The sequence below is a fragment of the Pithys albifrons genome, chromosome 26 (genome assembly GCF_047495875.1).
Source record: "Pithys albifrons albifrons isolate INPA30051 chromosome 26, PitAlb_v1, whole genome shotgun sequence".
Taxonomy (NCBI): Eukaryota; Metazoa; Chordata; class Aves; order Passeriformes; family Thamnophilidae; genus Pithys; species Pithys albifrons.
Window position 1 is genome coordinate 3,863,596 of NC_092483.1, and position 72,089 is coordinate 3,935,684.

General features: G+C 45.1%; 1 long non-coding RNA gene across 1 annotated transcript; it reads left to right on the forward strand.

Moving 5' to 3' along the window:
- The first annotated feature begins 3,321 nt into the window (after positions 1-3,321).
- On the forward strand, positions 3,322-42,345 carry LOC139683024 (uncharacterized). Its single transcript, XR_011699732.1, has 3 exons — positions 3,322-3,601; positions 30,399-30,488; positions 38,171-42,345. It is a non-coding gene; the product is annotated as an uncharacterized lncRNA (long non-coding RNA).
- Positions 42,346-72,089: the final 29,744 nt, after the last annotated feature.

Consider the following 72,089-nt stretch of genomic DNA (forward strand, 5'->3'; position numbering starts at 1 on the left):
AGCTTGCCCACACGCGCGTTGATGTATTCCTGGACAAGCCTGGATGCTCATTAAAGTAACTACCCTTTATCTTATCTCCTACTAAAAATTTGGTTAGGAGTCTTTTTTACAGACTTTTAAAGCATCAATGATGTGGCCTTGGAGGCCTCAGGAGAAATTGCAGAGCCTTAAAAGCCAAATCTTTTGTGATGTTTAATTCATTATAATGGATTTGTGTCTCTGCGTCAACAGAAAGATAAGGACCCTTTCCATAAAGGACATTCACTGTATCCTTTACCGGAATCCCAGTGGAAGTAAAGGTTTCCTCTGCTTCACTTTTAATTACAGCATGCCATTCTTGATCAAATAACCCAGCTTGGACAGTTAGTAATGTTCCCACTAACATTCTAATGTCATCAGGGATGAAAATAACGTCAGAAAATAGGTTAGAAAGAACCCCCATAGTAAAAGGAGACCCTAGCCTGTATTCAGAAATTGCCTTTTTTGCATTCCTCAAGACAGGAAAAGGGATAGGTTCCCGTACCGGATAGTCGTTCAGGCAGCAGTACATAGGGTAGACTTTAATCAGGCTCAAATCCGACAAATCCTCTGCGTGTGGTAGAACGCTGGCGACTTGAATAGGATTTAATCGTGTGGGGTTCCGGCAGAACCGGCTCTCGGACAGTGCCATAGTGAACCAGATGTTTACGACTGGATCAGGCCCTGGTTTCCGGTTGGGGTGGGGCTCCGGTCCCGGTTGCCACGCCTCCGGGAGCAGGGACTTTCATCCTCGGACGAGGAAGAAGTCCGGCCGCCATTATGTTTGTAATCTCTGGAGGTTTCGGAGCGTCCCTCCTCCCGGAGAGGGGAGGGAGAACCAGAGCGGCCACATGGGGGCCGGGGCGGGGGGGGGTCACGGCTCGGCTCTGCCGCGGTACGGGGGTGGTGGAGGGGCCGGGAGGCGCGGCACCGCTTTGGTTTCCTGGGGCCAGGGGCTGGCGGCTCGCCGTGTGGATGGACGCGCGGCGCCATCTTGTGGGTCACCACTGGAACTGCGGCTCGTGCGCGCCACGCGGCGTGGGGGCGAGGAGTCATTTTGGCAGGAACGGTAGCCATATTGAATTTGTGAGTTTTGGCAGGAAAATCCATCTTGGGAGCTTGTGCCGGCTCGGGCCACGTAGGGTGATGGAGAATGGGTATTTTCTCTCCCTCTTCTTTCTCCTGACAGGGATTCCGTATGACCACCGCGTCTAGTATGTTTCCCTTCCTTTTGCTCATCATGCAAGATAGGTAAAATAGCCCTCCAAGCTAAAGTGGCTTCAGCAGCCTGCTTTTCACCTGCCTGAGACGACTGCCAGAGTCTGAAGCCAAGTTTGTCCCAGTCAGAGAGTGGGACTGCGTATTCATGTTTTGCAATCCACTTAGCTAGGGGTTTTAATGAGGCTTTTTCAAGAGGGTGGCCATGGCTGAGAATGATGTTTTTAAGCCTGCTGTAGCCTTCTGCCTCTGTCTTAGAGAAATGGAAACCCATTTCAAAATTTCGTGGTGAAAAAAGATTATGGGCGTTTCCCAGACTGCAAACACACACCTGAATGGTGGGGTTATGCTTGCTTCCTCACTGCTGCTTGATCTGAGGGTTCCCGTGGGTACGGGGAGCAGCCTAGGTCCGTCGTCCGAGCCTCTGGATCTTGGAAAGTGTTCTTTACAGAAGAATCCTTGGTCCAAGTCCCACGTTCTGAGGGGTCATCTCTCGGGACTGGGTAGGGGATCGCTCCCAGAATAACCCAGACACATACAGGGGTGGCGGATCCGCCAAAAGCGTTTATTTTCGGTGGGGGACTGGATTTAAGGGTAAGGATAAGGGAGTGGCTTGGCAAAGGGGTGTAAACTTAAACCAGGTTTGATAATGAAACAGTCAATAACTTAATACAACCAATAACAAGGCACCTGAGGGTTGGATCAGGGGTGGGAGATCAGAACCGGCAGAAGGGATGAAACCGCGTGGCGACCGTGTGGTCATGGCGGCTGCAACCCGCCTCTCCTGGCCAGCTGTGAACACCGCGTCTCTGTCTGGCTGGGACCTGCGCTGCTCAGCCTGGCGCCGGCACTTCCCGGCGGAAGGCCCCTAGGGCCGGTACCAGCCTAGCCAGGGCTCGCGCTACACCGCACGGCCCGCCCCTGGGGGCCCCAGGGGCTCTGCGACCCGCGCAAAGCCCGCCGGGGCTCGTGCTGTTCTTTTACGCGGCAGCGGCATTGTATGGCACCGCTATCGGTACGCTCCCGCCGTTCCTAGGGGCGGCGGCATCCCCCGGGGGCGCCGCTATCAGCCGTCCCCGCCCGCACTCGCAGGCGGGGGAGGGAGCTCCCCCAGAGGGGGCTCTCCTGGGCCCAGCCGGGACCGGGTATTCTTCGCACATGTGCGGTAGGGTCCCTCGGCATCGCCGTGGCAACACCGGGACGGGACCTCACCGGGGGGGGGGGGTTGGAAAAACCCTCAGAGAACTGAACATAAACTAACAGAACAGATTAGAACAGTGCAAACTAAACCTTAAACCTCTGCCTCTGTTTCTTCCCCGGCTTCAAGGGAAGGTATATCTCCAAGGGAAATAAATGAAATGAAATAAAATAAATGAAATATAAAAAATTTAAAATTTAATGTACTTGCTAGTTTTCTTAGCTTGAGAACTATGTCTATGGATGCAGGACTTAGTTAATGTGTTGTATTTCAGCTCTTTAGGAAGAGCAACAATAATTGTTTTAGCTGATTTATCACAAGTTGATTAGATTTTGAGACTAGACTGCTCTATTTGTAGTAGGTTTTCAAATGGTTAGAAAAGCTTTAAAAGCAACAGCAATTTGCAATGTAAATTGAAATTTAGATAATATTTGTTCACACTATTGATAGGCTGCATCTAGGAAACTAACTGAAGATCTGTATTTTTTAATTACAAAATCAGTGGATTCAAAGTGAGCATAGAGTTCCTTAATTTAAAAACAGAAATTGCATTGCTCAAAAAGGTGTGGCTTGTGCGTGCTATCATTTCACAGCTGTGTAAAATTAAATGAAACAGGAATATGTTATACAAACAATTAGCATCCAATAAACACTTTCCATGATGCTGCTCTGCAACAGCTAATAAATATGCTAGGAACTGGAAGATAGAAAATAACATGTTTGAAGCTTATGAACTTTTTCATCTTTGACACACTAATATGTAATTTTTCTTCAGAAGAATTATCCTTATTTTTGCTTTTACCATTAATTTGCTATAAAGAAAAGGTGATGTTATTTTGTTACAATTGTATTATCTATTGGCTAAATTAATATTCTTAATAAGTTGTCACAAAATGGTTCACTTAATAATGCTGTGATTCAATTAAAATTTGTGTGACAGTTTTGATCCAGGCCTTCCCCAGTAACCAGTTCTAACTAGGTATTCCACACTTGGGATTTTTTCCCACGTAACAAGGGAGTATAAATAAGAGAGAGATAGGAAGTTGCCGTTCTTCTTCCGGCGAGGCTTAGGAGCAGGGAGTCTAGGCGTCAGTCTCTTATCGGAGCCACGCAGGAGATCGTGAGAGGGAGAGAGTGAGGGAGCTGGTTTTCTCTTGAGAGTTGTTGGTGAGATTGTATTTTGCCAGGGTTTTTTTATGGGTTTTGATTGTATTTGCCTGTTTTGTTTCTGTTTTGTCCCTCCTTTGTCCTTGTTACCCTTTCCCTTTTTCCCTGGGAGCTCCTGATTGTTTGTACAAATTGTATATGTAGTTGTAAATGTAAATGTTAGGAAAAAATATATATATATTCTGATTTAATTCAGTTTCTTTCAAGTTTTCAGTTTCCTTTCAGGGTTTTTTTCCTTGCTTGAGGAGCGGGGGGGAAAAGGGGAGGGCAGCTTGGACTGGGAGGCCAAGTCAAACCTAGACAATTTGTTAGCTTTTACATTTGATATTTTGAGCTAAAGGAAAACAAAATGCACTGGTTATTACATTTTTTATTCTTATTTTGGTTTATCATTAAATAATTTTCTTATATGTATTACTAAGAGGCAAATTCCCTTTGTTACATTATATTTTAGGGTCAGATTTGGAAGATTTAACTCTGTACTTCAGTACAGCTCTTTTTACTTAAAGATTATATTTTTGGAGCGCAGATGTGAGTCTTACTAGAGCTGTCACAAAACTTCTTGTGAATCAAGGCTTTTTGAGCTGTGCTGACCTTGCAGTGCTTTTTGCCCTTCTTTTAACTGGAGTGAATTCTGCAAGACTTTGGATAGTAAGGAAAAGAGATTTTGTTTTGTGATAGGTTAGCAGGATTTAAAACATATGATACATTTGGATTTTTGACTTGCGAATAAGGATAATTCTACTTGCAAAACAACAGCTAATGAGTAGAAATTCATTTATGTCAGGTTTACATCTATTTATCTTTCATAGCTACAACAGTTTAAAATGAAGCATATTATGAGCAATGAAACTGACAATCTTTGATATTTAAATGTAAAGAGAAGTTACTAGTTCTTTAAGACTTGCCTGAAATAATTTAAGGAACTTAAAACTATGCTTTATAATAATACTTAAAATACTTTTGTTTATAATGAAAAGACATTACTAAATGCTGAAAGACAATTAATATAAAGACTTGCTGAGAAAATTCTTTTTTGTTTAAACGAGTATCTTAAATTATGTAGAAAAAACTTAAAACACTTCTTAATTATTAGTTATTGAAGATGAAAGAGGATTTGTGAAATAAAGCAACTATGGTACTTTTATCATTCCTACTAAAAAACTTGGGCTTTGCTGAATTAGCAAGGCCTACAAGACAAACAGAGTGGCAGCAGCCTTGTTTGTGGCTTCTTCAAACACAGGTGGACAGATTAACAGTGGTGATTTTATCACTGTCTCCTTGAGCATGAATTAGAAAGAAACGCAGAAAATTTCTTCTCTCTCCTTTGCTATGTGGCTAGAGAACGAAGACTAAGGGAACAGTTTCTGAGTTAAAAACTACAAAACCAACATGAAAACAGCACAAATCTACATGTATAATCTTAAAACTTGGCAAAACTAAAAACACAGAAGTTAAAATATGGTAAACAATAGTTTTGCTTAACTTTTTAGCACTTTTTTCTTCTTTTTTTGTTTCGTGGTGAGACTGGAAGGACAAAATAAACTTTACTTGCAAATGAATTTTATGAATTAAGACAGCTAGAAAACTAAAAACTAGAGAGAAATGGTATAGGTTGTACTTATACATTTTAAAACCACAACTTAAGCAAACTCAATACTGCGCTGGTCTAAATACAACAAATATAGCAAGTTTTGGCTTCATTTTGGATTTATTGCTTATGGCTCATCTTGTGGTTTTAAGCAAAAAAACTTAAAAACACAATACTATGCTTAGAAAAAAATTAATCTTTGAAAATTAGAACAGAAAGTCTGCAGTCAGGTCTCATCTTTCCCTCCTAGATTAATTAATTTCTGAGGAGATAAAAAGCTGTGGTTATTACTTACTTGTATCAGTGTTTTTTAAGTTTAGTTGTTAGGTTTTGAGGTACTTATTAAAATAAAAGGAACAGACAAACAGGGAAAAACCAGGAACAGTCTTCCAAGTTGGTAAATACCAGAAACTGTCTAGTTAGTGAAACAACAGGGTATTTTTTCTGGTCGCTTTTTTGTGTCTTTTTGAGTGTGAAGTGTGTCTCTGTCCAGCGCGGCTGTTGGGCGGGCGTTGGGTGTTAACTTCCGGCTTGTGCAGGAGCTGCTCTGCGGGGCCGTGCTCGCTATGCTCGCAGGGTCCTAGTGCTCTGCGGTAGCTCTGCGGTTGGGGGTGGTGTTGAGGTGTTTCTGGATTTTTTTCTGCTTCTGCGTTCTTCTGGCTGTTTTAAGCGTTCTTCCCTGGCTCAGAGTTTAGTGAGAAGGGGATTAAAGTAAAAAATGTCGATATTTTGAGCTCCCCAGGTTTCGGCGTGAGAGTCAAGACGTAACCTCCATAGGAGTATGATCCGTGCTCTGATTTATTGTTTACATTACACACACACATATCGCATATTTTCTGAGTCCACGAATAGTACAGGAATATCATTGGTCAATGGCTAGGGCGTGCTACCAGCTGGATTGGTACTTTTCTCAAAACTATGCCCTTCTGTATCAATGTGTTTACCTGCTTCTCCTAACGGCTGCCACATTCTTTCTATTGTTTACTGCTCTTCTTGAAGCAGGCTCAAAGATGCAGGGGCCCCGTTTCCCTCTCCATGGCCTGGGTTGTGCACAAAAACTTCTAAGTTCAAATTTCTTCCAACAGGGGATGGCAGGGCGTTCTCTCTCCCGGGACTGGCTGCAGGATGATACCTCTGGCTGCTGTGGGGACTGGCTGTCCCGAGCCGGCAGGAGGGTTCTCACCGCATGCTGCTCCACAGGCTCCGCTGCCTGCTTGGAGTGGCGGGGGTTGTTCTTGCTGCTCGCTTCTGCTGTGTGGATGCCACACTGGCTGCTCGGGGCTCTCCCGGCCCTCCAACACCTGGATCCCATGAATTCTCACTGGGGTCTCGGCTGGCAGGAACTTTAGGGGTGTTTGGCAACAGTAGTGCAGAGGAGCCGCCGCTATTTTGGCCTTCCTCTCCCCTGGACAGCAGTGCTGTGTGTAGCGGCAGTTCAGGGGACACAGCCTTCTTGTCTCTTTTAGTGACAGCATCCCACAAGCAGTAAGTTTAGCAAAGAAATGTCCCTTGGGTGATTCTGCTGGGTCCATAAAATTAAGTCTTGCGACAGCAGATCTTTTATTTCTAAGCCGTGCAGGTGCTTCAGGATTAAATAAGTGCAGTTTTGAGCCCCCATTGCCTCTACTTGTTATGTTTCAAAGCCTATCTTTCAAATAATCATTCCTAGTTCGTGACAGCTCACCTCTGGTCCAGCCGCAGAGGGACAACATCCTGTGCACAGTCCATTCTTATCAGTTCTGTCACGCACTCTCACCGGGATAGGAAGAGCTGCTATTCCTATCATTGCCGACAGCTCTCTTCTGCAGACTTCTAAATTTTAGAAGCCTGGGGTCTCTGCCGAACATTGGGTGCCATTTGAGAGGGTAAAAAAAACTACTCGATCCCAGATATGGGGGTAGAAACTGGAATACTTTATTGAACAGCAACATGCAATTTAAAGGTATAGGGGCTAGGATATGTTAAATAGGGGAGGATCCAGGGTAACTAAGGGATTACTGTTTGTTTATCCTGAGGAGAGCAGATATCTAAAGCTAATCCATTATTCAAGAACACAAGGCAGAGTGGAACAATGAATGTTGCGAAACAGGTCTTGGTACAAAAAAAGGAACACGCGCACGCGCGCACACACACACACTACATTTCTTTTTGAATGCAAAAGATAGGAGATAAGCGATGTCTGCAAGCTAGATTAAGTCTTATCATATGGGAAGGCTTCTTGGTTCTTGGTTTTTTTCAGTTTTGAATCCCAACAAGCCTCAGGGCAAATCTCTGGGTGATGTTCTTAAATAGTTGTTTAACCATAAACAGGACCTGAATCATATGCAGCAACATACTGCTTCCTAGGAAAAGGACCAGGCTGGTCTCAAGGGTATTCAAAATCTTTAAAATTCTCAAACAGGAAGGAAAAGGAATGAAAAGGAAGGGAAGGAAGGGGGGAGAGGGAGGGAGGGAGGGAGGGAGGGAGGAAAGGGAAGGGAGGAAGGAAGGAGGGAGGGAAGGAAGGAAGGGGAGGGAGGGAGGAAAGGGAAGGGAGGAAGGGAGGAGGGAAGGAAGGAAGGGGAAGGGAGGGAAGGAAGGGAGGGAGGGAGGAAGGAAGGAAGGGGAAGGGAGGGAAGGAAGGGAGGGAGGAAGGAAGGAAAAGGAAGGGAGGGAAGGGAGGGAGGGAGGAAGGAAGGAAAAGGAAGGGAGGGAAGGAAGGGAGGGAGGGAGGAAGGAAGGAAAAGGAAGGGAGGGAAGGAAGGGAGGGAGGAAGGAAGGAAAAGGAAGGGAGGGAAGGAAGGGAGGGAGGGAGGAAGGAAGGAAAAGGAAGGGAGGGAAGGAAGGGAGGGAGGGAGGAAGGAAGGAAAAGGAAGGGAGGGAGGGAGGAAGGAAGGAAAAGGGAGGGAGGGAGGAAGGAAGGAAAAGGAAGGGAGGGAGGGAGGAAGGAAGGAAAAGGAAGGGAGGGAGGGAGGAAGGAAGGAAAAGGAAGGGAGGGAGGGAGGAAGGAAGGAAAAGGAAGGGAGGGAGGGAGGAAGGAAGGAAAAGGAAGGGAGGAAAGGAAGGGAGGGAGGAAGGAAGGGAAGGAAGGGAGGGAGGGAGGAAGGAAGGAAAAGGAAGGGAGGAAAGGAAGGGAGGGAGGAAGGAAGGGAAGGAAGGGAGGGAGGAAGGAAGGAAAAGGAAGGAAGGGAGGGAGGGAGGAAGGAAGGAAAAGGAAGGAAGGGAGGGAGGGAGGAAGGAAGGAAAAGGAAGGGAGGGAGGGAAGAAAGTAAGGAGGAAAGGAAAAGGAAGGGAAGGAAGGAAGGGAAGGGGAGGGAGGGAGGGAAGGAAGGAAAGAGGGCGGGAAGGAAGGAAGGAGAAGGAAGGAAGGAAAACTCTCCCTCATAGGTTGGCTCTCTGAGGAGAAAAGACAAAAGGTGTAATTATTAATAGATCCCAATAGATGACTCCCAAAATATAGAGGAAACTGCAATGCTGTAGACATGTACCAGCTATGCTATCCTATCATAAGCTAATACGACAAAGTACAACAAAATTATAATCTTAGCTCAGGCCCCATGGAGGATAAACATCACCACAGGGAACATATGCAGCAAATAAGAGAACAAGTGCAACAACTCTATGGCCAAATAAATCAACATTGTGACAAGCAACTATTAAACCAAAACAATGAATGCTTATAACAAATTTATTTTAACATGCTCTGATCAGATCTATCACTGTTTCAACCCTTTGGGCTCCTCGTCAAGTGCCAAAAAGTGTGAGAAATAAAGGAGAGATTTTTGAGTTGAGAAAAAGGGTTTTTTAAATTGCAGCAAGTGTTTGAAGTGATGCCCAAAGAGGCAGAACAAACTGTTTAGAGACAAAGTTTTAGTCAATAAACAGCAAGGTATTTATTAAGACAATGTTGGGGTAACTCTCCGATTAGTATCGGACAAAAGAGCTCCAAAATCTACAGTGAGAAGCTACAGTATTTATACATTTCTAGTGAGGGATTACAATATTTTTACCTACATATTCATGCACGATTATAATATTGCGATATCTAGTTATAATATTCATAGCAGGCAGAGTTGGGGCGGAGCTGTCCATTTTGAGGAATATTATGAGGGGAGATCCTGTTACTTCATCTGGTGGTGGTTGTATTTTTGTTCTTCACCCTCATGAACTTTTCAACTCGGTCTAATTTTGCTGATTCTTGCAGATTCTTGCAGTGGGTCTTGCCAAACATGGTGCTCTGGCTTTTTTCTTGGGATTAACCTGTTCGCTACATGGACCTTTAATTATGACTTCACTGAGAGTTAGATGTCTTCCATAAATTAGACCTTATCTCTTGGAGACTCCCCGGAAAGTTGGGTGCTTTTAGTAAAATCCCCTAGGTTCTGGCTTTTCTCTACTTCAGAAGGATATGAACTTAGGAGTTGAATTCCACAGCTTACAAATAATGAGACTGATAAGATTGATTGGTTGTATAGAATGTTTTGCTAGTGTTGCCTTGTCTCTTTTCTTGTTTGCAAGAGCTCAGTAACAAAAAGAGTAACAAGTTTGATTTTTTTTTAGAAAAACAGAAAAGGGGAATTGTAGGAATAAAGGAGAGATTTTTGAGTTGAGAAAAAGGGTTTTTAGAATAACAGATGGCGTTTTAGGGCCTGCTAACTGGTGCGAGTTAATACTGTGAGAAAGAGACTAGCAACTAGCAAAAACAAAGGAGATAAGAAGGCTTTGAGTTATTCTACTCATGGCAAAAGAATCTTGAGAGATAACGTGGTCATAGCAATGGTGCTAAAAGTGTCATCCAATTAGAGCTGTAATGAGTTTTATAGACACTGTGGTTCAACCTATGGGATGGAGCTATGGGTGGGAATAAGGAAGAGATAGATGCTGTGATTAGAAGTTGGAGGGGAGCTTTTTACCTGTCTTTTTTTCTCTCCATGGAGTCTTTGAGTGTGACACCTGTAAGCTGTGGCCTAATTAATGTTTTCTCGTCTTCAAGGTTTTCTATGAACTCACACAATCATGCGCTTACAAAAAAGTACTGCCATGGTTTAACTCCACTCAACAATTAAGTACCACACAGCCAGTTCAGATCAGCTGTCCTGGCTATGCTCCTTCCCATCTTTTTGTGCACTTCCTGGATGTCAGAGCATGGGAAACTGAAAAGTCCTTGACCTAGGGTAAGCACTACTTAGCAACAACCAAAACATCAGTGTGTTATCAACATTATTTTCATACTGAATCCAAAACACAGCACTGTACTAGCTACTAAGAAGAAAATGAACTCTGTCCTAGTCGAAACCAGGACAGTTAGTCATATCTTTATACTGATTTTGAACATTACATATAATTATATGCAATATTCTAGAGCAGCTACTTAGGTCTGTCACTTTAATGTCTTTTAGTTTTAATTTCTATATTCATCTTCAAAGCATATAAACATTACTTGATGTTTGATATTAATTTGAACTTGTAAATAATATAAATTGCACAGATATCAACTATTTATATCAATAATATGGTAAGAATTTGTAAAATATTTCATAGAAAACATAGTCTCTGACCTATTCCAGTGAGAACTCCTTTAGTGAATTACAGAATTCTGTCTATACTCAAAAACCATGGTTAATAGGTCAGTGAGAAAAAGAATAAAATTTCATTCCAGCTTGTTCATTGTAAATCAGTGGTCTGACTGTCTTTACATCTTGCAAAGACTTTGCATCCATCTAGGCCTAAAAGTAACTTTTCCTGGTATGCATGAGTAGAAGCAGTGATAAATGAGAGAATACTGGATTATAGGACATGAACTTTTCCTGCTACCCAAAAGTCATCTCTAGGGCTGGTTGTTTCATATTTCCTTTGCATCATTTCCTCTGTTTAATATTCTACTACATACTTTAAAAAATCATTAGCTAGTGCTAAGTCCTAAACCCTACAATTAGAGAAGGGAGAAAGTATTTTTGCTTTTTCCTGCTTTGTCATATTTTCTTAGAGATGTGTAAACAAGAATGAGCTATGAATCACCAATCTAAAGAAACTAGGTTTTTACAATCACAAATTGTGAGAGGTATTTTGACAATCTTTGTCAGGTCCTACTACAGTCATTGGACATGGTAAGGGGATCTCGGGTTAGTTGCTTTGGACAATAGCTGGAGTTGCATTACCTAACAGAGCCTAGTTGGGCAAAAGGAACCCATTTATCCTTGATCCATTCTCTGCTAAGCCTGTACTTGTGCTTGGGATTGCCCCAAACCAGGTGCAGGACCTTGCACTTGGCATTGTTGAACTTCGTGAGGTTTGCACAAGCCCAGCTCTCACACAATTTAATATAATAGTGTTTTGGTTTAGCTTGGCAAAATGCCAAGTGCCCAATTGCCTGTCAGAGCCCAGCAACCAAGGGAAAGGGAGAGAAGAAAAAAAACTAGAAATGGAACTTTGAAATGGCAAGGTTTTTATATTTACACAGAAGTAAAGAGAATTTAAAACAGAATATGATATAACACACATATATATACAAATGTGAAAAGAAATAATAACACCTTCACTGAGTCGCCCAACCTAATAATACAGATTCCAACCACCCAAACCCCCAGAAAACCTCTCAACAAGAGAGAAGAGAAATTAACAAGAAAATGTTCACCTCCCTAGATAACAGCGGGTATGGTGGCAAGGCCTAATCTCGGTAAAGGCAGGGCAGTGCGTCCTTACAGGTCCAAGGCGAAGAGCAAAAAGAGACAGAAGCTCTACCTCCCTCTCTTTTTATACTTCTTGATGCTTCTTGATGATGTCAGATGATATGAAATACCTCTTTGGTTGCTTAAGTCAGGTGATGCTTGTCCCTTCTAATCTATGTCACATCCTTTGAGCCTACTAAATTGAGGCCTAGCTGAAACTAAAGACAAAAATACCACAAATAGGAAAATAATTTTCTGAATAATAAAGGTTTGTTTCATAAAGGGTTTTTATGCCTATGCACAGGATGTAGTTGTTGTAGTTTGGAATTATTATGTAAATTCTCTCCCCTGCCACTAACTACCCATGCCATTAGTTAACAAAGGAAGTAGTTAACTGCTACCGTCTTCTTCTTGATCGCTTGGGTGGGGGCAGGTTGTCTGTTGTTCTTGGGGACTACACACAGCTCGGGTCGGTGTGTGTGCTGCGGTGGGAGAGAGGCCATTGCTGCTGTTCCTTGCTGCGACTGTGGAGTAAGGCAGTTTTCCCCTGCCACTGCTGTTGCTCCTGGTTTCGGCACTGGGGTCCCGGTCTCCGTTCCAGTCTCACCGCCACCTGCAGTGTCGTGACCGGCCCGCCCTGGCTGCAGCAGCGATCCGGGAGAGAGAGGTCGCGGCTGCTTTCTGGGACATGCTGCGGTTCTCCGTTTTCCAGCTTTCCTTCTTCGTTCGGGACAAGGAACACAGGGGAAGAGACAGAGTTCATCTGAGAGCTCACCACTCGTCTGTCTCGCTGGAGAGGGACTGGAAACTCACCTTGCAGCCAGCCAGGCTGTGACAGACACTGTCCTTAAGTATAACTTTTTTTTTCTTCAGGAGGAAACCTGCTGGTTCTTGGGGTTATTATGTTTTGGTTTTCTTCCTGTGTTGGGGAAGCAGTTTGTTCTGGTCTGTTTACAGTTATATATATATATCACAGTTAAGAACAGTTATCCTTCTTATATCCATTTTTTGATTAAAGTTCCTTTTCTTAAATTTGATAAAGTGGCGTGATTATTGTGGAGGAGGCCCCCCTCCTCCGCTTGTGGGTAAACATTTTGGTTTTTTCCCCTCAAACCAAGACAGTAGTGTACTCTAGGTGCATAGTACATTTACATATCCAGAATGAGTCCCAGCACAGACAAATGCAAACAGCCTCCTCCTCATAAGGGGAATGCATCCATTGAAGAGTGGCAGCTTTGGTAACATGGACCTTCATACACAATGAAAACATCCATAGCTTCCTTTATATCTGGGTGTGAATGTACTCATCACTCATAAAAGTTCAAATCTTGCAGAAATTATGCTTATGCAAAAGAGCTTTTTGCTCCCACTCACTTTGTGGGACTGAACTCCAGCTGCAAAAGTCTTTTGTGTAAAGGCATTTCCTTTGATGAGTTTTGTTATCCTTTTATTTTCACAATGTGTCTTCTTGTATTCTGAAATAGTCAATAAAAGAACTTTTTTTTCCCCTCTTTATTTTTTTTATATTCTACACAAATTTCTATGGTATCTTAAATGCCTCCCTCCAAAAATTGAATCATTTTCTGTCTCTAAAGTAAGAAATGTCGGTTTTTTGAGCTCCCCAGGTTCCGGCGCGAGAATCACGATGTAACCTCCATAGGAGTATGATCAGCGTTCTCCTTTATTGTTTACATTACACACACACATATCGCATATTCTCTCAGTCTACGAATAGTACAGGAATATCATTGGTCAATGGCTAGGGCGTGCTACCAGCTGGATTGGTGCTTTTCTCAAAACTATGCCTTTCTGTATCAATGTGTTTACCTGCTTCTCCTGGCAGCTGCCACATTCTTTCTATTGTTTACTGCTCTTCTTGAAGCAGGCTCAAGGATACAGAGGCCCGGTTTCCCTCTCCATGGCCTGGGCTGTGCACAAAAACTTCTAAGTTCAAATTTCTTCCAACATGTCTCTTCATATGCAATCAATGGATACTAATAATTTCCAAAACCTCTGTATTTCTACTCGGCTTTTTTAATCCTGGAAGATTTTTTTTTATTTTAACTGAGGATGCACTTCAGAAAAAAGCATGAAAACCATCCACACAATATCTGATTCACACTTACTGCTATCCCTTACCTAGATAGATGGCTTTTTATTAATATCCCTCTGACTTCAAGCAGGCACAATTTAAGGCTATAGCAGTAGAAAATAAGCTGAATTTATCTCTACACTATTTTAAATTAATTGTAACGTATACTTGCATATATTAATTTGCATGAGAGTATCAAAATAAATAACAAATATAATAAAGGCATTAAAATAATTTTAATTCTTAAATGCGAAACAGGCATTCAGCTTTAAAGAGTTAACTGAGAAACTGTGAAACTCACATTCCATGTGCCTAGTACTACCAGTATAATGTAAATACCAGATAAATTGTTCTATCCTAGAAATAGATGTCAGGAGTGTACTTAAAACATCCTTTTAGTCACAGATTGATAAGATGTTCACTTAAAGAAAACATGAATCAGAAAATTCCCTGATGTCAAGCACCATGAGTCAAGAGAACAAAGAAAGCTGAAAAGTTCAAGTGAGGAAGATGCATAAGAAAGACCCCCAGAGAGGCCGAAGACACTGGAACGACCCCAAAATACGTCCCCTAAAAGAAGATTCTAGCAAGACTTCTCCTCTAACTCCGCCTCAACCCCTTGTTTTTCTACAGATGATACAGGTGCAGGACCTTCAACAGAGGGGGCAACATTAGGAGAGGGAGCAACAGTAGGAGAAAGAGCTGGTGAGGGGCCAAGTGCAGAAGTGGAGAATTCAAAGATATCAATAAAGTGATCCTAACACTGTATAAAATCCCCCAAAATCCTACCAAAAGTTGGAAGTGAACTTTCAGCAGTACCCACTGCTTCACTTACCCTGTGCAGCAAATAAATACCTTCTGCTGAAAGATAAAACTTTTCTCTTAGCAGCATTCATTTTGGCCTTTTCTCGGCATCATTTGGCGCCACCAGATGGGACCCCTCCATCGCTGAAGCTCCCAGGCGGGACAGCGGGACCCTCTGGGCCCACACAGGCAGATTTTGCTTGGCAAGGCTCCCCTTTCCCACTTGGATCTTAAGCAGCGATGAACACAGCCATCCACATTTAAGAAGGTATTTATTCTTTTCTGTTTTATTCTGTATAATCTGTTTAGCCTGGCTCTGTAATCTGTTAATCCGTAAGTCGACGAAGCGATGGCTTCTCGCAGGTTAAAAGGAATGACATGTCTTTCCAGAGGGACAAAATCCCAACTATTACCTGTATTAGAGGAAATATGGTATTTCTTCCTGTTGTCTGCATGAAGAGGAATGTGTTTCCTCCTGTTTTAAGCGCTTCTCTGTATTAAGAGGAATACGGTTTCTCCTGTTTTGAAGCGCTTCTGTGCAAACTGCTGCTGCTTTGCACTCTCTTTGCCTTGTTGATTATATGCCATGTTGAAAGTGTTGTTTCTCCATGTGCTCTGTGTTCTGTTCTGTCTTATGTGTTGTTTGGTCTGGTCTTATTTTGTCTGCTGTATAGCTGTTGTCTTGTCTACTATAAACAAGCTGTTACAGCAACTTAGTGTGTGACCAATGAATAAGAAAAAACTTAGTTCATAACTAAGAAAAAGGAAAAAAAATTGTTGGGAAATAAAAGGAAAAAAAAATCTCAAGTAAGTTCAGTCAGAAACAGATGAGATAAAGAACACGTCTTGTTGGAATTAGATCAGAACTTTGTTTAAAACAAAATTAATTGATCGTGCAATTCCTACGTCTAACAAAGAAGTTGAGTCAATAGCTGAGTACGAACTGAGCTTAGAAAGACAGAGAGACAGAACTGAGTGTGAATTCAAAATCTATATACACCGAGTAGCAGAATTGTTAAGAAAAGAAAAGATTGACTAGAAGTTACTATATGAAATAAGTTTAATATAGCTAAAGTGGCATTTTAATCCAGAAAGTGGGTGGCACCTAATTAACGTGGGTTATGATAAAAATTAATGGGTGGTGATATTGAGAAATTAACTGTGAACACTCATCACCTTTTGAGACCTGTTGTAGTTTGGGATTATTATGTAAATTCTCTCCCCTGCCACTTAACTGCCCAGGCCAGCGGTTAACAAAAGAAGCAGTTAACTGTGATCGCTGGGGTGGGGGCAGGTTTGTCTCTTTTGGTTTTTTTTTGGATATTCTCCTCAGTCTCGGCTCGGTGGAAGGGGGGAGTGGGGACTCCAAGGAGGCAGGCTGCCCTGCTGGTTACTGCTGGGGTTTTTCCCTGGCTGTCTTGCCGCTGCCTACTTCGGACCACCTTTTCCTGCCGTGCTGCTGCCTGCCTTGGATTTGCTGCTGGTTGCTCGTACCTTTCTGCTTCTTGGACAGGGAACACAGGGGGAAGAGACTGAGTCCATCTGAAAGCCCACTGCTCGTCTGTTTCGCTGGAGAGGGACTGAAACTCACTCTGCAGCCAGCCGAGCTGTGACAAGGACACTTAAGTATAACCTTTTCTCCCGGAGGAAAACCTGCTGGGTTTTGTTGTTGTTTTTTTTTTTTTTTTTTTTTTTTTCTCTTATGGTGTTGGGGAAGTGGGTTGCACTAGTCTGTTTACATATATATATATATATATATATCAGTTATCCTTCTTGTATTAAAATTCCTTTTCTTAAATTTGATAAAGAGTGGTGTGATTATTGTGGAGGAGGCCCCTCCCCTGCTTGTGGGTAAAACATTTTGGTTTTTCCCCTCAAACCGAGACATTTCTTGGCGCCCAACGTGTGGGGCTTGTAAACAAAGAAGGATAACGGCTATTTTGTGGCACCATGTGGGTCTTGAGCTTAGGGTTCATCAGGACCATCCTGTATAATATATTGGCTTTTTGTTGGTACAAATTCATGCCAAAAGGAGCGGCAGGTTTAAGTCTTATCAACAAATCAATGAGCAAAACTCAAATAGCCGCAATTATTATTGAGTTCTTACTCTGGATTTATGGTGCCATGAATTCGATGCCTTTGGATGTCATGTGGGTGGTGCTCTCCAGGCTGTTTTCCTGCCGCAACCTAAGCTGCTACCTCTGGGGATTCAGTGATAATAGTACGGACCCTTGGGAAGGAACAAAGGGGAATCTCTTCTCCCAACCCTTTGTCCATTCCCCATTCAAGTCTGCTACAACAGCTTTTGAGATGTTTAAATTCTCCCTGGATGCCAGAGATATCTTGCTCTTTATGGTTTTTCTGCAGGGTTGTATCCCTGCAGCTTACAGAATGTTTGAAGGTAGGGCCAGGGTTTTTCCAGAATGCATTCAGAAACCTAGCCCAGTGAAGGGGGAAAAGCGAGAGAATAAAACCCCTGATGCCACAGTGAAGGGAGAAAAGGATGAGGCTAAACCAGGAGGACAGGCCAAGCCTATGGAAGTTGCCCCTATTCAGAAAAGGAAATATAAGACCAAATTAGACCATCCAGCAGACGATGAGGGGGCTGCTGCACCTCCACAGCAAGCAGACCCAGAGCCTGAGATCATCACTGAGTCATTGTCATTTGATAATCTCCGTAGTTTGCGGAAAGACATTGCTCGACACCCGGGTGAGCCCATCCTGACTTGGTTGATCCGAGTTTGGGACCTTATGGGTGAAACCTTACAACTGGATGGTGCTGAAGCCAGGTTTTTGGGGGCTCTGGCCCAGGACGTGGCTATTGAACAGGTGTTCGTGAGGGAATCAAAGCCCCTTTCACTCTGGGCACGACTTCTAACGAGTGTAAGAGAGAAGTTTGTTTATAGAGAAATCCTGCAGGAACATCATATTAGGAAGACTTGGAAGACGATGGAAGAAGGAATTTTACGTCTGAGGGAGATGGCAATGATGGACGTGCTTTTTGGAAGAGGTGGGCAAGCCAATAATGACCCTGACAAGGTCAGATGCACACCACATATGTGGTGGGACCTTTCACGCTCGGGGCCAGCTGAATACACCGATTTCCTGGCATCCATGTATAGGGAAGAGAACCATGAAACAGTGGGCGCAGTAGCAAATAAGCTCCGGATATATGAAAGCATGACCCACAGCCCAATGCAGGCCCGTATTTCTGCTGTAGAGACATTGGTTGAGAGTCTCAAGACGCTGCCTGCAGAGGTAAAAGCGATCAGAGAGGAAATTAGGGAAAGTCTCCAAGTGGCACCAGTGCGAATGAGAACCTCTGAAGTCAGAGCCAGACGCCCCCCAGCCAGAGGAAGTGGACAGACCTCACGAACTGAGATGTGGTACTTCCTGGCCAAACATGGAGAAGACATGGGACGGTGGGATGGGAAACCCACCCGTGCCCTTGCAGCCCGAGTACAAGAACTGAAGGAGAATGGAAGAAGGTCAGTGAGAGTAAGTGCAGTCCCAGTTTCCCACGGGCAAGAATCTGACCCACAGGAGGGCACCTCCCAGGTGTACTCATCGAGAAAAGGTTCTGACCGCTATGACCAGGATCAGTGTTAGAGGGGCCCTGCCTCTAGCCAGGTAGAGGCACGGGACAACCGTGTCTATTGGACTGTGTGGATTCGATGGCCTGGTACATCAGACCCACAAAAGTATAAGGCTTTGGTTGATACTGGCGCTCAATGCACATTAATGCCATCAGGACATGTGGGCTCAGAAACTATTTCTATTTCTGGGGTGACAGGGGGATCTCAAGAGTTGACTGTGCTAGAAGCTGAAGTGAGCTTGACAGGGAGAGATTGGCAGAAACACCCCATTGTGACTGGTCCAGCCGCCCCATGTATCCTGGGCATTGACTACCTCAGGAATGGATATTTTAAGGACCCAAAGGGGCATAGATGGGCTTTTGGAATAGCCACTGTACAGACAGAAGGGATTGAACAATTGAACTCATTGCCAGGTCTCTCAGAAAGTCCTTCTGCTGTTGGACTGTTGAAAGTTGAGGAACAGCAAGTGCCAATTGCCACCACGACAGTGCACCGTCGGCAATACCGAACGAACCGTGATGCTGTGATCCCCATCCATAAGATGATCCGTGAACTGGAGAGCCAAGGGGTGGTCAGCAAAACCCACTCACCCTTCAACAGCCCCATCTGGCCTGTGCATAAGTCTGATGGAGAATGGAGATTGACTGTGGACTATCGTGGCTTGAATGAAGTTACCCCACCGCTGAGTGCCGCTGTGCCGGACATGCTGGAGCTCCAGTATGAACTGGAGTCCAGGGCAGCAAAGTGGTATGCCACTATTGACATTGCTAATGCGTTCTTCTCCATTCCTCTGGCACCAGAGTGCAGGCCACAGTTTGCTTTTACCTGGAGGGGCGTGCAGTACACCTGGAACCGACTACCCCAGGGGTGGAAACACAGTCTCACCATCTGTCATGGACTGATCCAGACTGCACTGGAGAAGGGTGAGGCTCCAGAACACCTGCAATACATTGATGACATCATTGTGTGGGGGGACACAGCAGAAGAGGTTTTTCAGAAAGGAGAGAAAATCATCCAGATCCTTTTGGGAGCTGGCTTTGCCATCAAACGGAGTAAGGTTAAGGGACCAGCCCAAGAGATCCAGTTCCTGGGAGTGAAGTGGCAGGATGGACGCCGTCAGATTCCAACAGAAGTCATCAATAAGATCACAGCAATGTCTCCACCCACCAGCAAAAAGGAAACACAAGCCTTCCTGGGTGCCATAGGGTTCTGGAGGATGCATATCCCAGCATACAGTCAGATCGTAAGCCCTCTCTACTTGGTAACCCGTAAGAAGAATGATTTCCACTGGGGCCCTGAGCAGCAACAAGCCTTTGACCAGATTAAGCATGAGATTGCTCAGGCTGTAGCCCTTGGACCAGTCAGGACAGGACCAGACATACAGAACATGCTCTACTCCGCTGCCGGGAATAATGGCCTGTCTTAGAGCCTTTGGCAGAAGGTGCCTGGTGAGACTCGAGGCCGACCACTTGGATTCTGGAGCCGAGGCTACAGAGGATCTGAAGCCAACTATACCCCCACAGAGAAAGAGATCCTAGCCGCCTATGAAGGAGTTCAAGCCGCCTCAGAGGTGATTGGCACAGAAGCACAGCTGTTTCTGGCACCTCGACTACCAGTGCTGAAGTGGATGTTGTCAGGACAGGCTGCCTCTACACATCACGCCACTGATGCTACCTGGAGCAAGTGGATTGCCCTGATTACGCAGCGCGCCCGTATAGGAAAATCAAATCGCCCTGGGATCCTGGAAATCATCACAAACTGGCCTGAAGGTGAAAATTTTGGTCTAGCAGATGAAGAGGAAGAGCAGGTGACACGTGCGGAAGAAGCTCCACCATACAATCAATTGCCAAAAGAGGAAATACGCTACGCCCTCTTCACCGATGGCTCCTGTCGCATTGTAGGGACTAATCGCAAATGGAAAGCAGCTGTATGGAGTCCCACCCGACAAGTTCCAGAAGCTACTGAAGGAGAAGGTGGGTCGAGTCAGTTTGCAGAGCTTAAAGCCGTGCAGTTGGCCCTGGACATTGCTGAACGAGAGAAATGGCCAAAGCTTTACCTCTACACCGACTCATGGATGGTGGCCAATGCTCTCTGGGGATGGTTAGACCGATGGAAGAAAACCAATTGGAAACGCAGAGGGAAACCCATCTGGGCTGCCGATATATGGCAAGATATTGCCACCCGAGTAGAGAAGCTGATTGTGAGAGTCCGCCACGTAGACGCACACGTGCCCAAAAATCGGGCCAATGAGGAACATCTCAACAACCAACAGGCAGACCGAGCTGCGCAAGTGAAAGTATCACAGACAGATCTGGACTGGCAGCACAAGGGAGAGCTGTTCTTGGCTCGATGGGCCCATGATGCCTCGGGCCATCAGGGCAGAGATGCCACTTATAAATGGGCACGAGACCGAGGGGTGGATTTAACCATGGACATTATCTCTCAGGTTATCCACGACTGCGAGACATGTGCTGCCATTAAGCAGGCTAAGAGAGTGAAGCCCCTGTGGTATGGTGGGCGCTGGGATAAGTATAAGTACGGGGAGGCCTGGCAGGTTGACTACATCACACTGCCACAGACCCGCCAAAGCAAGCGCTATGTGCTCACCATGGTGGAAGCAACCACAGGGTGGCTGGAGACACACCCAGTGCCTCACGCCACTGCTCGGAACACCATCCTAGGCCTGGAAAAACAAGTGCTGTGGCGACATGGCACCCCAGAACGAATTGAGTCAGATAATGGAACTCATTTCAAAAACAGCTTAGTTGCTACCTGGGCGAGAGAACATGGCATTGAGTGGGTGTATCATATCCCCTACCATGCACCAGCTGCCGGGAAAGTTGAGCGGTGTAATGGACTGTTGAAAACCACTTTGAAGGCGTTGGGTGGAGGGACTTTCAAACACTGGGATCAACACTTAGCAAAGGCTACATGGCTAGTCAACACTAGAGGCTCTGTCAATCGAGCCGGCCCTGCCCAATCAGAACCCCTTCACACTGTAGATGGAGACAAAGTCCCTGTAATACACCTGAGAGGTATGCTAGGGAAAACAGTCTGGATCAACCCTGCCTCAGGCAAAGGCAAACCCATTCGTGGGGTTGTCTTTGCTCAAGGATCTGGTTCCACCTGGTGGGTGATGCAGGAAGATGGAGAGACACGATGTATACCTCAAGGGGAACTTATCTCTGGGTAAACGACTCATATTACTGTATTTGTAAACACTTAATTATTTGAAAGAAAATTTAAGTTTAATGTAGAGTATCGGCATGGAAGAGAATTTAGGGGTGGATAATGTTGTAGTTTGGGATTATTATGTAAATTCTCTCCCCTGCCACTTAACTGCCCAGGCCAGCGGTTAACAAAAGAAGCAGTTAACTGTGATCGCTGGGGTGGGGGCAGGTTTGTCTCTTTTGGTTTTTTTTTGGATATTCTCCTCAGTCTCGGCTCGGCGGAAGGGGGGAGTGGGGACTCCAAGGAGGCAGGCTGCCCTGCTGGTTACTGCTGGGGTTTTTCCCTGGCTGTCTTGCCGCTGCCTACTTCGGACCACCTTTTCCTGCCGTGCTGCTGCCTGCCTTGGATTTGCTGCTGGTTGCTCGTACCTTTCTGCTTCTTGGACGGGGAACACAGGGGGAAGAGACTGAGTCCATCTGAAAGCCCACTGCTCGTCTGTTTCGCTGGAGAGGGACTGAAACTCACTCTGCAGCCAGCCGAGCTGTGACAAGGACACTTAAGTATAACCTTTTCTCCCAGAGGAAAACCTGCTGGGTTTTGTTGTTTTTTTTTTTTTTTTTTTTTTTTTTCTCTTATGGTGTTGGGGAAGTGGGTTGCACTAGTCTGTTTACATATATATATATATATAGCAGTTATCCTTCTTGTATTAAAATTCCTTTTCTTAAATTTGATAAAGAGTGGTGTGATTATTGTGGAGGAGGCCCCTCCCCTGCTTGTGGGTAAAACATTTTGGTTTTTCCCCTCAAACCGAGACAAGACCACAGATAAAAATCTGTCCACTCTGTGACTGCTCACTGTATGTAATTGCATGGTGGAACCATTGTAATAGATATATTCCTGGATTAGACGGCAGACTAAAATTATTTTTAAGCCAGACCTTATATTTATCGTGTATTCATTGTGTGCTGGTTCAAAGGTAAACCAGCAGGAGAAATGAATGCAACACGAAAAGAGATTATAAGTCAAAGTTACAATTTAATAACAATATTACAATAAATGCAATGGCACAAAGAGAAAATTGGTTTTAACCCACAAAACCCCAGAAGTATAACCCAGCACCCTGGGGCACAAGCACAAAGGGGTTTGTTAGCCCCTGTGCTGAACCCTATGAGGTTCCACCAAGTCCCAAGTAAAAGTCCAAAGTGGAAAACCTGTTGGTGCAGCTGACAGTTGCAGTCTGGTGGAGAGTGGTGGTCGCTGGCTGGTTGAAAGTGGTGGTCTCCTCCTGTCGAGGTTTTGGTCCTCCTCTGGATCTGATGCGTGACTCCCTAAGGTCTTCTATACCCCAAGATATGTACCCCCAGGTCCAGGTGGGAGCACCCAGTACCTCCCCCAGGGCAGGGAGTCACACAATGGGTGATCTAACTGTGAGTCTGTCTTGGGTAGAGCTGGCAAAATGCCAGCTGTCCAAGACAGAGAGAAAGGGTTCCTCCTCCCCCCAACCAGCTAAGGGAAAAAGAAGAGGGAGAGGAAAAATAACCTTCAAACCAGGTTTATGCTGAAATTACATGTATTTATACAGAAAAGAGAAAATTAAGAGAAAACTACAATATAACACACACTTACACAAGTTATGTATAGTATAAAAAGAAATAACTTCCCACTCCCCAGTTAATACAAAGTGTATTATTCTAAATCTATAAGTACTCTAAAAGACACCCTGCAAGACAGAGAATGTATAACAACAAAATATTTCTACTTCCCTGAACTCAAACAAAATGCAAGCAGCAGCAGCCGGAGCAGGGCCTAGCATAGTAGAGGAGCTGCCAGACATCCTCCTCTTAGTGCAGCCATGATGGAACTGACCAAGCCACTCCCACACACTGGATTTAACACCCTTTGAGATGATGTAGTATGGTACGGAATACAATATTATTGGCTAGAAGTCAGGTGTTAGCTAGCTCAGCCCAGCTCAAATCAGCCAACAATCCCAGGCCTAGCTGAACTTTAAATCCTAAATTCAGGCCCATCTGGCCAAACCTATAACAGAGTCATGGGGTATTTTGGAATCGTTGATGGCCCATTAGCAGACACGCCCCCCCCCCTCAGGCTGGGTGTGAAGGTGCTAACTTCCTTGAGGGGAGTTATCACAGCTCTTATCTCACACATGTCTTTAGCACTCAGCTCACAACCTGAGGGGTCAGGTGTGCCTTGGGCAGCTGCTGCAAATGGTCCATTGTTCTTGGGAAATGAATAGAGGGTATTGAATATATAGCTTTGATCACACACAGTGGTAAACTGGTCCCACCTGCTGAACTAGGACACATTGTTTCTCTAATCAAACATTAGAAAAAGTCAAGTGGGCTGAATATTTTTGTGAAAGAACACAGAAATTAGTATTTTTCCAAATTCACCCAGATTTGTTATAATCTAGGCATAAAGAGACATCTTGTGGATTTTTGTGGTAATACACATTCACTGTATATATACAAATCCTACTGGTGTAGTGAAAATTTATTTCTAATTTTAAGAAACCAGAAGGCACATTAAGAATTTAAATTTAAAAGAAAAATAACCTATCTCTACATTGGGGGCCAATGTAAGTGAAGAAATAAATACTAAAACCCCCCTAGAATGCATATTAAAACATTGGAAAGACCTAGGAGGGTCCCCAGGCAAAAATCTAAATAAAAAGATGCTCATTAAATATTGTAAAAATCTATGGACTCTGTACACCTTAGAAGATGGAAAAAGATGGCCTGAGGAAGGATCAATAAGCTATAATACTCTCTTACAGCTTATGCTTTTTCTTAAAAAAGAAAGAAAATGGGATGAAATTATGTATGCTGATATGTTCTTTCCCTTGTGTAATAAGCCTGAGTGGCTGCAAAGTTGTAATATAAATACTTCCCCATCAGAACCTTTAGTGCTGGCATTAGAACAAGGACAGAAAAATAAGCCAAAAGATCAAAGTTGCTCCCCAAAAGCAACATATTCGTCTAAATTATATGAAATAAAGCAAGACAGAAGAGACTCCGACAGACTATTTAAATAGGCTATGAGAAGCTGTATGCAAATATACAACTTCAGACCCTGAAGCAGAGCAAGGGAAAATGCTGTTAATTCCTTTGTTTATCGATCAGTCCTGGGATGATATTAAAATAGAGTTGCAAAAAGTGACAGGATCGGAGTGTAATGATCTGGATAAATTGTTAAATAAAGCATGGGTAGCATACAGAAATAGGTATAAAGAAAAAGAAAACAAAAGACTAACTAATGCAGTAGTGGCTGTTGTAACTCAAAGAGAACAAGCCAAACACCGCGCAGAAGAGGAGGCCTGCCAAATCAGCAAACAGGATTAAGGCAAAATCAGTGTGCATACTGCAAAAAGGAGGGACACTGGAAACAAAACTGCTCTGATAAAGACTAAAACCAAGAAGCAGCTGTTATTGCATATCAGAACACTGAGTGACCGAAATCAGTTGGTCTTTCCCTAGAGCAGACCCACTGATTAACATTAAGCTAGAAGAAAAACTAGACTTTTAATTAATAACTGGAACTACTTCTGTTCTTTTTTAATCAAAGTATTGTTACCTAAAAGTGATAAATTTGTTCATAGCCAATGGCCAACCAGAAAAGCTTCTCAAAACTGTATTTACCAAATTCACCTAAGTCTTTACTAAGTAGAGACTTGCTAAAATCTAGAAGCAAAATTCAATTCAAACAACGTGAAATTGAATTTAAAGTAAATAATTGCTCTAAGCTTAGCCTTGAGCTATGCAACTGACATGCCAGTAAGTCAAAAGAGGCAACCCCTATCCAAATAGAGCTGCAATTAGGTCTAATCCAGTAGCTAAGAAATGATTCCCACTAAGACTAAAAGGCAAAAAGAATTAAAAAAAAAACACCAACATGTCTAGTTCACAGTGTTATATTTAAAAGATGCATTTTTTTGTCTTCCCTTAGCACAGGAAAGTTAAAAGATATTTCCATTTAAACTGATGCCTTAAAAGTCTGTAAAAAAGACTCCAAGCCAAAGTTTTAGTAGGAGATAAGATAAATTGTAGTTACTTTAATGAGCATCCAGGCTTGCTCAGGAATACATCAACGTGCGTGTGGGCAAGCTTTCATTTCCATAGCTTTTATAATATGATCCATCCAATTACCACTTTACACATTTCCAGTTCCACCTCTGTCCCGCCCCAGTCCCATCCCCCTAGGAATTGGGTCTGGGGTCGATGAGACCCCCTCTTCATCAGCATACAAAGGGGTCTTGGAGGGTTTCCAGTGTTCTGGGTCACTGCCCCATGTTTATGTCTTCTTCTGATACCTTTCAATCTTGTACCTTGAACAACAGACTAAACAGCTAAGGAATTTTAGCTCCCTGTTCTGGAGCAGGGGTAGGGATAGAAAGACATTAAACTTAAGCTGCTAAAATATTAACCCACTAAAAATCTACTTTGCTAGATCTAGTGTGTTCCTAAAATCTATAAAATGTGAAAATCAAAAAATCAAAAATCCTTCCTGCATCAAAATAAGAGACAGTTATTAGCAAGAGAAAAATGCAACTAACCTGGATGAGGTTATCTCAAGGTTTTAAAACTCCCCACGATTTTTTGGCAGTCAATTAGCTAAAGAATCAAACCAATAACAGCAAACCACTGGGAGTTGGCGTTCTTCTACAGTGAAACAATTTCTTAATAACAATGATCAAGTTTTCCAACAGAAAGACCATCTAGTGCAGAAGAAAAGTGCTGTACCTTGGATACGAAGTCTCCGGAGAACAACCCCCCCCTTGAAAACAGCAAGAAGAGAAGCCGTTCATCAGATGCCAAGATCACAAACAGTAAGAGAATTTTGAACTTTTCTATAAACCTATCAGGATGGACTTATTGCAAAGCCACTGTATGACATATTGAAAGTCAACAAAGACTATGTGGTATTTAAAACCCTGAAACTAATAAAGCCTTTGCCTGCGTTGGGTTTACCTATAGTAATGAAGCCCTTCTTGCTATTCTTTCATAAAAAACAAAGAATAGCCTCAGGGGTTTTAGCCCAGCACCTAGGGCCAGATAAAAGACCTGTAGCCTACTTCTCTAAGCAATTAGATGAAGTAAGCAAAAGATGGCCAAAGGCAGTGACTGCAGTAATCATGAACACCGAAGAAGCCCGAAAATTCACTCTAAGACAGAAAATGACTGTGCCAGTCTCTCATACAGTGTCGGCAGTGCTGGAACAGAAAAGAAACCATTGGCTGTCACCCTCTGGGTTCCTGAAGTATCAGGCAATTCTAGCTGAATCCAATGACATAACTATTCAAGTGACTAATATAGCCAACCCAGCTTTATTCCTAGAAAGAAAAACCTCAGGTGAACCTGTTACTCATGACTGCCTAGAAACCATCGAAGCAGTATTTTCCAGTTGCCCAGGCCTCAAAGAAGAACCAGTACCAGACACAGAGAACTGGTTCACCAGTGGGAGCAGCTTCGAGAAGCAAGGCGCAAGAACGGCTGGGTATGCAGTCACCACAACAGAACAAGTGATTGAATCAAAACCCCTGCCTACCGGAACTTCAGCCCAGAAAGCAGAACTGACAGCTCTCATCCGAGCTCTGGAAATGGCAAAAGGTAAGCCCATTAATATCTGGACAGACTCTAAATATGCCTTTTTAATTGTACATGCTCATGGAGCAATCAAGAAAGAAAGAAGACTTTAACTGCACAAGAAGAGTCTGTAGAATATGCTGAAGAAATCCTACGACTACTAGAAGCCGTCCAACTCCCATCACAGGTGGCTATAACGCACTGCTGGAGACACCTAAGAGGTAACACTCTTCCAGAGGTAACAAACAGAAAAGCTGATGCAGAAGCTAAATTAGCTGCTGCAAGTAGCAGAGAGTTATCAGTGGCAGTTCTAGTATGAGAAAAAAATAAATACAGATAAACAAGCAAATTATGAAAAACAGACTAGTAGAAAATAAATAAAGGCAGTTAAAAACAAAACATTTAATAACACCAGAAAAGTTAGTTTAGCATTTCGTAAAAATGAGCACAACAAAACCCATTAAGAATTAGACCCAATGTACCAGCATTTAAAACTCGAGTAGCAAAGCCAAATTTGGTCACAGCATTGGAACAAGTCACATCTTAATGTGAAGTGTGTTTTCCAAACACTAAGACGAAAGTACAGCATGGAACTATAAACAGAGAGCAATTTCCAAGTGAAATCAAGCAAGGTAATTTTTCTGAACTCCCAAGAAAGGGGGTCGCCATTATTAACACACACATTTTCTGAGTGGTCTGAGGCGTTCCCTTGCAAAACAAATGCATCATGAAAAGCAGTCAAAGTATTGGTAAATAAAATCATATCACATTCTGTGAGGCCCCAAAAGTATAACCTCAAACAGAGGGACTCATTTCTGTGCACAAATTGTACAAGCAATAAGTAAAGCATTACAGATTATTTGGCAAGCAAGTGGACAAGTAGAAAAAATGAATCACCTCATTAAACAGCAAATAGCCAGAAATTGTCAAGAAGCAAATTTGCATTAATATTGATGCCGAAAGGGTTTTTTTAATTTTTCTATTTTCATATTTTGTAGATTTTAGAAACACAGTAGATGTAATGCTGTAGATTTTAGTGAATTAATATTTAGCAGCTTGTAACATAAAGTCCTTCTATCTCTACCCCTGCTCCAGAACAGGCAGCTGAGATCTGCCAGCTATTTAGTCTCTTCCTCAAGGTACTTGATTAAAGCATATCAGAAGAGAACATAAACATGGAGCAGTGTGACCCGAAGCCCTGGAGAGCATCCAAGAGACCTTTGTGTGCTGAAGAAGAGGAGGTGGATGAAGACAGAGGGTCCCAACGACCCCAGCCCCAATTCAACAGGGGTGGAAACTAGGAGGGGACAGAGGTGGAACTGGACATGTGGACAGTAGTGATTGGATAGGTTATATTATAAAAGCTATAGAACTTAGAGCTTGCAGGTGCGCACTTCGATGTATTCCTGGATGAGCGGGGTTGCTCATTAAAGTGCCTGCCCATTATCTTATCTCCTACAAAACTTGGCTCGGAGTCTTTTTTACAGACTTTTACGGCAACAATATCAAGCTTTAGCTATTGCTTTAACTCGCATCAGAGTCCATTTGAAAAAACCATACCTATAAGTTCTGTCAAACCATACCTTTAAGTTCTGTCAACAGCAAAACCCTATATCAAATTAGTAATCAGTATGTTTACGATTATATTGTACAGCAAATTAAACAGAAATGCTACTGTAGTACTAGAACACCAACCTAAACAGCCTGATAGTAAGTTACATCCATTGAATCCTAGTGATATGATTTATGTTAAGAATTTTTCAGGAAATCCTCTAGACAAGAAGTAAGATAGACCATTTCATGTGTTACTGACTACGTTTACAGCAGTCCGCATAAAAGAAATAAACCACTACTCTTGAATCAAGAAAGCTCCTGAAAAACATGAGGACCAGAAAGAAAGTCACCTGCTCTCAAGTCTTCACACCGCTGATCCTTGGAGCTTTGATAAGTATAACCTTCTCCCAAGTTGCCACCCTTGAATAGCCATAGACTGAAGAACAAATCATTGAATTGATGCCCAAAGAGGCAGAACAAACTGTTTAGAGACAAAGTTTTAGTCAATAAACAGCAAGGTATTTATTAAGACAACGTTGGAGAACCCTCCGATTAGTATCGGACAAAAGAGCTCCAAAATCTACAGTGAGAAGCTACAGTATTTATACATTTCTAGTGAGGGATTACAATATTTTTACCTACATATTCATGCACGATTATAATATTGCAATATCTAGTTATAATATTCATAGCAGGCAGAGTTGGGGCGGAGCTGTCCATTTTGAGGAATATTATGAGGGGAGATCCTGTTACTTCATCTGGTGGTGGTCGTATTTTTGCTCTTCATCCTCATGAACTTTTCAACTCGGTCTAATTTTGCTGATTCTTGCTGATTCTTGCAGTGGGTCTTGCCAAACATGGTGCTCTGGCTTTTTTCTTGGGATTAACCTGTTCGCTACATGGACCTTTAATTATGACTTCACTGAGAGTTAGATGTCTTCCGTAAATTAAACCTTATCTCTTGGAAACTCCCCCGAAAGTTGGGTGCTTTTAGTAAAATCCCCTAGGTTCTGGCTTTTCTCTACTTCATAATCATTCTTAATTACTAACTCAAATCCAAGCGTAGCCATTTAAGATCACCAGGCTGTAGGAATAAAGAAAAATTTTTGAGTTGAGAAAAAGGGTTTTTAGAATGGCAGATGAAGTTCTGGGACCTGCTAACAGGAGCAGGATTTTAGTTCTGTGAAAAGGACCAACAGTTAGCAAAACAAGTAAGATAAGAAGGTTTCAGGTTGGTTTGTTCATAGGAAAGGAATCTTGAGAGATAACTTTTCTCATAGCAAAAATGAACATCTGCTGAAGAGTGTCATCCAATTAAAGCTGTAATGAGTTTTATAGACACTGTGGTTCAACCTATGGGATGAAGCTATGGGTGGGAATAAGTAAGGGATATATTCTGTAATGGTAAGTTAGAAAGGGGCTTTTACCTGTCTTTTTTCTGTCCATGGAGTTTGTGAATAAACTGTCTTTGAGTGTGATACCTGTAAGCTGTGGCCTAATTAATTTTTTTCTCACCTTCAAGATTTACTACGAACTCACACATTCTCACGCTTACAAATGGTGCCTCATAGTGAGTTTTTTGCATTTTTAAGAGCTTTGCACCCGTTTCTGTGTCTCTGCGGGTTTTAAGACTACCTTTTGGTGCCTTCTTCTGACTTTACGGCCTTAATGACTCAACAAAACGCTTTTATGGACTTGTCACTGCGTGGATTTATGGTTTAATTTCTTATTGCCCGCAGGTTGATGCAGTGTGGCCCAGATGAACTTAGGCGGGAAAGCCTAAAATTTTGGACGTCCAGTACTCTCTGACACCTGCAGGCTGTTGACAGGTGAGCCTCTGGGAAGCCTCTTTTGTCTTTTGTATTATAGACTTGCTTGTTGAGCGACTATGGGCTCACAGCTTTCTACTGAAGAGAAAACTGTCTTGTATTTATTTAAGCGCATACTCAGGAACAGGAGGTTTCCTTTAAGGAGTGTTGCCTCCATGAGCTGTTTGTCTGCTGCAAGAAAAGCAATGTGCCTCTCACTGCCCGGACAGCTTTTGATTTACGAACTTGGAAGCAAGTGAGAAGGACTTTGTGTAATGGTTTGACCTATGGCTTCCTCAGTAACCATTGTATCTAAGGAAGTTACAAGTATTCCACACGTGTCTTCCACGTAGCAGGGGGGGAGTGGTTTTGGTAGCTGTCATCCCTTCCTTGGCTGAGGAGCTGGAGGGAGGTGGTTGAAGTCTGGTCCCTCCGGTCCCTGGTGTTTCTCCTGTCCTGGGTGAGATTGTTTCATTCTTGTTCCCCTTCCTTGAGGTTTTTTAATTGTGTTTGTTTTGATTCATTCAGTTTCTTTGGGTTGGGTTGGTGTCTTCCCTATTTTCCGGCTAATCAGTCCCTTTTTCTCCCTTCCCCTCTCCCCTGGGGGGTGAGATCCTATGTATTGTGTATACAGTGTGGTTTGTAAATGTTAGTAAATATAATTTATTCTTTTTATTCAGTTCAGTTTCTTTAGAGTGCATTTCTTTTCAGTTTTTTTTCCTTTCCTTTGCTGGGAAGGTTCTGGGAGGAGAAAGGGGGGCCAGTCCAGGGTTGGCAACAGCTAGGCCAAACCTGCGACATTATTGGAGGTTCCACCGAGATACTGACCTTGGATTGTTTTGTAAATAGTTCTCTGTTTAGAGAACAGTGTCCGGGAGAACTGCCAACTGAAATGGTATTATCAAAACAATCACTGTGAAGGCAGCCAAGAGTATCTTGTATATATAAACAAGGTTTTTGTTTGGGAACAGAGGACTCAGGCATAAGGTAAACAATAGAAAGAATGGTTTTCACCCTTTTTAGCAAATACCTGAAAGGTACCAGAGGAGGTCACTCCAACCATGCTGGCATGGCCTGGCAGTCTCTTGTAGTGAAAGGCCTCCTGTTAAGTGTCTTTCTATTCTTTTACATACTGATGGTGCTAATGCTTGCTCCCACTCTGAGAGGTCTCCTAGGGACATACCTAGGTCTGCCTGATAATTGTCATCCATGTAAGGCCCTCCTGAATCTTGGCATTAAAGACCTGTTGACATGTGACATGAAAGGCCTGTTAAATTATGACATTAACAGACTATTGAGAGAGTTCCATACTGTTACAATTGGTCCCAGTTATTACCTAAATTGTGTTGTGACAGCACTAGTGTTTATGAAGGTAATGGAACTGTTGTATAAGATTGGAAGAATGCTGGCACTTCAGTTTTTCCCTTGTTTCAGACCTAAGAAAGGCTGTGCCTCTGGGGGACTCGCTGGAACTTTGGAAGGGGCTTTGGACAGGCCAGTCCCGGGGTGGGATGGGGCTTGGTCGGATCTCGGTAAAGTGCTAGGGCGTATCTCACCCTCCGTTTATTGGAAGTTCACATCAGAACAAGTGTGTGACTCTGCTGAGGTGGCCCGCTGTTTATCAGAAGAGTGTTTTTCCTATGAGGACCCGTATACGCGAGTCTCTGCTTTGTGTTGGGGCCTGGCTAGTGCTTATCGCTCTGCCATGGACTACTGTCAATGGCTTGAGGACAGGATAGAAAACGGAAATATGCCATCCGAGACCTGTGTAGTCCCCGTTCAGACTACCGAAAGCAGAGTCCAAACACAGCATGAGGTCAATGCTGTTTCTATAGAGACCCAAACTCAAGTAGCTGAAACTAATACAGTCTCCGTCCGCTCTGTAGAAACCCAAACTCAAGCTGCAGACCCGGACATGGCCATCTTCGCCGTCCCTGCTAAAACTACAGTTGAGACTCAGACTCAAACCGAGGCCAACAAAGCCCCCGTTCACTCTGTAGAGACCCAAACTCAAGTAGTGTGCTGGTTTAAAGGTGAACCAGCAGGGGAAATGAACTCACCACGAGAGAGATTATAAGTCAGAGCTAAAATTTAATAATAATATTACAATAACAACACTGACACACAAGGGCAATTGCTTTCAACTCACATAACCCCAGCAGTATAACCCAGTGTCCTGGGGCACAAACCCAAGGGGGTTTGTTAAGCCCTTGTGCTGAGACCCCTGTGGTTCCCCCAAGTCTAGAGCAAAAGGAAAAGAAAAACCTGTTGGTGCAGGCGAGGGCTGTAGTCTGGTTAAGAGCGGTGATCTCCTCCTGTCGAGGTCCTGCTGCTGCTCTGGATCCAACAAGAAGTTCCCGAGGTCTTCTTACCCACCACTTATGTACCCTCAGGGAGCACTCAGTCCCTCCCCCTTGGCGGGGACTCACACAATGGGTGATTAACTCTGGGAGCCAGGGGGTGTTGAGCTGTTGATGGCCCATTAGCAGCTCCGCCCCCCCTCAGGCTGGGTGTGAAGGTGATAATGGCTCCCTGGGCAGCTGCTGCTAATGGCCCATTGACCTTGGGGAATGAATAGAGGGAGTAGAATAGACAGCTTTGATCACCCCCCACACAAGGTTAGCTGGTCCCTCCTGCTGAACTTGGACAAGTAGCTGAAGCTAATACAGCCTCTGTTTGCTCGGTAGAAACCCAAACTCAGGCTTCAAATCTGGACAAGGCTATTTCTGCTGTCCCTGCTACAACCACAGCTGAAACTCAGACGCAGGCTGAAGTTAATACAGCCTCTGTTTGCTCGGTAGAAACCCAAACTCAGGCTTCAGATCTGGACAAGGCTATTTCTGCTGTCCCCGCTACAACCACGGCTGAAACCCAGACGCAAGCTGAAGCTAATACAGCTTCCGGTTGCTCCGTAGAAATTCAGACTCAAGCCGTAGATCTGGAGGTTGCCATCTCTATTAAGCCTGCTAAGACCATAGTTGAAGCTCAGACTCAGGCCGACGTCAATACAGTTTCTATTTGCTCTGTGGAAACTCAGACTCAAGCTGTAGATCTGGAAGAGGCCATTCCTACTAAACCCACCAAGACCACAGTCGAAGCTCAAACTCAAGCCGATGCGGATACAGTTCCTATTCGCTCTGTGGGAACTCAAACTGAAGTTACGGACCGGAAGATTATCATTGCCCCTATAAAGAAGAAAACAATGAGGACGAAGGAGACTACAAAACCACCTCTGCAACTGGAACGAGAAGAAGAAGGAGAGGAACAAGCAGAAGAAGAAAAAGAAGAAGCAGACGAAGAAGCAGCTGTGAGAGAGGAAGAAACTACTGTGACGATGGAAGGAGCGACGGCACGAGAGGAAAGAATAGTCACAGTAGAAGAGGGAGCAGCCGCTAGAGAGGGAGGAGTGGTCACAAGGGATGGGGCACACCTAATGGGACTGGGGGCACGTCCAAAAGAGACCAGAGGCATGCCTGGAGAAAGGAAAGGGACGGTGCGAGCATCCTGGGATAGAATAACATTCGATGATTGGTGCTCTGACTACATACGCAAGTACCCAGTGGAGGAAGAGAGGAGGTCAACGCGCTTCCGTCAGCCTGAGGAAGGACCGTTTCAGCCTCTCCAAAGGCAACCCTCCTTTGGAAGTATGATTCCACCTCCCCATACTAGACCTACATTTGAGGGAATAGATGACCGGGGAAGGCCTTTACCCCGGCCTTCCAAGGACTATGTGCTACCTCCATTCATCAGACCTGATGAACAACGCAGGAGCTCCCTTTCACGGGGTGCACGAGCTAGGAGCCTTTCCCCACGGCTCGAACGAAGTAGAAGTCTCCACAGCGTGGGCGACGTAGGAACCCATCCTCCCGAAGTGAACACCATAGAAGCTCGTCCTCACGGCGCGAACAATTCCCACCTTCACGTGAGAGGGTCAGAAAGGAAGTGAGAGAGGTTCCACGGAGGAGTGGAAGAGTAAAAACACAGGTAGAGAGAATAGTACGTGGGAGAGATGGTCAGGAAATAATGAGGGAAAGTGAAATTATACGATCATTGACCCCAAAGGAGATTCGAGATATACGAAGGGATTACAGTTGGTGGCCCGATGAACACATCCTCACCTGGCTGGTGCGATGTTGGGACCAGGGGGCCAGTAGCCATGTGCTGGAAGGTCATGAAGCACAACAATTGGGATCTCTTGCCCGAGACCGTGAAATAGAACAGGAAATGGGACTGGGGGAGATGGCATCCAGTCTCTGGACCCGAATCCTCCGTGCCATGAGGGCAAGATACCCATTTAAAGAGTATTTGGTGAGTGCTCCAAGAGAGTGGAATACTGCAGAAGAAGGCATCCAGTATCTGCGGGAACTGGCCATGCTGGAGATTATATACTCCGATCCAAATTACTATGACATCTTGGTCCCAGAGAAGATGCCATGCACACAGCCGATGTGGGATAAGGTGATGAATGGGGCCCCTAAGTCTTATATGCCGTGTCTGATATCCGCATACCCTCTAAGTATGGACGAGAATGAGATACACGTTGACAGAATGTGTCACTGGATACGGAGAATATCAGAAACCATGAGGGTCCCCTCTAACCACCAGCATTCTTCCCTCTACAGTGGGGAAAGGGTAGGAAAGAATCCCAGACGCTCTGTGTATAAAGAAGAACCTAGAGGCAAAGGTTCTAGAGGTCGCAAAGAAAGGTCTCGTTCTCATTCTCATTCAAGTTCCTGTTCCCGTTCTCGGTCCTGTTCCCGTTCTCGGTCACCTCATGCAGCACGCGGGAAATCTAGAAGCCACCAGAAGAATACCAGACGCTCTGTGTATGAAGAAGAACCTAGACGCAGACGTTCTAGAGGTCACAAAGGAAGGTCTCGTTCTTATTCTCGTTCCAGTTCTCGTTCTCGTTCCCGTTCCCATTCTCGGTCATCTCATGCAGCACGAGAGAAAACTGGAAGCCCCCAGGAGTAAGACACAAAGTGAGTGTAGTGTCTTATGGACTGTTCTGCGCGAATTAGGGGAAAACATGAAAAAATGGCACGGTGAACCCACCTCTAAACTTAAAGCCCGAGTGCAAGAATTAAAACGGAAAGTAGCTGGCAAGAAAGCTGTCAACATAGTTGAAGCAAAGACCCTGGAAAAGAAACATCGATCTCCGAGACGCAAAAGAAGCAACTCCCCCCATGCTGATGAAGGAGCCTCTGACAGAGCATCGCACACGTCAGATGGAGAATGCTCCGACCAGGAACAACAATAGAGGGGCCCTGCCTCCTGCCAGGAGGAGGAGAGGGACGAGGATGATAATCGGGTTTACTGGGCTGTGTGGGTTCGATGGCCTGGCACATCGGATCCTCAGAAATACCGAGCTTTGGTAGATACTGGTGCCCAATGTACATTAATGCCATCGGAACATGAGAGTACAGAGACTGTCTATTTCTGGAGTTACCGGAGGGTCTCAGGACCTGTCGGTGGTAGAGGCTGGCATGAGCCTAACAGGAGACCAATGGGAAAAGCATTCCATTGTGACAGGGGCAGAAGCCCCTAGCATCCTTGGTACGGACTATTTAAAAAGAGGACACTTCAAGGACCCGAAGGGATACTGGTGGGCTTTTGGTGTAGCCACAGGGATTGAAGGAGAGTCCAAACAGTTGTCTACTCTCCCTGGTCTCTCAGAAGACCCTTCTGTTGTGGGATTAGTCCGAGTCAAAGATCAAGAAGTACCGATGGCCACTGCAACTGTACATAGGCGACAGTATCATACAAACCGAGATGCTGTGATTCCCATCCATAAAATGATCAGGAAGCTGGAGAGCCAAGGAGTGGTCAGCAGAACACACTCACCCTTCAACAGCCCTATCTGGCCTGTACGTAAATCAGATGGAGAATGGAGACTGACTGTGGACTATCGTGGCCTGAATGAAGTTACGCCACCGCTGAGTGCCGCTGTGCCAGATATGTTGGAGCTCCAGTATGAGCTGGAGTCCAGAGCAGCAAAGTGGTATGCCACTATTGACATTGCTAATGCATTCTTCTCCATTCCTCTGGCACCAGAGTGCAGGCCACAGTTTGCTTTCACCTGGAGGGGCGTGCAGTACACCTGGAACCGATTGCCCCAGGGGTGGAAACACAGTCCAACCATTTGTCATGGGCTGATCCAGGCCACATTGGAGAAGGGTGAGGCCCCAGAACACATCCAGTATATTGATGATGTCATTGTATGGGGAGATACAGCAGAAGAAGTCTTCGAAAAAGGACGAAAGATTATTCAGATTCTCATCAAAGCCGGTTTTGCCATCAAAAAGAGCAAGGTTAAGGGACCTGCCAGAGAGATTCAGTTCCTTGGGGTGAAATGGCAAGATGGACGTCGCCAGATTCCAACCGACATCATCAATAAGATTGTAGCAATGGCTCCACCGACTAACAAGAAAGAGACCCAAGCGTTTCTGGGAGCCATAGGCTTCTGGCGAATGCACATCCCAGAGTACAGCCAGATCGTGAGCCCTCTCTATTTTGTGACCCGTAAAAAGAACATTTTCCAATGGGGTCCTGAACAACAACAGGCTTTCAAGCAGATCAAGCAAGAAATCGCACATGCCGTGGCTCTTGGACCAGTCAGGACGGGACCAGATGTGAAGAATGTACTTTATTCCACAGCTGGAGATAAAGGTCCCTCCTGGAGCCTCTGGCAAAAGGTGCCTGGTGAGACACGAGGGCAACCACTTGGTTTCTGGAGCCAAAGCTACAAAGGCTCTGAGGCCAATTACACCCCTATGGAGAAGGAAATCCTAGCGGCATATGAAGGCATACGAGCAGCCTCAGAGGTAATTGGTACTGAAGCCCAGCTTTTCCTGGCACCTCGACTACCAGTGTTAAGCTGGATGTTTAAGGGAAAAGTGCCCCCTACACACCATGCCACCGATGCCACGTGGAGCAAGTGGATTGCTTTGATTATACAACGTGTTCGAATTGGGAGCTCGAATCGCCCTGGAATTCTAGAAATTATAACCAATTGGCCTGAAGGTGGGAACTTCAGCCTGGCAGATGAAGAAGAGAAAGAGTCAGTGAGTCGAGCTGAAGAAGCTCCACCATATAATCAGCTGCCAGATGAAGAGACACGCTATGCCCTTTTCACTGATGGTTCTTGCCGTATCGTAGGGAGGAGCCGTAAGTGGAAAGCAGCTGTGTGGAATCCCACCCAGCAGGTGGCAGAAGCCACTGAGGGGAAAGGCGAATCGAGTCAGTTCGCAGAACTCAAAGCTGTCCAATTGGCCCTAGACATTGCAGAAAGAGAAGGATGGCCAAGGTTCTACTTGTACACCGACTCATGGATGATAACAAATGCTCTCTGGGGATGGCTAGACCGGTGGGAGAAGATGAATTGGAGGCGTAGAGGGAAGCCCATCTGGGCTGCAGATCTGTGGCAAGACATTGCTGCCAGAGTAAAGAAATTGAATGTGAGAGTCCGCCATGCAGATGCCCATGTGCCCAAAGGTCGAGCTAATGAGGAACAAGATAATAACAGACAGGCAGACCGAGCTGCACAGATTGAGGTGTCACAAGTAGACCTCGATTGGCAGCAAAAGGGAGAATTGTTCCTAGCTCAATGGGTCCATGATGCTTCAGGCCATCAAGGCCGGGACGCAACCTATAAATGGGCATGAGACAGAGGGGTGGATTTAACTATGGACACTATTTCTCAGGTTATCCGCGATTGTGAAACCTGTGCTGCCATTAAGCAGGCAAAAAGGTTGAAGCCCCTCTGGTATGGTGGACGCTGGGACAAGTATAAATACGGAGAGGCCTGGCAGGTTGACTACATCACGTTGCCACAGACTAGCCAAGGTAAGTGCTATGTGCTTACCATTGTTGAAGCGACCACCGGATGGTTAGAGACATATTCGGTACCACATGCAACGGCCCGGAATACTATCTTGGGCCTTGAAAAACAGGTCCTGTGGAGGCATGGCACTCCAGATCGCATTGAGTCAGATAATGGGACTCATTTCAAGAACAATCTAGTGGACACTTGGGCACGGGAGCATGGTATTGAATGGGTATATCACATTCCATATCATGCACCTGCTGCTGGAAAGGTTGAAAGGTGCAATGGACTGTTAAAAATAACTCTGAAGGCACTAGGTGGAGGAACCTTCAAGAACTGGGATAAGCATTTAGCCAAGGCCACCTGGTTGGTTAACACCAGAGGCTCTGTCAATCGAGCTGGTCCTGCCCAAGCAGAATCCCTCCACACGGTAGATGGAGACAAAGTTCCAGGAATTCACTTGAGAGGCATGTTAGGGAAATCTGTCTGGATTACCCCTCCCTTGGGCCAAGACAAACCCATTCGTGGGATTGTTTTTGCCCAAGGGTCCAGAAACACCTGGTGGGTAATGAGGAAAGATGGTGAGATCCAGTGTGTGCCCCAAGGCAACCTAGCCTTGGGGAAGAACTAATGATGTGCTTTGAGTTGTGTTTTGCAGGAAACCAGACACGAGATGAGAAAAACCCAAACAAAGCCGGTACGGGTATCCCATGATGTCCAACGATAAGGCAGCCCTGAACTGTGGACTAGGCCTCAACTTGGAACTGTGACTCTAACCAAAAGGCAAAGGACTAAAGCTGAACTGATGACGGTGTTGATCCTTGATGACAAGACATCTGCCTCGAAGGACCGCATATGGACTATATATATATGTGTGGGATATAAGCAAATGCAATAATATAAAGATTGTGTGGAAAGACCAGTGTGGAATAAGGGGTGGAGAATGTAATGGTTTGACCCATGGCTTCCTCAGTAACCATTGTATCTAAGGAAGTTACAAGTATTCCACACGTGTCTTCCACGTAGCAGGGGGGGAGTGGTTTTGGTAGCTGTCATCCCTTCCTTGGCTGAGGAGCTGGAGGGAGGTGGTTGAAGTCTGGTCCCTCCGGTCCCTGGTGGTTCTCCTGTCCTGGGTGAGATTGTTTCATTCTTGTTCCCCTTCCTTGAGGTTTTTAATTGTGTTTGTTTTGATTCATTCGGTTTCGTTGGGTTGGGTTGGTGTCTTCCCTATTTTCCGGCTAATCAGTCCCCTTTTCTCCCTTCCCCTCTCCCCTGGGGGGTGAGATCCTATGTATTGTGTATACAGTGTGGTTTGTAAATGTTAGTAAATATAATTTATTCTTTTTATTCAGTTCAGTTTCTTTAGAGTGCATTTCTTTTCAGTTTTTTTCCTTTCCTTTGCTGGGAAGGTTCTGGGAGGAGAAAGGGGGGCCAGTCCAGGGTTGGCAACAGCTAGGCCAAACCTGCGACACTTTGTTTAATGCTGCTACAAAAGGCGATGATGATGCTAATGCCTGCTTAACAATGAGTGCAGAAAAGCTGCAAGCTGCTTCTCCTCCTGCGAGCCCAACATATTGGCCACCCCAGCTCTTGCCAGCAGCACCTGGGGACAGAGTTACTGTGAAAGCTGCTGTAAAACTGCTGATGCTGTCGGGGACCACACAGCGTTTCTGCTAGCAGCAGGGATGCTCGACCCTGTAACTCAGTAAGCTGTTCCCCTGCACCCCTCACGGACTTGAATTCCCTACCGCCAGATGACTTTACAGCTGTTGCTTCAGCCTGAGTCGTTTCCTGATGGACCCTGCTTCCCACTGGATCCTACCGCTGCGGAATGGCACCACTGCCTTAGTGAAACCTCCTTTCTTTGATTTTTTTTCCATGACGCAGGCGTGGTTTTGAACATTCATAGGCAGTGGCTTGTCTAACCCCCATTCCAGAAATTGTTTTCTTTGCAGCCTGTACCCTTCGTGAACTCTGGTGGGATTTCCGACACCGAGTGAGGGCCAAGAGTGCTTTAGCTGCTTTAAATTGCTGTGTGTGGGAGGTGTGCCTCTTTTCCACCTTTCCCAGGTTTCGGGGACAAGAACTGAGGTTTGCCTGTATGCAACGCGGACTTTTGGTCTCCTGTATGCGTTTTTTCTGATTCCTAAAGTTTTAATACCAATCTTACTTTTTAAACTGCTAGCTCTTGGCACGATTTGTTTCATACCCATGCAACTGTTGTGGTTTTCAGTTTGCCTAGCAAAGAATCGCTACCCGGTGCGCGGTCGCCGCTGCTGCTGCAGCTCTGTGGACACTGCCCCCTCTGCCTCCCCGCCCCCTGCCCCCCGTCCCGCTCCCAGCCGAGCTGCCTGCCCTGGGCGCCGCCGCGATGCAGCAGCCTGTCTGCTCCAGCGCGGCTCGTTTCCCTCCCCCCCCCAGCTGTGCCGCAGGTCCGGCTCTGATCTCTGTGGGAAGCCACCGCTGTGGCTCCAGCTTCCGCCGCTTTTGGCGATCGCTTCAGCCCCCGCCATTCCCGCCGCTGCTGCCGTTTTTTGCCGCCTTGGAACGCTCCCTTTTCCCCCTCGACACCCCCCCCCCCCTTCCCCCACTGCCTTGCAGATACTCCTGGAGTTGGCGCAATAAAGACAGCTCAAAACGGGACATGAGACATGAATCTCTGCTTGCTAAGGACGGTTTAACTCCAAATGCACCACATGGGCTTTGTTCTGTACCGTGCTCTTTGTTTTCGTCTCTGCACAGTGCAGATGTCTGTTTTTCTAGGTCTATTCCAGCCTTACGTTGCGAAAAGAATTTTTTCCTGCGTTTCAAATATGGCGCTTTTAGAGGTGGGGGCCAGCCCCCCCTCCGATGGGGGGGGGGAGGGGGGTGGACAGGCTCCCTCGCATGTGTCATCGAGCTTTTTGCCATGCGCATGACTCTTGCAAAGCGTCATGGTTGTTGTAGTCCCGACAAAACCTGCAAAGATTCCTGGGTAATGTGGTTCACTCACATAGGACTCTGGGTGTTGTAGTTCCAGCTCAGCTCTCGGGAGACGGGGGGCAGGCGCGGGGGAAAAGGGAAGCCGTGCAGACTCAAACTGTTTCTTTGAGAAGTTTTCCTGTTTGTTTCATCAGCTCATCAACCGACTATTGCTAGCAACGCGAAAGGTTTACCACAGTTGCCCCAAAACTTACCAATAACATTTTGCAGAGACTCTTTTGTGCTACCTGGGACGATTGATACTGCATTTGAAACGTGAATCCACGCGATGTGTTTTTGGACTCTAACACTGCTAGTGATAATTCTAGCAGAGAGCCACATAGCTTAGCCTATGCTCGTAAAAGCATATCTTTCTCAGGCTTTTCACAAGTTCACAGATCAAACATTAAATTCACTGGACAGACAGAGATGTTACCATCATTCTCAACTTGTTTTTTGCCCTGAGTTTATAGTTTTTAGCTACTACTACAACTGCCTCAATGTTAGTAGAGGTACAGGATGCTACAGAGAGCTTTGCAGTCATTTTGCCAGCGCAGTTTACAAACATCAAAAGAGCAAAGACCTACAGTGTACCCTTCCACCAAAATTTTCAGATACAGGGAACATAGGTATTTTTCAGCTAAGGATTCCTTTTTTCAATTATGTTGTCAAAGGGATGAAAAATTTTGTTTATTGTTCTAAGATGGTTGTTTCCTTTTCTACTGTTTCTCTGCATAAAGATGCTCAATGTAACTTTGTTTTTTCCACTGCCTTTAACGAACAGTGTCATGTGTGCTGGTTTAAAGGCGAACTAGCAGGGGAAATGAACTCACCACGAGAGAGATTATAAGTCAGAGCTAAAATTTAATAATAATATTACAATAAAAACACTGACACAAAAGGGAAATTGCTTTCAACTCACAAAAAACCCAGCAGTATAACCCAGTGTCCTGGGGCACAAACCCAAGGGGGTTTGTTTGCCCTTGTGCTGAGACCCCTGTGGCTCCCCCAAGTCCAGAACAAAAGGAAATGAAAAACCTGTTGGTGCAGGCAAGGGCTGTAGTCTGGGCAAGAGTGGTGATCTCCTCCTGTCGAGGCCCTGCTGCTCCTCTGGATCCGACGAGAAGTACCCAAGGTCTTCTTACCCACCACTTATGTACCCTCAGGGAGCACCCAGTCCCTCCCCCTGGGCGGGGACTCACACAATGAGTGATTAACTCTGGAGCCAGGGGGTATTGTTGAACTGTTGATGGCCCATTAGCAGCTCCGCCCCCTCAGGCTGGGTGTGAAGGTGATAATGACTCCCTGGGCAGCTGCTGCTAATGGCCCATTGTCCTTGGGGAATGAATAGAGGGGGTAGATTACACAGCTTTGATCACCCCCACACAGTGTTAGCTGGTCCCTCCTGCTGAACTAGGACAGTCATGCCATACCAATGTTACAATGGATAATGTTAAAATGCCAGTAGTATGCTGCTTAAGCCTACTCACTGGTACAGACTGATTCTCCTCAAGTATATTGCTACCATAATCTGAAGAACATTTTTGATTGGTAGCCCTGTTCTGCAGCTGTTTTACACCTTTGTGACCTGCACTGCGGCCTGCTATGGATTACAGTTGCCAGTGGCAAACCCCGTGGAAATGATTACCCATGAAAGTGCTTACCCAAATTGTGCAAACTCGAGGGGTATCTTTGCCAAAGGATGTCTCACACTAACTGGATGTATCCTTACTTAAACATAACAACTGCACAGCTCACTCCTTTGTGCTGCGAGATTCTACTTTGCTGTCACCACGGCAACTGACTTCGGAAGCTTGCCAGGCCCTGGACCTGGTTGACACAGGCCTTAAAAAACAAGCAATTACAACAATTTGAGGATACAATACCAGTGTCTTTGTATGTAGTGCTGTCTGATGGACATCTTGTGGGTATCCTTTGCTTCTTCTTGTGTGTTACCCTGATGACACAGACCAGATTAAAGACCACACATGCTACATACAGTTGACTGGCTACAATCCAGCTCTCATAACTTTTGCTATGGAATGTTGCTATTTTTAATTGGTGTATGGGTCTTGCTGGGGATTTACAATTACTCTTTGAAGGTTTTTGTGGAATGCAGTGACTAATTAGTTTACTTTCTCACAACATGATATCTCTTAAGTTTTCAGATCAAGACTGCTTAGCATTCACTAGTGAATTTAATTCCTGTGGGAAGATCCACAGTAGCTCTGGTGGTACCCATACAGCAACTGTTGCTTGGCATGAACTTGTTATCAAGGAGCCAAGAGCCTCCGTAGAGAGTAGAACTCTATGTTGTCATCTTTGCCTTCCAGCAGTTTGCTACAGAACCTGACAATGTGGTCACAGACTCTAGCCCTCACATCGTACAAAGCATCAGCAATTCTTTATTAAGGGAAGTGCCGGATAGCTTTTTGCATGTGCTGTTTAAAACCTTTAGGCTTGTGATCTAAGCATGAAAACATTGCTACTTTGTTTGCACTTACTGAGACACACTGGACTCCCTGGTTACTGCCTACAAAAGCAATGCACGTGCTAATGCCTTGACATCTACAAGTGATTTTTTAGCGTCTGCAGCAGATCCTTTTCAGAGACCAACCTGGGTACCTCCAGTTCCGAATGTTATGCTGCAAGTGATCATGTCTCATCAAACATTTCATCAAAGTATTTGTGCCTTTTGTTCTTCAGTTTGAAATTCCTTTTGCAAAAACGAAGGTAATTATTTCAATCCTGTGGAGATTGTCAGCAACAGAGCTCAGGATTTTTTCAAAGCAGTAACACCTGAGGTTCACAAACATTGGACCTATGGCAAACAGATGTGACTCATTATGCACCTTTAAGATGTTATTCTTACATAGACACGCTTTCAGAACCCTGTTTGGCTACTGTTCAGGTCAAAAAAGGGCAGAGAACGTTCTTCACGCATTTCTGACAAGCCTAAGTTGCCTTGGATGTACTTCACAGAGTCAAGACTGATAATGGCTCAGCTTGTATGTCCGCACAAGCAACTCAGTTCTTTCCATACCTGGAGTGTCAGGCATGTGACTAGCATTTCTCATTTTTCTCAAGGACAAGCAATTCCAGCTTTGCTTGAAAGACAAAAATGGAGAAATAGCTGGAGAAATACTTTAAGCCAAACTGAAAAGTTGTCTATACCTGGAACAAACTGACTTTTTTATAAGACAGCAAAAGTTTCTGTGATTTTAATGCACTTTCTGTTGTTTCAAGGAGCAGAGCCACCTGTTCAGGCCAAAGTGAATGGCCTGGAATTTACAGTCAGGTGCATAACCAGGCCTTGGGACCTAGTTACATGAGGCTGAGGCTACGCCTCTGTTTCCACTGATAAGGGACTAAAAGTGGTTTACAGCTTGGTGTGTGCGTTTCTGTACTGTATGTTTTTGCCAATGAACCTCAAAGATCTGAGTGCACCAAGAGTGATTTTTAGAGCAGTCAGTAAAAAGATCTGAATGTTGTGCCAGTAACTTTGTAGAACAGTGAGCAAAATGTCTGAGTGACAGTGATGAACAGTTTCTCATGTTTCTTTGTTTTAACAGTAGTGTTAAATAATTCGTAAGTGCGCACTTATAAAGAGTAAAACAAGTAGCTTGATCAAGCAAAATTTTTTGAGTTTTAGTATAAGAGAAGCGCTTCTAGTTTTTGGTGATTTTATAATATTGTAATTGCCAAAGTATTAACACAGTTTAAGTTGTTAAGTAGTAATACAAGTAAATAAAGCTTTAAGTTTGCTAGTGATTTTAAGAGCAAATACTGATAGTGTAAAATGTGTAACTTTGTAAAATAGAGTTTGTTATGAGTTTTAATTGTTAGCCCATAAACATGGTTAAGTATTAACATAGTTTAAGTTGCTAGGTGGCAATACAAGTAAATAAAGCTTTAGGTTTGTTAGTATTTTCAGATAATAATGGTGTAAAATGTGTGACTTTGCAAAATAGAGTTTGTTATAAATGTGTAATTGTTAGACTATGGTCATAATTCAGTATTAACATAGTTTAAGTTGCTGAGTACTAATGCAAGTAGATAAAGCACCAGGTTTGTTAGTAATTTAATAGCAAGTACTAATATTGTAAGATGTGTAACTTTGCAAAGTAAGGTTTGTTATAAGTTTTGATTGTCAGCCCATAGCCGCAATTGTCAAGAGTTTTAAGAGCAAATGCTGCATAATTTAAAAAGACCATTTCAGTTTTCAAAATTGGTAAATATTACAAGAAAGATACAACAGGATTGGAGTTTCTTAAATTGCAGCAAGTGTTTGAAGAACGTGAACTTAGGAGTTGAATTCCACAGCTTACAAATAATGAGACTGATAAGATTGATTGGTTGTATAGAATGTTTTGCTAGTGTTGACTTGTCTCTTTTCTTGTTTACAAGAGCTCAGCAACAAGAAGAGTGACAGCAGGTTTGATTTTTTTAGAAAAACAGAAAAGGGGAATTGTAGGAATAAAGAAAAATTTTTGAGTTGAGAAAAAGGATTTTTAGAATGGCAGACAAAGTTCTGGGACCTGCTAACAGGAGCGGGATTTTAGTTCTGTGAAAAGGACCAACAGTTAGCAAAACAAGTAAGATAAGAAGGTTTCAGGTTGGTTTGCTCATAGGAAAGGAATCTTGAGAGATAACTTTTCTCATAGCAAAAATGAACATCTGCTGAAGAGTGTCATCCAATTAAAGCTGTAATGAGTTTTATAGACACTGTGGTTCAACCTATGGGATGAAGCTATGGGTGGGAATAAGTAAGGGATATATTCTGTAATGGTAAGTTAGAAAAAGGCTTTTACCTGTCTTTTTTCTGTCCGTGGAGTTTTTGAATAAACTGTCTTTGAGTGTGATACCTGTAAGCTGTGGCCTAATTCATCTTTTCTCACCTTCAAGATTTACTACGAACTCACACATTCTCACACTTACACCAGGCTTGGTGGTAATTAGTAAACTTTATTTACAACTCACAACATGAACAAATTGAAGTATATGTACTTACTATCAGTGCAGCTAAAGAGCAAACAGTCTTTCCTGTTCTGACGTTGAGCCATACACCAAAGTGTTATCATCAAACCCATAAGCCATAATGTTTGAGCAAGTTATAATCAGACAAAAATAGCAATCAATCAGCACTGAAGCGTGCATTCCTAAAAGCCAGTTAAGTTATATCTGTAAAATGCAGTAGTAGAAAATAAAGATCCGTGTTTAGACACTAGGGATAGTATGTGTACTTTTGAAATGTATCCTCATGTTAAAACTCAATCGCAAGTATTTTATGTAAGTAATGGATGTGCATGTGTTAGAACCCTTTGTGTTAGCATTATTATCAATAACTGTCATGAAGTGGCCAATAGTGCTAATTTTTGTCTGTGTAATTTTACTCGAATAGCAGGCTGTGATTTAATTACACTATCCCTGTGACTACTAAACAATTAATTTAAGCTGATTATGTACTGTACCGTAATGTACCTAATTTGCAAATAAGCATGGATGTTAGTCTCTTTAAAGCAATGCTCAGACACCCTGACATAAAGAAAATGATTCAAGAAGTAAACAAAACAGCACAGCGTGTACTTTGGCAAGCGAAAAACGACACTGAAAATATAAAAACCATCTTATCCAGCTAGAACAAGTTGGAGAACGCCATTGGTGGGATATTTTTGTAAAGCAACACAAGTTTTCTACTACCTGATACATCCAATATTAATCATGTTGTTAACAATGATCCTACTATCCATTTTAAATGTCTGCCTATGGTATAAACTCAGTATCATAATCAGAAAGATGCAAATAATGTGGGCAATAGTACATACTTACCAAAATCCTTTACCCTTGACACTTAACGAAAGAATTCGTCAGGTAAAAGAAAGGGAGGACTGAAACAGGCATTCGGCTTTAAAGAGTTAACTGAGAAACTGTGAAACTCACATTCCATGTGCCTACCAGCATAATGTAAATGCCAGATAAATCGTTCTATCCTAGAAAAGATGTCAGGAATGTACTTAAAACATCTTTTTAGTCACAGATTAATAAGATGTTAACTTAAAGAAAACATGAATCAGAAAACTCCCTGATTTCAAGCACCATGAGTCAAGAGAACAAAGAAAGTTGAAAAGTTCAAGCGAGGAAGATTCGTAAGAAAGACCCCCAGAGAGGCCAAAGACACCGGAACGACCCCAAAATATGTCCCCTAAAAGAAGATTCTAGCAAGACTTCTCCTCTAACTCCGCCTCAACCCCACCTGTTAAGAATATGCATGTAAAATGTCGTCACCCCATTCTAACACTGTATAAAATCCCCCAAAATCCTACCAAAAGTTGGAAGTGAACTTTCAGCAGTGCCCACTGCTTCACTTACCCTGCACAGCAAATAAATACTTTCTGCTAAAATATAAAACTTTTCTCTTAGCAGCATTCATTTCAGTCTTTTCTCTGCATCAAATGTTTTCTATTAAAAGTCAGGATTGGCTAACATTCTGTCATGCAAGAATATAAGCTCTGACTGATATTGATAGGACCTCTTTCTTTCCTCATAATACAACAGATTTGTATGCGCATATAAATTTGTGTAGTCATGGTCTTCCTTGAATTTAGCAATGCATATATATATATATATATACATCTGATCAGTACAACTGAACACATTTTGAAGAGGTAACAGTATTCAATTTGAATTTAAATGTCTTGTTTTGAATAAGCAGTTACATTATGGAGTCAAATCAGCCACCTTAACAACAAAGGGCAGTATGTGGATGAATTATGTATGTTATCTGCATTTTCTGCCTGCTGATAACTGACAGGTATCATAGCATCTTCTACAAACTTCCTGGAATTATATGCCACATATTATAGGGGGAGCCCCCTACACTGAGCTGGGTGTGGACTGGCAGTCAGAAGAGCTCCGACACAGCAGACATCAGAAGGCTTGCTCAGAAGGCACACATCTTAGAGAGTTTATTCAAGATAGATTAACAGACAGTTCTCATAGCTCATAGTATAAGAAGTTAGTTCCTATTACATCAGTAGATCTAGGTCTGACTCACTCTCACATCCTAGTAAATCTCTCTCTCACGCAGTAATAACCACACCTTTTAAGCACTCTCATATACAACATGCTAACACATAATTGGTTAACCAATTCACCTTGCATACACCACGGCCTCTCATTGGTCACAAGCCACCACACATACTCCAGGTAGCTCTGTGTCTTGGTTTGAGATAAGCAACTGCCAACCCCCCCAAGCACAGAGAGAAAAGCCTCCCTCCTAACACCAGGGAAAGGGAGGAAAAGAGAGGGGAAAGAAAAAAAAAACACTTCAAACTGCATTTATACTAAATCTACATATATTTTTCACAGAAAGAAAGAGACAATTAGAAGAGAGTACAAATATACACTCACACAAGTCTGCAACAACAAGTTCCCCACCTCAACTTCTTAACGAACACACAAATTCTACTGTCCTAACTACACATTACTTAAGAAGAAGCTTATTCCCCAGGGAGACAAACCCAAGCAGAAAGGAGAGACCCAGAACAACACATTTTACTTTCCTGAGGTACCCTGTGAGCCAGTGGTGGGCCTGGTCCTCTCCATCCCCCCTGGGACAGCATCGTGCGTCCTCCCAAGAGGAGGGCTGAGAAGCGACTGGCTTAACCACTCCCACACTGGTTCCTACTTCCCTGGAGATGATGTCATAATGTGGTATGGAATACAAAGTTACTGGCTAGAAGAGGTCAGCTGTTAGGTCAGCCCAGCTCAAGTCAGCTGACAGCTTCGGCCTAATCCAAACTTCAGAGCCCAAATCTAGGCCCACCTAGGTGAACCCATAACACTCTGTTCTCTTTAAGGTAGAACTCCACAACAGCTTTCCTTAAGGGATGCACTTACACTCATCCCCACAACATATCAAATACTGACTTATGTGTAATGGTCCTCTCCCCACACACATACACACAACATGGTTTTGTTTTATTTAAAGCTTATAGCATTTTTAAATTTTCTGTTTCTCTCACTCTGGTTTCCAAGTTCTCAACACATGCAAGAATGTTAAATTAATAAGATTTCTTCAGTGTTAGTTTGTCAGTCACTCATTCAAGCTTTTGTTCCATCCTCTTTATTTCTTTTGTTTTATAAAAGTTTAGTAAGGACTGCCCAATGCCAAAGAAAATTTACCTTGCAATTGTTTCAGGGAAATTACCTGCAGTAAAACAGATGATTCAGTTTTTGATATCAAGTTCCTGTCTTTACTGACAGATATATTTTAGTCATTATGTATCAGCTTTAAGTAGTAACAGGTTAAAAACCCTAGTGTCTTAACAAAGCTGATTAAATAACAAGTTCATTCTTGGTAGTATGCATGTATTTAAGACTAACTCCACCTGAACAAGGATATATTAATTGGATAGCTCTGCAACTGGTCTCATTAGAGGCAAAGCTTACTAATTAAATTTAATCACTACTGGGTATCTTAATACATGATCCAGATTTACTTTTCTTCTAATTCAGTGTTCTGTTCCTTGTAAGGAAATTTTGCAGATAAATATTTTAATAAACCTATGATAATAAAGCTATAATTAATAAGGAGTCTTATAGTTACCTTGAAGGGCTTTTACTTATATTGCCTTAAATACCCAAATTTATATTTTAATCTAAGAACCTACAATCAGTAAATGATATGCCTGATATATGCAAAATAGCACCAGTAGTATATGCAGTAGAGTTCCTCACTGTCATCACATACTTGACAGTATTCACCACCAGAGAAAGTGCATGATACAAATCCCCAGCATTTATAAAAAGTAGTTGTGCATAAAGAAAATTAGATAAATATCTCTTTTGTCTTCATTAACTTAGATTTCATTTGTAAAGTTCTTTAGAAACCAAAGCTTATATTCTTATCCTGTATTGTTGGCTAAGTTGGTTCTGACTCATACCTTAATGAAACAAATAATCCTATACATTGTTTCTCACAATTAAAATTTACTATTAAATATATTTATAAAGCTCCTTTCATCAAAAAACACTTAAACTTTCAAGATATGATACCCTGGGACTCTGGTAGGAGGTAGCAGCCTGTGAGCAGTCAGTGATGGAAAAAGAAATGTAATGTACTACCCCCAGCTAGCAATATCCTATGATGGTTTGACTTTAACTGGCCACAAGTTATCCACCAAGCTGCTCCATCACTGCCATCCTTAGCTGGATAGTGGAGAGAAAATATGACAAAAGGCTCATGGGTTGAGATAAGGGCAGGGAGAGATCACTCATCAATTACCATCATGGGCAAAACAGACTCGAGTGGGTGAACTTAATTGATTTTATTGCCAATCAAATCAGACTAGGACACTGAGAAATAAGAACAAATCTTAAAAACACCTTCCCCAGCCCCTCCCTTCTTTCTGAGCTCAACTTCACTCCCAAATTCTCTACCTCCTCCCCCTAAGTATGTCAGAGAATGAAATGGTTAATGGCTTAAACATTAAGATCAACAAAAGACTTCTGTCAAACTGCAAAGAAACAGCTGCTCATCCAGCAAAGTCTACTCCTCCCTGAATATGCCTACTTTGAAAGGACCTTCAGATAAGATAAGATAAGATAAGGGGATGCTATTGTCCAACTATCCCAGGTGCAGAAGGGTGTACATATCTGAAGCTACAAACTGGATTTCCAGAAAAGGGAAGAGGTTGATAGAGGCAAATCCTATGAGGTGGGTGTGCTGGTTTAAAGGTAAACCGGCAGGAGAAACGAACCTAACACAAAAGAGATTATAAGTCAGAGTTACAATTTAATAAAAATGTTACAATAAATGCAATGATACAAAGAGAAATTGGTTTTAACCTACACAACCCAGAAGTATAACCCAGCCCCCTGGGGCACAAACAGAATGGTGTTTGTTAGCCCCTGTGCTGAGCCCCACGTGGTTCCCCTGAGTCCAAAGTAAAAAGGAAGGGAAAGAAAAATTAACCTGTTGGTTCAGATGATGGTCGCAGTCCTGTCGAGGTTCTGGTCCTCCTCTGGATCCAAAGAATGGTCCTAGAAGTCCCCAAACCCCAAGATTATGTACTCTCAGGTTCAGGTGGGAATGCCCAGTACCTCCCCCAGGACAGGGAGTTCCACAATGGGTGATCTGACTCTGTGAGTCATGGGGTATTTTTGGAATCATTGATGGCCCATTAGCAGACACGCCCCCTCAGGCTGGGTGTGAAGGTGTTAACAACTTCCTGGAGGGGAGTTATCACAGCTCTTATCTCACAGGCTTCTGTAACACCCAGTTTACACCCTGAGGGGTTGGGTGTGCCCTGGGCAGCTGCTGCAAATGGTCCATTGGTAACAGTTCATGAGAAACGACAGAGGGTTTAGAATACACAGCATTGGTCACACCCACACAGTGATAAACTGGTCCTGTTTGCTGAACTAAGACAGTGGGATAATCCTTCTTATCATGCCAGTGTCCTCCCTTTCATGATGACTCTGCTTTGAAAATCCCTCCGGGGAGCAAGGAAGACATTCACATCTAGCCTGGACTATTCATCTTAGGTGATGGACCATGATTGATGATGACATAATAGGCAGCTCTAACTTCTTAGAAGCTGTCAGAGACTCATGACATGTCCCATGATATCATCTATTGTAAAACTTCTCACCCCAGGGGAGATACTAGGGGTTACCACCTGAGCTTGAGTGTACATAACTCATGAAATCTTTCAGTTTGAGGGGCTTCCCACACCTCTGACGGATCAAGACCATTGCTTCAACAGGACTGCGACCACCACTTCGACCAACAGATATCAAAGCTGCAACTATGAAGTTTCATTGCTGGATCCAGCAGGTGGTGACTATATATATCTTTCTACTTTTATCCCTTCTTTCTCTTTCTCAACTTATATACATTTAAGTGTTATTTTTATGCTTTAATATTGCTGTACTACTATAGATGATAACAACCAAATTGGCTACATACCTGTTTTCGTTTGAAACAAATTTTTTCTAAAATAAACCATATATATATATATGTTTATAAACACTGATCATTCAGTGTCATTTCACTGTAATCCACCCCAAGGGATCTATTCACAAGAACCTGGGTTACCCTTGCCTTCTGGGGAGGGTTATAACAAAGCGGCACAGGGAGACAGGGAATGGAGGTTGCAGTCAGTTCATCACATTTCTGCTGCTCCATTTTCCTCAGGGAGAGGACCCCTCACACCCTTGCCCTACTCCAACATGGGGTCCCTTCCATGGAGTGCGGTGCTTCAGAAAGAGGCTGCTGCAGCGTGGGTCCCCCATGGGGTCACAGGTCCTGACAACAAACCTGCTTCAGCGTGGGCTCCTTTCTCCATGGGTCCACAGTTGTCACAATGCCTGAACTCCACACAGTTCCCAATTGATCCTTTTTAGGGGCTTTCAGAGGCTCTGACCTCTATCGTTAAATAAAGCACTTGACTGCATCTAGTTTTATGGGGTTTTCTGGTAGTTTATTTCTTGGTCCTCTTCGTCATGAGTTACAGTTACCAAGTAGTCGTGGAAAAAAGGGAAGAAGAAGTAACTATGTTTACATTAACACATTTTTAACTCTTCCTGCGCAGGAATATACAAGTAACAGGAGGGACTATATGCAGAACTAATTTTTCACACAGTTACGCATAATCTTAAAACCTACACACACCATGCAAACTATCTAACATCACACAGCTATAGCTAATTATTATGTAATATATATTTCCCAAAAAATGCTAGATCTTAACAGTCTTTATGCAATTTATTTTAACTTTATAAAAGAGCTCTTTTGATGCTACTCGGCGGAGTTTCTGCAGGCTTCTTTTCTTGCTTCTGCACCAGCTCAAGGTCTCTAGACAAATTCCGTTCTTATCTTAGCAGCTGGCACCTGCAAATTTGTCTTTGGTTTGCTAGCCTGAAAATGTATGAATCCCAACACACAGGTCCTGGCAGAAGTCTTCTCCAGTGCAGGCTCTACATGGGGTCACAGATTCCTTCAGGGTACATCCCCCTGCTCTGGTGTAGGGTCCTCCACAGGTTACAGGGGCACAGCCTGCCTCACCATGGTCTTCACCACAGGCTGTAAGGGAATCTCTGTTCCAGCACCTGGAGCACCTCCTACCTCATCTTCCTTGACCTTGGTGTCTGCAGAGTTTTTTCTCTCACCTATACTCGCCCCTCTCTTCCGGATACAGTTGCACATCAGTTATTTTCCCCTTCTTGAATATGTTATCACAGAGGTGTTACTACCATTGCTGATTGGCTCAGCCTTGATGAGCAGCGAGTCCATCTCGGAATGGCTTCAAACTGAAAGAGAGTCAGTTTAGATTAGATATTAGGAAGAAATTCTTGACTTTGAGGGTAGTAAAGCACTGGAACAGGTTGCCCAGAGAAGTTTTGGCTGCCCCATTCCTGACAGTGTTCAAGGCCAGGTTGGATGGGGCTCTGAGCAACCTGGTCTAGTGGAAGGTGTCCATGCCAACATAAGAGGTATGGAACTAGATTATTTTTAAGGTCACTTCTAACCCAAATCATTCTATGATTCTATGATAAATGAGGAAAAGTGGCTCAGTGAGCACTTCTGCCAGCTCCATCAGTACTCTTGGGTGGATCCCATCTGGCCCCATGGACTTGTGGGTGTCTAAGGTCCCTAACTGTTGTTACAGTAAAATCAAAAATGAGCAATTCAGATCTATAGAAAAACCCTGTGAGACTGAGCTATCAGCCAGAAGCAGCAAGGAGCTCAGCTGCTGCTGGCTGATAGGGAGGGGGTTACTCCCCAAGAATTCACATAGTAGGAATTCACAGGACTCTGCAGGGGCACGAAAACAGCCAGGATGAAATAATATAAACATGGGACTTGTGAGAGATAGGCTTTAACCAATTGAAGTATCTGGCGTGGTGGTGTGTTAACTCTTTTAGCCAATAAGCTGTAGTCCTAACCCTATATAAACTGTGTGCTTTGTGTAATAAAAGGTCTTCACTATAAACTTCATAAGCTTGTTGGTGAAGTCCAGTTCCTCCGCCGTTTATAAATTGTTTACTTTAGCTGACCACAACTCTTTGAGTGTGACCATCAAGCCAATTCCTTATCTACTGAGTGGTCCATCCATCAAATCCATGTCTCTAGTCTAGAGACAAGGATGTCGTGTGGGACAGTGTCAAATCCTTTGCACAAGTCTAGGTAGATGACATCAGTTGCTCTTCCCTTATCCAACACTGCTGTAACCCCATCATAGAAGGCCACTAAATTTGTCAGGCATGATTTGCTCTTAGTGAAGTCATGTTTGGCTGTCACCAATAAACTCTTTGTTTTCCATGTGCCTTAGCATAGTTCCCAGGAGAATGTGCTCCATGATCTGGCACTGAGGTAAGACTGACGAGCCTGTAGTTCCCCGGGTGTAACATACAGATAACATAGAAATGCCAAAAATATGTTTCTCCATTGTTTTCTGCCTATCAATACATCCTACAAAAAATCCTCTGTCAGCTTTCTACTAAAACCTTCCCAAGGAAATGTTTCCTGCCAAAGAAATCCTGCCATTGTCATATCTTCACTGGCTACGTGCCACAAAGCCACGTACACCACTGCTGGACAGTATAAAGACCTGAAGATGGTTTCGAAAAAATTAGAGGGAACAAAGAGAGAAAGAGAAGGCTGATCTTACCTAGTCTCCTTTTTCTCTCTCTCCTCTCAACTCTCCTCAACTTTCTTCTACCACCACCAGCTTGCCAGCCTCGGGAAGACCTCTGCGTTTGGAGAAAGACTGAAACCCACTCCTGCTACCGGCTGCATGTGTGAGTTATATCCCTTTTCACTGTATTTTCTTTAAAAAGCTAAATAACAGCAGCTTTTGCAGCTGAACCGGAGGCCAGCCTGGCCTGGGACATGGCATGAGAGGTGAAAACACGCATTCTGCATTCCAAAGGACTTACTGTAGTAGTTTTGGCTTTAGTCAGCATAGGTCCCCATTTAGGCCTCAGTTTTTAGCAGGCCTCAAAGGTTGTGACACAGATTAGAGGGGACAGGTATCATCTGACTTAAGCAGCCATAGAGGTATTTCATATCATCTGACATCATCAGGAAGTGTCGGGGAGTATAACAAGCAAGATGGGAGGAGTCTCTGCTCTCTTCGGTCCATGCTTCTGACCAGGACAGTTCCCGCTCCCTGACTGCTGATATCAGGCCCTCCTGCCGGTCGGCACATCTGTTTAGCCGGGGACGTGAGCACATTCCTGTTAATTCCTCTTTCCCTCTTGCTGGGAGGTTTCCTTTGGGGAGGGGGTTTGGTTGGTTTGGAGTTTCACCTGTTAGCTGGGGCGACCTCGGTGAGCCTGTTGTTGTTTCCTGTCACTATGTGCTATTTCATATTCTGTGTTAAGCTCTCCTCTTCTTTGTATAAATATAAAAACCTCACTGTGTTTAAAGCCTCGTTTCTGCTGTTTTCCCTCACTCTCCTGCTCTGGGAGTGGACTTTTTGACTGGGTACCAGGCAGTTGGCATTTTGCCAGCTCAAACTATAACACTTACCCTCCTGCTGCTAAGAGATAACATCAAAACGTGGCAGAGACACACAAAGAAAGGAAAAAGACAGAACCTGCTTTTCCCTCCCTCCTCCCTCACTCACATCGATATGGCAGAAGGGTAGTTGTTTCGTGGTGGTAACTTTTCTCTGCTTCTAAAAAATAATCTTAAGCATTTTTCTAACTTTTTCTATTTTTTCCTCTTTTTCTTTTGCATCTCTCTAGCAATCAATTAATAAACTCAGTTTTTGGTATTTACTGATAACTGGTGTGAGTTTTAATTTTGCTCAAGGGAATATTTGAACCAGTAGTTCAGTCTGCAACAAAATTAAGCAGATTTGAACGATACACCAGGTCTTCCTTATTTCTCTTTTTAAAATGGGGATTTGTTTTCTCTTTTCCAGTCAGTGGTCAGTGGACTGCCATGACTTCTCAAATAGGATGGATAGTGGATTAGTCACTTCCTCTGCCAGTTCCCTCAGGACCCGTGGATGCTCCTCATCAGGTTCCACGGACTTGTGCACCTTCAGGTTTCTTAAATGGTCTTTAACCTGGTCTTCTCCTACAGTGGGCTGTTCTTCATTCTCCTAGTCCCTGCCTTCACCTTCTGCATCTTGGGCAGTGTGCCTGGAACACTTGCTGGTGAAGACTAAGGCAAAGTAGTCATTGAATACGTCAGCCTTCTCCATTTCCTAAGTAACCAGGTCTCCCATGTCCTTCCTGAGAGGACCCACATTTTCCCTGGTCTGTCTTTTATCATCAGTGTACCTAAAGAAGCTCTTTTTGTTACCCTTGATGTCCTTGCCCAGATTTACTTCTGCCAGTGCTTCAGCTTTCCTAACCAGATCCCTGTCTGCTTTGACAATCTCTCTGTATTCTTCCCAGGCTACCTTTCACTGCTTCCACTGTCTGTAAGCTATCTGTTTGTGTTAAAGTTTGTCCAGGAGCTCCTTGTTCATCCATGCAGGCGTCCTTACTTTCTTCCCTGATTTCCTCTTTGTAGGGATGCATTGTTCTTGAGCCTGGAGGAGACAATCCTTGAATATTATCCAGCTCTCTTCAGTCCCTCTTCCCTCCCGGGCTCTATCCCATGGCACTCTACCAAGGAGATCCTTGAAGAGACCAAAGTCTGCTCTCCTCAAATCCAGGGTAGTGAGTTTGATGTGCACCCTTCTCATTGACCCAAGGATGCACCACTTCATGATCACTGCAGCCCAGGTTGCCCTTGAGCTTCACATTCCCCACCAGCTCCTCCTTGCTGGTGAGAATAAGGTTCAGAAGAGCACCTTCTCCTTGGCTCCTCTATCACTTGGAGAAGGAAGTTGCCATCAATGCATTCCAGGAACCTCCTGGATTGCCTGTATCTGTGGGGATGACAGTGTGTGTGTGTATCTCCTAATGTGTGAGGTAATTGATGAATGCACCCTTAAGGACCAGAGAACCACCTGTAGAATGTGGGATACCTTGTAACCAGTAGGATCTTTCCATGTATGCTTAGTGAACAAACTAACCAATAGTGTGCTGGCATGTTATATACAAGAGTAGATAAAAGTAAACCCGTAACTAAAGTCCTTTGTCTTTGGTGCAAGCCTTCTGATCTAACTGCTGCCTGAGTTTGTCTCTGCCTCCTCTGACCACTGCAAATCTACTTTACCCTGACATGTATCCTGCTGTGTTGTCCCTCCAACAGATGTTGAGGTGGTTCAAGTCCCCCATGAGGACCAGGGCTTGTGAGAATGTAAGGCCTCTTCTATGTGTCTGCAGAAAGCCTCATCAGCTCGGTCTTCCTGGTCAGGTGAGCTGTAGCTGACTCTCACTATAATGTCACCTGTCCCTGCTCTCTCTTTAATCCTGACCCATAAGCTCCCAGTCAGCTCATCATTCATCCCCAAGCGGAGCTCCGTGCACTCCAGCTGGTCATTGACATAGAGAGCAACACTGCCTCATCTCCCCTGACTGTCCTTCCTAAAGAGCCTGTATCCTTCCAGTCACAGAACTCGACCTACCATGTTTCCATGATGCCAATAAGGTCATAGCCCCAGAGGCGTGTGCATATTTCTAGTTCCTTCTGTTTTTCCCCAAGGCTGTATGTGTTTACACAGGCATTTAAATTGAGCCCTCAATGAAGCTGACTTTCTCTCTAGAGTGGCTGGAATTCCTTGGTGCTGCCCTTCAGGTGCTCTCCTGCTGACCTTCAATCCCTCTTCAGGTTCAGGGAATCTCTTGCTAGCTCTGGCATCTAACTGGTAGGAGTGAGATGGCATGTCATGCTACACCTTATCACCATTAAACCTGACAATATCCCCCTCCTCTGTCATATCTAGTTTAATGCCCTATCAATAAGCCCCTTTAGCCCTTGACCAAAGACCCTTTTCCCCCTTTGAGAGAGGTGAATCCCGACTGAATTCAGCAAGCCTGATGCCACTTAGGCCATCTCATTATCAAAGAAATGAAAATTTTGGCAGTGACAACAGCCACATAGTCATGTATTAATAGACTGAGTCCATTTGTTTCTTTAAATGTCACCACCTGCACCTGGAAGAATAGAAGAAAAAGTAACCTGCGCTCCTGATTCCCTCACCAACTGTCCCAGGGCCCTGAAGTCTCTTTTCATTGCCCTTGAAATATGCATTGTCACTTTATAGCCACCCACATGGAGGACCATCAGTGAGTAGTAGTCTGAAGGCTGAACCAGGCTAGGAAGTTTCCTGGCAATGTCCTTAACCTGGGCCCCAGGGAGACAGGAGACTTCCCTGAGGCAGGAGTCCTTCTGGCATATTGGACTCTGTTCCCTTTAGAAGGGAATCGCCTACCACTACAACCCTTCTCTTATTCCTTGTGGAACTGGTCTTAATACAAGATGTAGGCCTTTCTGACCTTGGCAACACCTCTGGTGGAGAGACACCTTTGTCCTCATCATCCATTGATTGTCCTTTAACATCTAGAGCCTCATACCTATCGTACAGAGGGATCTGGGAGGGTGAGATGGGCAAGGAGGGCTTTCGCCTCTTTCCCTGAGCAAGGACTTGCCTCCATTCACCCTTTCCTTTTGATCTACTGTTCTCTGCCTGGCAGGGGGAGGTTACAGGACGCTTCTAGAGAGTGCTGGTGAACGGAGCTGCATCCAGCTGGCGGCCAGTAACTAGTGGTGTTCCCCAGAGGTCAGTGTTGGGTCCAGTCCTGTTTAACACCTTTATTGATGATTTAGATGAGGGGATTGAGTCCATCATTATCAAATTTGCTGATGACACCAAGTTGGGAGGGAGTGTCAACCTGCTGCAAGGCAGGAGGGCTCTGCAGAGGGATCTGGATAGACTTGAGAGATGGGCTGATTCCAATGGGATGAATTTCAATAAGGCCAAGTGCCAGGTCCTGCACTTTGGCCACAACAACCCCCTGCAGCGCTACAGGATGGGGACAGAGTGGCTGGAAAGCAGCCAGGCGGAAAGGGACCTTGGGGTACTAATTGCCAGGAAGCTCAACATGAGCCAACAGTGTGCCCAGGTGGCCAAGAAGGCCAGTGGGATCCTGTCCTGTATCAAAAATAGCGTGGCCAGCAGGACCAGGGAAGTGATCCTTCCCCTGTACTCTGCGTTGGTGATGCCACACCTTGAGTACTGTGTTCAGTTCTGGGCCCCTCAGTTCAGAACGGATATTGAGGTGCTGGAGCGAGTCCAGAGAAGAGCAACAAGGCTGGTGAAGGGACTGGAGCACAAGCCCTATGGGGAGAGGCTGAGGGAGCTGGGGTTGTTTAGCCTGGAGAAGAGGAGGCTCAGAGGTGACCTCATCACTGTCTATAACTACCTGGGCTTAAGCTCTGCCAGGGGAAATTTAAGTTGGATATCAGAAAAAAATTCTTTACAGAGAGAGTAATCAGGCATTGGAATGGCCTGCACAGAGAGGTGGTGGATTCACCATCCCTAGAGGTTTTTAAACGCAGATTGGATGTGGCACTGAGTGCCATGATCTAGTAAATGGACTGGAGTTGGACCAAGAGGTGGACTTGATGATCTCGGAGGTCTTTTCCAACCCAATCGATTCTATGATTCTGTGATTCTAATCTGAGTTTCTTTCTGGTCTCTGCTCCTGTCTCAGGGAGGCCAGAGCACAGTTTCTCTTGTCAATCTCCTCTTTGGAGTCCCTGATACTTCTTAACCTTTGTACCTCCTCCCTTAGCTCTGCCGCCAGGCTGAGGAGATCATCCGCCTGGTCATACCTCACACAGCTGTTGGCTTTACTGCTGTCCAATCCCATTGCCAGGCTCTGGCACTCCCTGCAGCCTGAGACCTGGATGGCTGCATGTTTTTATGGGGGCTCCATTTGTGTTGCCGCATCCTTCCTGGTGAGTGGAAAGGACATGGCTCCCCACCAAGTGGTTACTATACCTGTGCTCTTCCTGAGAGGGCAAAGACCACCAACTGAGCTCTGGAGCCAGTAGGGTGACTGCTCTCCTTCCTATGTACCCTTCCACGCAAACTGCTGTGCCACACCCTAACTGATGTGCCATGCCCTGGTTGCCCCTGGTTACTCATTGTGCTGGTTTAAAGGCAAACCAGCAGGGGAAATGAACTCACCACAAGAGAGATTATAAGTCAGAGCTAAAATTTAATAATAATATTACAATAACAACACTGACACACAAGGGAAATTGCTTTCAACTCACAAGACCCCAGCAGTATAACCCAGTGTCCTGGGGCACAAACCCAAGGGGGTTTGTTTGCCCTTGTGCTGAGACCCCTGTGGTTCCCCCCAAGTCCAGAGCAAAAGGAAAAGAAAAACCTGTTGGTGCAGGCGAGGGCTGTGGTCTGGGCGAGAGCGGTGATCTCCTCCTGTCAAGGTCCTGCTGCTGCTCTGGATCCGACGAGAAGTTCCTGAGGTCTTCTTACCCACCACTTATGTACCCTCAGGGAGCACTCAGTCCCTCCCCCTGGGCAGGGACTCACACAATGGGTGATTAACTCTGGGAGCCAGGGGGTGTTGAGCTGTTGATGGCCCATTAGCAGCTCCGCCCCCCTCAGGCTGGGTGTGAAGGTGATAATGGCTCCCTGGGCAGCTGCTGCTAATGGCCCATTGACCTTAGGGAATGAATAGAGGGGGTAGAATACACAGCTTTGATCACCCCCACACAGGGTTAGCTGGTCCCTCCTGCTGAACTAGGACATTATCCACCCCCTATTCTACTCCATCTAGTCATTCCCAAATTAATCCCCTTTTACCTACATATATATATGTATACACATATATACAATGAAACATTACAAACTCTTCTCGCTCAAAATTAGGTCCCCTTGTGGTACGCAACGTGTTTCTCCATCTTTTTGCATTACCCACCAAGTGCAACCAGGTCCTTGGGCAAAGACAATCCCTCGGATGGGTTTGCCTTTGTTTGAGGTGGGACTAACCCAGTCTTTCCTAACATACCTCTCATATGGACCACAGGGACTTTATCTCCATCTACCGTATTCAAGAGTTCTGATTGGGCAGGGCCAGCTCGATTGATGGAGCCCCGGGTGTTGACCAACCAGGTGGCCTTTGCCAAATGCAGCTCCCAGTGTTTGAAAGTTCCCCCACCCAACGCCTTCAAGGTTGTTTTCAGCAGTCCATTACATCGCTCAACTTTCCCGGCAGCTGGAGCATGGTAGGGGATATGATACACCCACTCAATGCCGTGCTCTCTGGCCCAGGTGTCTATGAGGCTGTTCTTGAAGTGGGTGCCGTTGTCAGACTCTGTTCTCTCTGGGGTGCCGTGTCTCCACAGGACTTGTTTCTCAAGGCCCAGGATGGTATTCCGGGCAGTGGCGTGAGATATGGGGTATGTCTCCAGCCATCCAGTGGTTGCCTCTACCATGGTCAGCACGTAGCGCTTGCCTTGGCGTGTTTGGGGAAGTGTGATGTAGTCAACTTGCCAGGCTTCCCCATACCTGTATTTCGACCACCGTCCACCATACCATAGAGGCTTCACCCGCTTGGCCTGCTTGATGGCAGCACATGTGTCACAGTCATGGATAACCTGTGAGACACTGTCCATGGTTAGATCCACCCCTCGGTCACGAGCCCATCTGTATGTCGCATCTCTGCCCTGATGACCAGAGGCATCATGGGCCCATCGGGCTAGAAACAATTCACCTTTATGCTGCCAATCCAGATCTACCTGAGAGACTTCAATCCTGGCAGCTCGATCCACCTGCTCGTTGTTACGATGCTCCTCATTAGCCCGGCTCTTGGGTACATGAGCATCTACGTGACGGACCTTCACACTCAGCTTCTCTACCCGGGCAGCGATGTCCTGCCACATCTCAGCCGCCCAGATGGGTTTCCCTTTGCGCTGCCAGCCGGCCTTTCTCCAACGCTCCAGCCATCCCCACAGAGCATTGGCCACCATCCACGAGTCAGTGTAAAGGTAGAGTCTTGGCCACTTCTCTTGTTCAGCGATATCCAAAGCCAGCTGAACAGCTTTCAGCTCTGCAACCTGACTTGATCCACCTTGTCCTTCAGTCGCTTCTGCAACTCGACATGTAGGACTCCATACAGCTGCTTTCCATTTCCGGCTTGTCCCTACAATGCGGCAAGAGCCATCTGTGAAGAGAGCATATCGCTTCTCCTCTTCTGGTAGCTGGTTATATGGTGGGGCCTCCTCAGCTCGTGTCACCTGCTCCTCTTCTTCTTCAGAGGACAATCTGAAACTCTCACCTTCCGGCCAGTTAGTGATGATTTCCAAAATCCCAGGGCGATTAGGATTCCCTATCCGGGTTCGCTGCGTGATCAGAGCGATCCACTTACTCCATGTGGCATCAGTGGCGTGATGGGTAGAAGGAGCTTTTCCTTTGAACATCCAGCCCAACACTGGTAGTCGGGGTGCCTCAGTGCCAATCACTTCTGAGGCAGCTCGAACTCCTTCATAAGCTGCCAGGATCTCTTTCTCAGTTGGGGTGTAGCTGGCCTCAGATCCTTTGTATCCCCGACTCCAGAATCCCAGCGGTCGTCCTCGAGTCTCCTCAGGTACTTTCTGCCAGAGGCTCCAGGATGGGCCATTCTCCCCGGCTGCAGTGTAGAGCACATTCTTCACATCCTGTCCTGTCCTGACTGGCCCAAGGGCTACTGCATGGGTAATCTCCTGTTTAATCTGCTCAAAGGCTTGTTGTTGTTCAGGGCCCCACTGGAAATCATTTTTCTTCCGTGTCACAAGGTAGAGAGGGCTTACAATCTGACTGTACTCAGGGATATGCATCCTCCAAAAGCCCACGGCACCCAGGAAAGCCTGAGTTTCCTTCTTGCTGGTCGGTGGGGACATAGCTGCTATTTTGTTGATCACCTCTGTTGGAATCTGACGACGCCCGTCTTGCCACTTCACTCCTAGGAACTGAATTTCCTGAGCAGGTCCCTTGACCTTACTTCGTTTAATGGCAAAACCAGCTCTTAGGAGAATCTGGATTATCTTCTTTCCTTTCTCAAAAACCTCCCCTGCTGTGTTCCCCCATACAATGATGTCATCGATGTACTGTAGATGTTCTGGAGCCTCACCCTTTTCCAATGCAGTCTGGATCAGTCCATGGCAAATGGTGGGACTGTGTTTCCACCCCTGGGGCAGTCGATTCCAGGTGTACTGCACCCCCTTCCAGGTGAAAGCGAACTGCGGCCTGCACTCTGCTGCCAACGGAATGGAGAAAAAGGCATTGGCAATGTCGATGGTGGCATACCACTTGGCTGCCTTGGACTCCAGCTCATACTGAAGCTCCAGCATGTCCGGCACAGCGGCACTCAGGGGGGGTGTGACCTCATTGAGACCATGGTAATCCACTTTCAGCCTCCACTCTCCATTGGACTTCTGCACTGGCCATATGGGGCTATTAAAGAGTGAGTGAGTCTTGCTGACCACCCCTTGGCTCTCCAGCTCACGAATCATCTTGTGTATGGGGGTCACAGAGTCTCGGTCAGTGCGGTATTGCCGACGGTGCACTGTGGCTGTGGCCAGCGGCACCAATTGTTCTTCAACTTTCAGCAGTCCCACAGCAAAAGGGTCCTCTGAGAGGCCAGGCAAGGTGCTCAGCTGTCTGATTTCCTCTGTCTCCACAGCAGCTATGCCAAAGGCCCAACGCAGTCCCTTTGGGTCTTTGAAATATCCATTCCTCAGGTAGTCTATGCCAAGGATACATGGGGCTTCTGGACCAGTCACAATGGGGTGTCTATGCCATTCCTTCCCTGTCAAGCTGACTTCAGCTTCCAGTACAGTCAGCTGTTGGGATCCCCCTGTCACCCCAGAAATAGAGATGGATTCTGCCCCGACGTATCCTGATGGCATCAACGTGCATTGTGCACCAGTGTCCACTAAAGCTTTGTATTTCTGTGGGTCTGATGAGCCAGGCCACCGAATCCACACAGTCCAATAAACCCGATTGTCCCTCTCCTCTACCTGGCTAGAGGCAGGGCCCCCCTAGTTCTGGTCATGGTATTCACTGCGCTCTCCCTGTGAATATGACCGGGAGGTTCCTTCAAGAGGATCGGGCATAACATCATCATTCCTATACTGTCTGGAGCCTTGCCCACGAGAGACCGGAGCAGCCTTCAACCTTGAAGAATTCCCTGTGTTAGTTGTGCCTCTTTGCAATTCACGTACCCGAGCTGCTAAGGAAGAGGTGGGTTTCCCATCCCACTTCCTCATATCTTCTCCATGCTCATGGAGGTAAAACCACAGATTGCCGCGTGGAGTGTACCCTTTCTCCTTAGCTGGAAGACGCCTGCTTCTGATGGCAGAGACTCTCGTTTGTTCTGGAGAGATATGGAAGAGTCCTTCCTTAATCTTCTCTTCCAGTTCAGCCAGTTTTGTTTCCACAGCTGAGACGTGGGCTCGTAATGGAGCAGTGACAGTGTCTTCATAAATCCTGAGTTTGCTGACCAGTGCACCCACCTTGTCTTCTCCCTCTCTCCACTGCAATGTTGCAAGGTAGCGAGAATACATTTCTGGCCCAAGTCGTGCAAATTTTAACCACATCTGGGATGTGCACTGGACACCATCTGGACTTTTAGGGAATCTCTCATCCTCTGAAAAAATTATCTCCAGTACGGCTAATTCCCTTAGGCACCGGATACCTTGTTCCATCGTGTTCCACTGTCCTTGCTGTACGTGGAGGTCCTCCTTACAAAGATATCTCTCCCTCACGCTTGACAACAGTCGCCGCCAGAGGCTGAGAGTTTCCTGTCTCTTTCCAATGCCCTGATCAATGACAACATCTCGAGAAAGGGATCCCAGCTGCCTTGCCTCACTCCCATCTAGAATTGTATCACTGGCTGCAGCATCCCAGATTCGAAGTAGCCAGGTCAAGATGGACTCATTTGCCTGTCGTGTGAACTCTCTCCGGAGCTCACGCAGCTCTCCCAGGGATAGGGACCGGGTGATTATTTCTGGCTCCATTTCTTCTGCTTGAGATGAAGGTCCTGACTCTTCCTCGTCATGCGCTATACGAACTGATTTGGTCTTTGATTTTCTTTTCTGGACAGGGGCAACTGCTATCGGTTTCTGTTGTCCTTCTGGCTCCTCCATGGTTTGTGTGGACATGGTGCTGGTTAATTTGTTTCCCTTTCTCTCTGGCTCAGCTGTGGTTTGTGTGGGCATGGTGCTGGTTGATGTATCTCTTCTCCTCGCTGACTCAGCCATGGTTTGGGTGGACATGGTGCTGGTTGATATATCTCTTCTCCTCTCTGACTCAGCCATGGTTTGGGTGGACATGGTGCTGGTTGATGTATCTCTTCTCCTCGCTGACTCAGCCATGGTTTGGGTGGACATGGTGCTGGTTGATGTATCTCTTCTCCTCGCTGACTCAGCCATGGTTTGGGTGGACATGGTGCTGGTTGATGTATCTCTTCTCCTCGCTGACTCAGCCATGGTTTGGGTGGACATGGTGCTGGTTGATGTATCTCTCTTCCTCTCTGGCTCAGCCGTGGTTTGGGTGGATGTCACAGGTTTGGCCTAGCTGTTGGCAACCCTGGACTGGCCCCCCTTCCCCCTCCCAGAACCTTCCCAGCAAAGGAAAGGAAAACAAACTGAAAAGAAACGCACTCTAAAGAAACTGAACTGAATAAAAAGAATAAATTATATTTACTAATATTTACAAACCACGCTGTATAAACAATACGTAGGATCCCACCCCCCAGGGGAGAGGGGAAGGGAGAAAAGGGGATTGATTAGCCAGAGAATAGGGAAGACACCAACCCAACCCAAAGAAACCGAATGAATCAAAACAAACACAATTAAAAACCTCAAGGAAGGGGAACAAGAATGAAACAATCTCACCCAGGACAGGAGAACCACCAGGGACCGGAGGGACCAGACTTCCACCACCTCCCTCGAGCTCCTCAGCCAAGGACCGGAAGAAGGAACCAACAAACCACTCCCCCACTGCTACGTGGAAGACACGTGTGGAATACTTGTAACTTCCTTAGATACAATGGTTACTGAGGAAGCCATGGGTCAAACCATTACAGTGGACATGGTGCCTGTGGATTTGCTCCTTTTCTCCTCCTCCTGACGATGCTGTACCACACGAAGCAGTGTGCGGTAGGCAGTGGCCAGGGCCCAGCAGGTTGCTGTGAGCTGCACATCTCTGGGACTACCAGAGCATCTTCCTTTCACATAGCTTAGCATTTTGGCAGGGTCCTGCAGTTGTTCTGGGGTGAATTTCCAGATCATTTGAGGAGAGAAGGTCTCCAAATACTGGCCCATATCTTCCCACTTCCCGTGCCACTCAACATCATCCGCTCCCAGGGCAGGCCTCCAGCAAGTCTCCTTAGAAAGCCCAGTTCTGACCCTAAACATGGTGTATACAGTTCAGAGGAGACAAAGCAACACTAACAGCACTAACAGTAAGATTATGCTGTCCCTAACATCAAAAGGAAGCTCAATATTTTCAATGATTGTTGTAGCAGAGGTGAAAAGGTGGAAGTAACCATCTCCGCCTGTTTTCCCCACAGTCTGGGTGCTATTTTTAATGAGACCCCAGAGGTAACAACCCAAACCAGGACAGGCAGACCAGACTGAATATACATTCACAATGAAATTCACTGCTTCTGATGTTATGACAACATAAACATAGTATATTAATAAAGCAATTTTGATCCTTCTCACTGGTATTAAAGAGAGCATCAAAATAGGCACATGGTTCCCCATGTGTCGAAATATGAACAGGCCCAGATGCACCATCCACATGAATACATCAAGCAACATGGTAGTCAGGGAGTTTCTGTATCCAAATACACAAAATGAAATTGTAATTCTGACTTCTCTCTCGTGGCCACATGTTGGGCGCCAAAAAGATGTGCTGGTTTAAAGGCGAACCAGCAGGGGAAATGAACTCACCACGAGAGAGATTATAAGTCAGAGCTAAAATTTAATAATAATATTACAATAACAACACTGACACAAAAGGGAAATTGCTTTCAACTCAAAACCCCAGCAGTATAACCCAGTGTCCTGGGGCACAAACCCAAGGGGGTTTGTTTGCCCTTGTGCTGAGACCCCTGTGGCTCACCCAAGTCCAGAGCAAAATAAAATGAAAAACCTGTTGGCGCAGGCGAGGGCTATGGTCTGGGCGAGAGCAGTGATCTCCTCCTGTCAAGGTCCTGCTGCTGCTCTGGATCCGACAAGAAGTTCCCGAGGTCTTCTTACCCACCACTTATGTACCCTCAGGGAGCACCCAGTCCCTCCCCTTGGGCGGGGACTCACACAATGGGTGATTAACTCTGGGAGCCAGGGGGTGTTGAACTGTTGATGGCCCATTAGCAGCTCCACCCCCCTCAGGCTGGGTGTGAAGGTGATAATGGCTCCCTGGGCAGCTGCTGCTAATGGCCCATTGACCTTGGGGAATGAATAGAGGGGGTAGAATACACAGCTTTGATCACCCCCACACAGGGTTAGCTGGTCCCTCCTGCTGAACTAGGACACTTTACCATACCCAAAACTACAATGTGTCTCAAGAATTATACAGGTGTCATTGAACCTTAATACAACTTTGTCCCATAGGATTGAGTGTGGCAAACCAGATATATTTATATAAAAATTAATGATTTATTATGATTAGACTACAAGATCTCAATCAGAATTATTTACCGCGCAATATAGGTAGCTATAACTGCTAGTATAGTGCACTATGTTTTTAAGCAATTGTATTAAAGCTAGCAAACCCGATTTTTAAGTAGAGATTGATGTTACTCACCCATACCAATGACTGTGGGCAAATCTCTTTCGCTCAGCCTCAAGGAGTAACCTTATGGGGCATCCCCACCCAAGAGAGACAGACGGACACAGACAGACGGACACAGACAGACAGACACCTCCCCTCACAAACACATACTTTCAGTCAGACATTTCTAGGCCATCTGTGTCAGCTCAGCAGCTTTAGTTAATTTATCAGTAGTATCCCCTGTTTGTTCCTTTATTAGGTACTTTATCAGGTCTGCCACATCTCTGTACCAAACTCTTCCACTCAAAGCCCCACTTCAGAAAAAGTCAGGTATGAAAGACTGAGTTCTTAAGTTCTCTCAGCGACTTAAGCAGGCTATCTGGCTAATATAAGACCTTGCTACATTATATTAGTCTCAAATTACAATCTTTGTTCAAAGACATGTACCATTTCAAGTTTGGTTCCCCAGGGACATTACAGAAAAATAAAACCAGGTCCAGACTGTCCACTGAACTAATATAATCCTCTTGATACCACCCAAATGGGATACAATTTGTCCCCAGCATATCAACCTTTAGTGCTTCAAAGAGAAGAGTGGAAAGAAATTTTTAGAAGGAAGCATTTGTCTTTCTGGAAAATTCTCAGTTACAAAGCATGAACACAAATCATACTTTATAGTCAGTCATCAAGATGAGCAGACACAGCAGCAACAGCAGTGGCAGCTGCAGTAAGTTCCAGAGGCTGAGCACTAGAACAAGCTGGGCAGGAGGTTCCCAGAGATGGGGAAACCCAGGCAAGAGCTGAGACCTGCTCTCCTGAACAAAGGCTCAGGTGGCCAAGATGTTGCCAGGGGCAACCTCAGAAAATTTAAATGGCCCCAGGGAGCATGAGTGTCCTAGTTCAGCAGGAGGGACCAGCTAACCCTGTGTGGGGGTGATCAAAGCTGTGTATTCTACCCCCTCTATTCATTCCCCAAGGTCAATGGGCCATTAGCAGCAGCTGCCCAGGGAGCCATTATCACCATCACACCCAGCCTGAGGGGGGCAGAGCTGCTAATGGGCCATCAACGGCTCAACACCCCCTGGCTCCCAGAGTTAATCACCCATTGTGTGAGTCCCCGCCCAGGGGGAGGGACTGAGTGCTCCCTGAGGGTACATAAGTGATGGGTAAGAAGACCTCAGGAACTTCTCGTCGGATCCAGAGCAGCAGCAGGACCTTGACAGGAGGAGATCACCGCTCTCGCCCAGACCACAGCCCTCGCCTGCACCAACAGGTTTTTCTTTTCCTTTTGCTCTGGACCTGGGGGGAACCACAGGGGTCTCAGCACAAGGGCAAACAAACCCCCTTGGGTTTGTGCCCCAGGACACTGGGTTATACTGCTGGGGTTTTGTGAGTTGAAAGCAATTTCCTTTGTGTGTCAGTGTTGTTATTGTAATATTATTATTAAATTTTAGCTCTGACTTATAATCTCTCTCGTGGTGAGTTCATTTCCCCTGCTGGTTCGCCTTTAAACCAGCACATCTTTTGGCGCCCAACATGTGGCCACGAGAGAGAAGTCAGAATTACAATTTCATTTTGTGTATTTGGATACAGAAACTCCCTGACTACCATGTTGCTTGATGTATTCATGTGGATGGTGTATCTGGGCCTGTTCATATTTCGACACATGGGGAACCATGTGCCTATTTTGATGCTCTCTTTAATACCAGTGAGAAGGATCAAAATTGCTTTATTAATATACTATGTTTATGTTGTCATAACATCAGAAGCAATGAATTTCATTCTGAATGTATATTCAGTCTGGTCTGCCTGTCCTGGTTTGGGTTGTTACCTCTGGGGTCTCATTAAAAATAGCACCCAGACTGTGGGGAAAACAGGCGGAGATGGTTACTTCCACCTTTTCACCTCTGCTACAACAATCATTGAAAATATTGAGCTTCCTTTTGATGTTAGGGACAGCATAATCCTACTGTTAGTGCTGTTAGTGTTGCTTTGTCTCCTCTGTACTGTATACACCATGTTTAGGGTCAGAACTGGGCTTTCTAAGGAGACTTGCTGGAGGCCTGCCCTGGGAGCGGATGATGTTGAGTGGCACGGGAAGTGGGAAGATATGGGCCAGTATTTGGAGACCTCTCCTCAAATGATCTGGAAATTCACCCCAGAAAAACTGCAGGACCCTGCCAAAATGCTAAGCTATGTGAAAGGAAGATGCTCTGGTAGTCCCAGAGATGTGCAGCTCACAGCAACCTGCTGGGCCCTGGCCACTGCCTACCGCACACTGCTTGGTGTAGTACAACATCATCAGGAGAAGGGGAAAAGGAGCAAATCCACAGGCACCATGTCCACCCAAACCACGGCTGAGCCAGAGAGGAAGAGAGATACATCAACCAGCACCATGTCCACCCAAACCATGGCCGAGTCAGAGAGGAGAAGAGATACATCAACCAGCACCATGTCCACCCAAACCATGGCCGAGTCAGAGAGGAGAAGAGATACATCAACCAGCACCATGTCCACCCAAACCATGGCTGAGTCAGAGAGGAGAAGAGATACATCAACCAGCACCATGCCCACACAAACCACAGCTGAGCCAGAGAGAAAGGGAAACAAATTAACCAGCACCATGTCCACACAAACCATGGAGGAGCCAGAAGGACAACAGAAACCGATAGCAGTTGCCCCTGTCCAGAAAAGAAAATCAAAGACCAAATCAGTTCGTATAGCGCATGACGAGGAAGAGTCAGGACCTTCATCTCAAGCAGAAGAAATGGAGCCAGAAATAATCACCCGGTCCCTATCCCTGGGAGAGCTGCGTGAGCTCCGGAGAGAGTTCACACGACAGGCAAATGAGTCCATCTTGACCTGGCTACTTCGAATCTGGGATGCTGCAGCCAGTGATACAATTCTAGATGGGAGTGAGGCAAGGCAGCTGGGATCCCTTTCTCGAGATGTTGTCATTGATCAGGGCATTGGAAAGAGACAGGAAACTCTCAGCCTCTGGCGGCGACTGTTGTCAAGCGTGAGGGAGAGATATCTTTGTAAGGAGGACCTCCACGTACAGCAAGGACAGTGGAACACGATGGAACAAGGTATCCGGTGCTTAAGGGAATTAGCCGTACTGGAGATAATTTTTTCAGAGGATGAGAGATTCCCTAAAAGTCCAGATGGTGTCCAGTGCACATCCCAGATGTGGTTAAAATTTGCACGACTTGGGCCAGAAATGTATTCTCGCTACCTTGCAACATTGCAGTGGAGAGAGGGAGAAGACAAGGTGGGTGCACTGGTCAGCAAACTCAGGATTTATGAAGACACTGTCACTGCTCCATTACGAGCCCACGTCTCAGCTGTGGAAACAAAACTGGCTGAACTGGAAGAGAAGATTAAGGAAGGACTCTTCCATATCTCTCCAGAACAAACGAGAGTCTCTGCCATCAGAAGCAGGCGTCTTCCAGCTAAGGAGAAAGGGTACACTCCACGCGGCAATCTGTGGTTTTACCTCCATGAGCATGGAGAAGATATGAGGAAGTGGGATGGGAAACCCACCTCTTCCTTAGCAGCTCGGGTACGTGAATTGCAAAGAGGCACAACTAACACAGGGAATTCTTCAAGGTTGAAGGCTGCTCCGGTTTCTCGTGGGCAAGGCTCCAGACAGTATAGGAATGATGATGTTATGCCCGATCCTCTTGAAGGAACCTCCCGGTCATATTCACAGGGAGAGCGCAGTGAATACCATGACCAGAACTAGGGGGGCCCTGCCTCTAGCCAGGTAGAGGAGAGGGACAATCGGGTTTATTGGACTGTGTGGATTCGGTGGCCTGGCTCATCAGACCCACAGAAATACAAAGCTTTAGTGGACACTGGCGCACAATGCACGTTGATGCCATCAGGATACGTCGGGGCAGAATCCATCTCTATTTCTGGGGTGACAGGGGGATCCCAACAGCTGACTGTACTGGAAGCTGAAGTCAGCTTGACTGGGAAGGAATGGCATAGACACCCCATTGTGACTGGTCCAGAAGCCCCATGTATCCTTGGCATAGACTACCTGAGGAATGGATATTTCAAAGACCCAAAGGGACTGCGTTGGGCCTTTGGCATAGCTGCTGTGGAGACAGAGGAAATCAGACAGCT